Below are 72,089 nucleotides of genomic sequence, written 5' to 3'. Positions count from 1 at the left end.
TTTTCTACAAAATAAATGCAGACCCTTTTACAACACTCTCCAAGTTGAGTTCAGTATTGAGAGTTAAATGTCCTAAAAATTAGAATTTTTATAAATTTGGATCCCTAAAAAAGTATCTGGTCTAAACAACCCTGAGAATCAAAATATTCCAACACAATATCCTAGAATTTTCCAATTTAAAACAAATCTGATTCCCAGTTCAGACAACTGTGAGACTGAAATTATCTTAAGGCAATGCACATCTTCGTCCTTCGAGTCCGGATCGCTGCAAAAAGTCAATGGCCTAAAACAAATGTGAAAATTAAAATATCAAAAGGGATCTGGGTTAAAGTAACTAGAAGGTCTAAGAATACGGCGTCTCGTCTCCTCCAGTTTATTCTAAATTCGTGAGGCAAGCGGTCTAATTAATTTACACAGTCACCTCGGGTACAGAGTCTCGGAGTCAGTAGAGTGCCTGAATTGACTCAGAATCACTCATTAGGATGACGGCGGCCGCCTCTGTCCGTTTCTGATCCGGTCTCTGAAAACTCTGGACCCAGAGAAATATTGGGATCTCGGTGGAACCTCCAGAACTGTGGTAGTTGGATTTGCTTCTCTGCGCTTAAAGAATCAACTCGATCAGTCAGTCTTGTAGAGAATGTAGAGAAACACTTTAATCCTGCAGTAAACGTAACGCCGGTGGAAGACTTCAGAACTGTGTCCTTGCCGTACAGTCAGTTACACTGAAATCTTGTTCAGAAGGTGCTGGCTAAGACTGCTTAGATTACTTAAAGGGAAAGAGAAAACCCTCCTACCTAAAATTGGGTACAGTGGTGAATTTAATACTACTTAGCAACCTGTCTTGACTTAAATAGACAATATGGACTCTGAGGATTAATTGGCTGGTTAGCTCCCAGTCTGAAATCTATTTCACTACTTAAAATTCTGCAGTCATTTACATTTACTCTCTTACCCTTTGTGTTTCTTTGGTCACTTGTATGTGCTTTTATAACTTCATATTCAGAAATTACCTGTATTTTTACAGTTAGAGTTTTAAGTTCATCATAAAATCAGTTCACACAGAGACCCCTGGAAGCTGAGTCTTTTGCATTTATGACCCCCACCAATGTAATAAACAGACCTACGCCCTTGATTTAGTTTCACATAGACCTGGGGAACGAAGGTGGTTAGCAATCATAACTTCATTGAAAAGGACTGCTTTAGGGGCTAGAGATCATTAAAATTAAAAACCATGACAGTTTCAATACTGCAGGATTTTTCTGAAATACTATGAGTGTCACTGATATAACTTTTTAATACAAGCAGAAAAGTTACATGGTTTATTTGATTCCACCCATTTATTCTGTCAATCACTCACCTGCCAACTATGCAGTTCACTAACCTGACAGTGTGACTGGGAAGGGTCAGTCAGTCCTGGCCTGACACCTTCTTGATGTTCCCGGAGAGAACGATGGACCCCAGGTGGCTCAGGTGAAACTCATCTCTGTGTAAGAGGACAAGACGCAGCGGAAAGCTCTCCCAGTTCAGATCCAGTGTGCAAAAGAGGGTTGTAGATACGCAGTCTGTGTACTTCCTGAAAATGACGGGTGAAACTGTAAAAGCTACAGAGTGATGCTGGACTGAATGGAACAGTAAATGTATCACAGCAAGGGTTTTTCAGTCATTGGTCAGTGAGAAGAGCATAAGGCGTGAGACCTCAGCACCTTGATCACAACATCTAAAAACTGCAGACACCTATTTGATATGGAACGGTGAACACTAGTAGAGAGCCAATTACCTAAAGAATTCTGGACATCTGCTGTAATGACCACTGCAGTTATTTGCAACAAGGACTTAAATAGCCACTAGGCTCAAAATGAAACTCCATACAACAAGGATGTTAAAGCCAATTTTCAGACGCTACAATTAAACTATGCGGTAGACAGTCTCGATACTGCAGGGTTTGAGATACTATTAGGGACATGGATTTATTACTTTTTAATACAAGCAGAGAAATAAATAATAAATGGTTATGAAATCAAGCAAATCATGTAAAATCACTTACCTTCCAACTATTCAGTTCACTGACATGAACGACGGACGCCTCGGGAGAAGCTTCTCTGTGCAAGAGGAACAGACGCAGCCGAAAGGGCTCAAGTTGCTAGATCCAGCATGCTTGATGTGAACAAACGACAGCTGGTTTTGACTACATGTACAAAGTTGACTTTCACATCAATTAAATCAATCAAAGAAGAAAGACCTGGAATCTCTCAGTGACAACCAAATCCTGACAGTCTCAGAAAAAATGAACTGAGCAGAGAAACACTAAATCTTAGTAGGCCAGCAGTGGTATTACCTCTGAAATCTCAGTACAATGAAATTGGGGCAATAAATCTGCAGGAACTGGAACTAGGTGTGTGGCATCTTCACATCATTGACCAGTTCTCACGGTTTAGTGCAGACCGCATTCTGACCACAAAGAAGTCCTCTGAAATAGTGAAACGCCGTTCATGATAGGATCAGTCTGCATGCTCCACCTCAGAAACTGTTCAGTGACAACAGAGGAGAATTCAACAATGATGAAGAGACAGAAATGGAGGAAAACTTCAACATAGAAGTAAAGACAACAGCTGCATACAGTCCATGGAGCAATGCACTTTTGGAACGGCACAACCAAACACGCACTGAGATTATGGTGAAAGTAAAGACGCAACAGCTGTGACTGGGATACTGCACTGGACTGAGGCCTTATGGAAAAGAGCAGCAGGCAAAAGGTCCATGGCTACAGTCCACATCAGTTGGTCTTAGCACAGAGGACAGGTTAGGATTCTGTCCAAACTGACAAGCAGGAGCTTTAGAGGAAGCAGGAGAGAAGCAGCATCAAAGAACTCCTACAAACACAGGAGGTTGAACATGTGCTGCAGCACAGTGCAAAACAGCAGCTTATAGGGACTGTTTTTCCAAAAAGGGGCATCAGCTTCAGTGTAGGACAATGGAAACTTGATTAAAAATGCATCTTGAAAGGACATAATACTGCTGTTCTGTGCCATGTAAGTTCTTTCTGTATAGACTCTTTTTTAATAACTAAAAGGAGTCTGTTCTATCAGAATACTAGGGTTTTAAGTATTGAGGGAGTTTGTTAAGTCTATGATAGACATGCGTTGTTTCATTTATATTTTCTCATATTGGTTGTGGTATATTTACATTTACGGCATTTAGCTGATGCTCTAATTCAGAGCGACTTACAAAAGAGCTTCACTGTTTACTCAAGAATAACCTCAGCTAGTTTGAATAGACTAAAAATGCAAAGATACCTCTAAGCTTAGACACTGCTAAACACAAGCCAATAATGAGACCATAGTACTCTACTCTTCACCCAAATACCCTCAGAAGAGGTGGGTCTTCAGTCTGCGTTTGGACAGTTTGCGTCAGACAGCAAGCCCCTCTACTGTTCGGACACCCCAGGGAAGTTGGTTCCACTACTTCGGTGCCAGGAAATGCCGCACTTACTAGTTGGTAGGTGGGAGGGGGACTGAAGATGATCCCGGCATCTGTCTTTTTCCAAAGTGTGAGGCAGGGCTCCTTTAGGACTTCGCTGCGTTGGGCGTAGAATAGTGCCAAGGGAAGCCACCTGGTGATGTCCAGAACACCGGCATGGTTGTGGAGGAGCCCTTTGTTTTCCCGGCTACACAGACACACCCAGGCCCTCTGCAGGAGTGAAGTGGAATTTAGATGACCACATTAGAGGAGTCGCCACAGGCAGCCTCGTCTTCCATCTGTGGAGTTTGGACTGCCTCTAAAACAGCAGCTGGATCTGAGGGTCAAGCTTGATAACTTCCTTGCAGAGCTTGCTCCTCCATGGTCGCACCGTTTCTTGTGAGTAAACAGAGAAAAAAAGAGAGTACAGTAACACAGGGAGCAGAGAGCACAAGGATCAAAACAACTGTCTCAGATAAAGAAGACAACGCTAATATTAATGACTATAAAGTAGGAATGATGGCTTGCTGCTCTGTGTTGAATCACGTGTCAAGCTTTCAAAGCAGGACCTCATCGAAACAGCAGCTCGGGGTCTCACTGAAAACGAAGCATCGTTGCCTCACTGAAATACAATCACAGGTCAAGGCACGTCAGTTCCCCGGTCGCGCTGAATAATGTACTCAAGTAAAATAGAAATGTACAAAATGTGTAAAAATTAGCCGACTTTCATTTCAAAAGACAATAAAACATGAAGTAGGTTTGGTCAGGTATTGTTTCCAAACCCACAAAAGAAAAATTGTTCACAAATTGTTCTCTTTGTATTCAAGGGTTTTTAATTGGAGATGACGTGAAACTATCTTGAATTAAACATCAACAAAAATGTCTATTTCTGGTTATTTTTGTGTTCAACAAATGTTCAGTCTATATACATGTGCAGTACTGCTTACGAGGAGAACAAAGCAGTTACACACTCAGATGAAAAACATGCAATTAAATGTAGATCAAATTACGTTCAATGAAAAGAAACACAGGCAGACATCACTGTATGGAGCTCCCGTTTCCGTTTGGACGAAGCTTATGAACACAAGTGAATCAGGCAATAGTGGTGTAGTATTTGTAAAACAGGTGGCGCAGCAGAGCTGTGAAGCTGTGGAGGGGAAGGTGGTTGCTAAGGGTTGCAGTTAGTTAAGGGGAGTAGATTATAATCATTACTACTGTCAGCAAGAATAACAGTTTATGACTGCAGGAGAGTTTGTTTACAGTACTGAAAATTAATCCAGGGCAGTTTTAGTTATTATAGATTAGAAAGGAGAAATACGATTTGGCTTTAATAACGATTTTTTCTGCATGACACCATTCGAGTTGAAGAAATTCTAATTTAGTGTGACCCTACTAGCCTTGGGACGATAAACGATATTAAATATCGATAATTTAAACAAGTGACGATGTTCAGTGCAATATCATCCCAGGTGTGTGTTTTTTTTTTTTTTTGGCTTTATTTAACCGTTGACTTTGTGCAAGTATTCTACGGTAAACTAAACATTTAGTCCTATGTAACAAATAAGGCAGCATCTAAGTATTGATGACTCATCATTAATATAAAATTAACTACAGCTACAAATTACCTTTGTAAAACACGACTTAAAAAGATTAGAATGTAGAGATGTGGTTAAAGAATGCTGGGTACATGCAAATGAACATGAACATGAATCCGCCTCATGTGGCCTTCTCCCGGGTAGACGGTGAAAATGGATGAGCCTATACAGAAGAAGGGTGTCACTGCGGCAGTTTGGCAATATTTTAGTTTATAACCAGACGAACACAGAGAACTGTTAGATGTTACATGCCGTCTTTGTAGAAAACGGATCACCACAGAGGGTGGAAATGCTACTAATCTGCAAATCTCAGGATACATCATGCAGCTCAGTATGCTAAACTGGGTCCAACGCATAGAGAAGGCAGTTTGTTGAATTAGACAATCACAAATGCTTTCGCAAAATACACAAACTTGAAGGCGCAAAATGGCGAGAGCACAATTCGAGTGGAACCCGTTATATCGTGAAGGGACTGCCTCCAGTGTAGTAAAAAAAAAAAAAAGAAAAAAAAAAAAAAAAAAATCATTCAGAGAAACACTACAAACCTTGAACTCTCCATACGAGCTACTAAGCCTTAAGTACTTCAGTAAGACTGCGGTGCGGAGACGTAGAATAACGTTCAAGCTGAAGTTGAGCGTTTGATCAAGAGAGCGGAGTTTTACTCAGACAGCTGACATGTGGTGAAGCACTAATATGACTCTGTACAGGTCACTGACTGTACACTTCATTTCACCTGAGAGCCACACTGCAGCCAATACAGCTGAGGGTCTTCACTCTGAACTCCAGGACTGGAAACTGAATGAGGAAGAATTTACCTACATTACAACAGACAACGCTGCAAATATAACATCAGCCGTGAGTAGGTGACATGGTTGTACGTCACCATGTTAACTGATCATCTACATCAAAGGCTGGTTCCTGTTTATATGCTGCCAATTCAGCAGTAGCTGGTTCTTCAGTAATAGAGATTCCTGATTGCTTTCGTTTTGGACAAATAGTTGCCTGATGTTTTATTTTTTAGGAGATTGTGTCAAAACCTCTGCTGAGTAGAGGGACAGGCCTGATTCCGGAACATGGATGAATGGACTCCTCCAGACTGGATGGCAGGGCATCTCAGTACATGTAAATGAGAGAGAGAGAGAGAAAGGGGTTAGGATGACTGTTGGAACTCTGCTGAGTAGCGTGACAGGCCTGATACCAAGACGCAGGAACTGAACCAAAAAAGGGCAACTCCAGACAGGCCGCTCAGGACATGAGGAGAGAGAGACAAAAAGAGTAGCCTTGTCTGCAGTGTCTTCTAATTGGAAAAATATCAGATATAAGACAGTTTGTTGTATTTAGACCCCACAGCCTCTATTAACTCAAACTTACTATATTTATAAAACTATTCCCCAATACGATTTTCTCCAGTAGTGCAAAAAGAAAAAACTCCTCAACCCTGCTGAACACTTTCTCAGCATCTAAGGAGTCTTTTCTTTTGGTAAGATTTATAATATTACGAAGGTGGTGAACGTTATTAGATCCATATCTGGATTTAATGAATCCCGTCTGATCAGGTTTAATGATGTATGGAAGAAATGTTGCCAGTCGGTGAGACAGTGCTTTAGTTAGAAATGTGTAATCTACATTAAGTAGACTAATGGGTCGATAGGAAGCACATTCTAGGGAGAGAAATGTTATCCAAGTAATTTGATCTATCTAAATGCAAACTGCTACAGTCTGAAGTGTAAAGCCATTTTTAAAAAGAAAGGATCATTAATTATGCGAGGGTGGTAGGAAATCTCACCAGAAGGAGTTTTAATAGCTTTTATAGATCGTTCAGTCTGTTGTAATTAAGCTGGTGAGCTAATAAACGACTGGGTTTATTTCCAAACTCATAGTATTGCTGTTTAGAAAAATGTAACAACTTAGAAATATGAGGAGTGTATTCAGGGTTAAGTTTTAATTTAGCATTTACTAGCAGGGACCAGTTTGTATCAGACTGTGTGTTTGTGTTCTAGTAGCAGCTTCTCAGCTTCCAAATTTTTCTTTGGTTTCGGCTTGGTTTTAGTTTTTTTTTCTGGAGAGACGCATAAGAGCTTAAATGATTTCGCAAAGTAAAGGTAAAGGTGCACATATTTGTCACTGTACAGTGTACACTGTAATGAAATGTGTCCTCCGCATTTAACCCATCTGTGGTAGTGAACACACACACACACACGTGTACTAGGGGCAGTGGGTACACACAGAGCGGTGGGCAGCCAACTCCAGCGCCTGGGGAGCAGAAAGGGGAAAGGGCCTTGCTCAAGGGCCCAACAGTGGCAGCTTGCCAAGCCCGGGAATAGAAACCACAACCCTGGTCTCCAAACCCTGTAACCGCTGAGCCACCACTGCCCCGTGGTGTCTTTGTCTTTGAGGACATCCCATTTAACTGCACTGGTAACTGGAGAGTTGCAGTTGTCTTGCCAAGAATCTGTTATTCTCTTTAACATGGAAGCAAAAGCTTCTTTATTTAGTAAATGTGTTAAATCTCCACTGAGGAGTTTTTAATGCTGTTAAATTTAGTGTGACCTCCAAATACACTGGACTGTGGTCAGATAAAAGCAATTTGACAGCATATGTATACAGTTAGCAAGAATAAGAAAGTAATCCAGTCTTGAATAGGAGCCATGGGGAGGAGAGTAAAATGTAGAATCCATAGTCATGGGATGTAGTTCTCTCCAGATATGTAGAAGGCCTGACTGCATACTCATGTCGAAGAACTTTACAATTAACCATATGGAGTGAAGATTTGTCCAGACCAGCTTCTAAGACGCAATTAAAATCACCACCCAGGAACCCAAGATCCTTGCAAAATTCATTAAACATTTAAAATGTAATTAATTTTGGGTCACCTTCATAAGGTGCATATGTATTTAGCCCTATAATGCCAAACACCAAATTTGATTATTGTTTTTCATGCATTATACATAACATCAAGCAACATACATTTTTTCCCCCAAGTAAACTAATTAAATGTTTAAATTACAATTAACATTTAGAGCAAAAAATTAGATATGCAATTTCCTGTATCATGATTAATGATTAGTTGGGTGTTGCGATGGTACGACTGCTAGTAACTTCCTTTTGCTTACTGATTTTCACTAAAAACTGACCAAAGAAAATACACACAATAATCTGTGTGTATGTGTTTGTAGATGGCAAAAAATACAATGTTGAAGATGCTCTGAAGAGGATTATGGATAGGAATTCATGGACATGGAGCAGCTAGGGGAAGATGATGAGGAGGAGGAGGACGAGAAATGTACTCCTACTGCAAAGATTAGGGAAAACCCAGATAGTGATGAAGGCCCAGAAGAGGACAACACCAAAGCAGTCGGCAAGGGGCAAAGTGAAAAGGAAGGAGCATCTGTGGAAAAGAAAACAGTTTGAACCTCCATCTGCTTAGTTTGTGGAATGCGTTGAAGAAGACTGAAGTGAGGCTTGACTGGACACCATATAAGTTTCAAAGACTGTGTGACTGAGGAAATGCTACAGGAAACTGCAGAAGAAAAACTTGCACAGAGTGCAGAAAAACGGAAAGTTGGTGAACACAAACGCCCAAGAAATCAAGCAAATTCTGGGTATGTGCATGCACATGGGGTTAGTACAGATGCCCAATGTACATACACACAAGTTTGTGATGTCACAGGGTTGATTCCTGAATTTGCTGACGCTGATTCACTTTCAGGACAACCTCAATGTGTCTGGGGATGCAAAAAAAGAAAGTGTGGAAACTCAGGCCATGGTTAGAGAAACTACGCCAACGCTTTCTTTGCATACCTCCTGGAAAATGTCACGCAGTTGATGAAATCATGGTGCCTTTCAAAGGAAAATCACAGCTACGGTGCTACATGCAAGGAAAACATCACAAGTGTTGGGCAAAGTGGCTATCTAAGACTTCGATGTGTGTCAAGGGGGAGAAAATCCTGATGTTGGTGCTACAGGAGATGTCCTAAAAATGACCTCAACTCATCCAGCAGAAAAAAGAATAAATAAATAATAATAATCAATTTTGCTGACAATTTCTTTTCAGCAGTTCCATTGGTGGAGCACTTGAAACCAGGAACATCATTGTAAAATGGAATGACAAAGCTGTAAACCTGCTCTCTTCTTTTGTTGGCGTTGAGCCACTGGGCAATGTGAAGCATTGGGATCGGAAAACCAAAATCTACATAATGGTTCCAAGACCAGCCATTGTTGACATATACAACAGGTTCACGGGAGGCGTTGACCTTCTTGATATGCTATCTGCACTGTACAAGTTCAGCATCAGATCCCGAAGATGGTACATCTACATTTGGTGGCACACCGTTAGTGGCAGTAATCAATGTATGGATCCGCTACAGAAGAGACCTGGAGAAACTGCAGCCCAGACAGAAACCCCTGCCCCTGACAGAGGGTCTCTAAATTCTATAGGAGAAATATCCTGATCTAAATAAGATGCTTCTTCAATGGAAAATTGTGGCAAATCTAAGAAATGGAAAAAGGGGGCACTATAAGGTTTCCTTTGGGACATCTGATTTATATAATTCTGAATAGAAGCTGTAAAAAGCATCATTGATTTGTGCATGTTCTGCAAGTAGTTGTCCATCATGAGACCTTATTGCTGCAATATTTGAGAATTTCTCATTTTAGGGTTTGACAAAATGACTATTAAGCTCATTCTTAAATAAAACTATTTGTATTGCAATATCACCAGAAAGAGACTGTTGATTGCTCTTGAATTTAAACTAAAAGCACAAGAAAGGTCCCGATACTTGTGTCTTTTCTGTCGCCAAGAAGCAAATGCAATAGAATTATTCCTAAAGAAACCATTCACTGCTACCAAACAACCTCAAATTGTTCACTGATTAAACAATTCAGTTAATTCACTCCTAAATTAAAGCTGAAATATTTGTGCCTCGCAGATAAAGTTTACTGCTTGGTGCTCGGATTAAGATGCTGCCAGCAGTCGAGTAAAGACAATGCAGTAATAGATAGCTTAAGCTCAGAGCTAGCGGCCAGCTGACTGAGAAATATCACCCCCTGATCTGTTTAATTTAAAATGATTAATGACTATTTTTATCTGCTCCCACCACAAACCAAGGATGGATCTAACAAATCTAGTGGACTTTCAGTGAAACATCATAATCTCCCAATTCCTCTGTACTAAGATAAGAACTTCTTTAGTTGTAGTATTTGCAGTTGCGTAAGAAGCAACTCTATAAAATTTATTGCATTTGGGAATATCAATCTCTTAAATGGGATTATGAATCAGACCAAACTAGCACGTTTAAGAGGCCCATTTAGACAATTAAAATGTTCCAGCTCAAGACTCAAAACCATAAAGATTAAAAATAAATTCAAGTATAACAGGACCCTTAACTGGTACTGGTAGCTAAACTTTGAGCTGCTTCTTGATAAAACTGTTAGGGTCGTCTAGGGTCGTCCCCGCGCCCTAAAGAATAAATTATTATAAAATCCAGTAAATCATGTAAATTAATTACCTGCCCTCTATCCAGTTGCCTACTCTGGGGTCCTGTCTTTTTCCGAGTGGTGTCCAGAAGTGTGTAGCAGTGCACCTTCAGGGCCTCACTGCATCGGGCAGAGAAAAGTGAAGAATGATGGTACCAAAGCCACATGGCAATGTCCAGGACTCCTGGAGAGAGGGGGAAAAAAAAAGATTGAGCCATTTCTCTGGTCCAGATACTTTTGAGGGATTTACAGTACAACCTCCAAGAATGAATACACCGCCCTGAGGAGCTGTCCTCGGTGAGGGAGTAGGTGTGGTTGAAGAACTGATAACCTCGCACCAGTTAGTTGAGGTGAAAACTGGCTGTGGTGGTGGAGGAGCCCTCTGCTTTTCCAGGCCACGTCGACGGCCCCAGGTCCTCTCCGGTGCAGGAGTGGAGACAACCACCCTCTGTGTTCACTACGCAGGTACTGCTGGATTTAAGATGGCCAGCGTTGGAGGAGTTACGAGCAGCCTCCAGTCTCGTCTTCCGTTGGTGGAGTTTAGACTGCCTCTACAACAGCAGCAGTAAAGCTCGACCTCTTTGCAGAGCACCTGGAGATCTTGCTCCTCCACGGTTCCTACAGAGTAAACACAGACAGAAACGCAAACAATGGTCAGTGAAAGTACTGTAAAGTAACACAGGAAGCAGAGAGCACAAGCATCACAACAGCTGTCTCAGATGAAGATAAAAGGCAAAAAGACAAAAAGCTTTTTCCTTTAGTGAGTACTTGTATCAGACAATATTAAGTCTAGACCTGACAACAAAGAGCTGTTTATGATAGAGGAGATGAAAGGAAGGAGGTTTGGAGCGATTGTTTGGAACAGAGGGGATGGAACAGGGTCTAGTGGACAGGTGGTAGGATTACTGGAGGTGAGAAGATGTAGGAGGTCATCTGTGGAAAGAGGAGAGAAGCAGGTCAGAGAAGAGGGAGGAGGAGGGCAGTGCCTAGAGAGGGGGGTAGAGGCAGGGGGAAAGATTGGCGGATCTTGTCAACCTTTTCTTCAAAGAAGGAGACAAAATCTTCTGTAGACAGGGTAGTGGGAGGTGGGGGAGTAGGAGGGTTGAGGAGAGAGGAGAAGATGGTGAAGAGTTTGTGTGGGTCAGATGCAGATGATTCCAATTTCCCCCTGTAGTAGGATGCTTTAGCGGCAGCAACTTCTGTTCTAAACCTGGAGAGAAGAGACTGATAGGAGTGGAGGTCGGAGTCGTGTTGTGACTTCCGCCACTTCCTTTCAGCCAGTCTTAGCTCTCTACGGTTGTTGCGGAGAACATCTGACAGCCACGGGGAAGGTGGAGAAGAATTTGCTGACCTAGGGGAGAAAGGGCAGAGAAGGTCGACAGAGGTGGAGATAGATGAGAGGAGTGTGTCTGTAGCAGTTTCAAGTGGGAGAGAGGAGAAAGATTCAAGATGAGGAAGAGTGGTCAGGACAGTTGAGGCAAGAGCTGAAGGGGAAACAGAGCGAAGAGTGCGGTGAAGAGTGGAAGAGCTTGCAGAAGTGGTGGTTGAAGGAGCAGAGAGGGAGAGTGAGAAGGAGAGAAAGTGGTGATCAGAGAAGTACAAAGGAGTCACAGCCACATCCAGAGCAGGGACAGGTCTGCTGAAGATCAGGTCCAGAGTGTTCCCTGCTCTGTGTTGGTGCAGACTGGTTGAACGCGAGATCAAAGGAGGATAGGATGGGGAGAAGGCATGAAGACTGGAGTTTCTCTGATGGAAGGTTGAAGTCGCTGAGTAGAATAAGTGGGGCGTCAACAGGGAGTCCACTCAAGAGAACATCCAGTTCATCAACGAAACTGCCCAAAGGACCAGGAGGACGATAGAGAACAATGAAGTCTAGTGGGAGAAGAGACAGTAACAGCATGGTATTCAAAAGAGGAAATGTCAAGATTAGACAAAGAGAGCGGGGTGAAGCGCCACAGAGAGAAGTAAACCGGTGCCGCCGCCCCTGCCAGTCTTTCGTGGAGAGTGGGAAAAGGCAAAGGCAGACGACAAGGCAGCTGGAGTTGCAGAGTTGTCCGGGGTGATCCACGTCTCAGTCAGTGCCAGGAAGTTTAGAGACCGAGCAGAAGTAAAAGCTGAAATGAAATCTGCCTTCTGCACTGCAGACTGGCAATTCCACAGTCCTCCAGTTACCATCACATTGGTATTAGAACAAGGTGGGTAAATGAGGTTACCGGAATTGCAGCGTCTGCATCGGTATCTGCACCTCCGGCTGCTGTCAGAGGTGTGGACAGGAATTGCAAAGCACATCTTCAAGTACAACAGAATAGAGTTAGGTAAAAATGTTTTGCAGCTGATATTCTAGTGAGGAGTCATAACGTCTAACAAACCACACCTAATTTATCAAGACTGGAGGCACTTGGCTCCTCCTCTGCAATTCACACTTCTAGCTGGCCTGAAACTACACCTGAATCAGCACCTCAATCAACTAGTAAGCACCAAGCTTCTATGTTAACCTTAAGACAAGAGTGTTAGCAGAATCTACTTAGAAGTATATTTAAAAACCAGCCTACCTTACAAGCTAAAGATGACCCCAAGTAAAAAAGCAAGCAACACTTCACCACTTGACTGAGATTCGGAGGGATTTGGATAACATCCACTTACCTGTTTTTTCATTAAAAATAGGAAATGTTAATAAAACAAAGAAAATAAAAATATGTACAATTCAATATGAATACCTTTTGTTTGTGTGTGTGTGTGAATGTCTTTGTGGTTCACAGGTTGTAGTTTGAGGTGTGAATGTGCAAAAGGTCCAGTCTGTGGAAAGGTAAGTATTTCCTCCTACCGCGCTACAGATGAAAACATTAAATAAAAAAGAATGCTTCTCAGGTCAGTGATGTCCTCAGGGTGTGTGAACTGCTTTACACACGGTCCCAGTTCAGAGAGGCTCGCCATCCAGCGTAGAAAGGTCCCATTTGAACACTAGCAAAAAAACCTGTCTATGGTTTTTATGGTAGCTTCATTTTAACAGTAAAAGATGGAATATCAAAAAGAAAATCTAGAAAAGGAAATATTTAAATAAAAAATAATTTGCCATGACTAATGACCAAAAACCATGACTAATGTTGGCTCCCACAGACCACTGACACATCCTAATCTCAGAACTGCTTTACACACGGTCCCAGTTCAGAGAGGCTCGCCATCCAGCATAGAAAGGTCCCATTTGAACACTGGCAAAAAAAAAGGTCATAAATCTCAGTTAATTTCAAGTTTTAACTGACTGTGAACATCAACTTAACCACAGAAATATACATTTAACAGCACTTATACACAGTATTTACAGTTTCTTTAACAATTAAATGAGCTTATTTACAGTATATGAAGCTTCTATGAAGAAGCAGAGTGGACTGCATGGTTTGGCTTTTAAGGGGTTAACCTCTCGGCAGCGCGAGGCTAAAACTACGCGCCTTTTTTCCAGCCTCACGCGGCCCAGCCTGTGGCTACACACGCTGAAGAAATCTCAAATAAGAACAAAAATAAACGTTTTAATGTCCAACGGATATCATTTTTAAGCATACTCAGTTATCACCACCATAAATCATTTAATACAGTTACACAGAGCTGTCTAAGCACGGGCATGCCCAGCACTGAACCCCACAGAAAATACACGGCTAGCTTAGCATAGCCGGCTAAAGCTAACTCACCGATGTGAAAATCCAGTAAATCCCAGCTAATAACGCTCCTCTTTCACCAGAGTGTTTTTCGGGTCCGACGACCCAGCGCTTTAAGTAACTGAAGGCTTAGCTAGATATTACGATGGCTTTTATCACATAAATCCAACCTTTCTAACTTTCTGACACTTTCTCCTCCAGGGAACACCACTGCTCATGGCGGCTGCTTGACCAGCAGGAAGATCTCGGTCAAGGTCAGCCGAATTTCCTGCGCATGTAAATCTAACTAATCACCTTATTGGCTGGTAGGTGTAACATAATGCTTAAATATGTAAAATAATCTAAAAAAATAAATAAATAATAATAATTATTTCTGGACTTAATAAAGTTTTTTTTTTTTTTTTAAGTGTCTGTTTATTTACATTATTTTCTCAACTTAGCTTGGATCTAGTTTAGGTATTTATTATAAATAGGTTATCTGCTATTTATTTATTTTTTAATTAAGAATTAATTATTATTAAATCTGCTTAATACTATTTACTTTTACTAAAAAAATGTACTTTAATCAGGCTTTTATAACCTGGGTTACAAAAGGCATCCGGATTAAAGTAACTCGAAGGTCTAAGAATATGGCAGCTCGTAATTCATAAGGCAAGCTGTCTAATTAATTTACTTACAGTCACCTCGGGTACAGAGAGTCAGTAGAGCGCCTGAATTGACTCAGAATCACTCATTGGGATGACGGCGGCCGCCTCTGTCTGTTTCTGATCCTGTCTCTGAACACTCTGGACCCAGAGGAATATTGGGATCTTGGTGGAACCTCCAAAACTGTAGTAGTGGGATTTGCTTCTCTGCACTTAAAGAATCAACTCGATCAGTCAGTCTTAGGAATGTAGAGAAACACTTTAATCCTTAAGTAAACAACCGGTGATGAGGCTGGTGTGAAGTTGATAGACTCCATTGTTTCACAGTATCAAAAGCCACCATCTGTCTGTTCCTGAAAACAACGTATACATAGAATATTGAAATATCTGAAAAGATCCCCCCACAATATTGCAGCGTCGACGTACCAGACAAGAACACCAGATTCACCATTTGACTTTTTTTGTGACATAGATGGAATTTGGCTTCCCCCTGTAACTCACTCTCACACACACGCACACGCACACACACACACACACAATGAGCAGCCAGGGCCTTGCTCAAGAGTGGCAGTTTGCAGAGCCCAGGTATCGAACCCACAACGCTGTCATCAGTAGCCCGGAGCTCTAATCGCTGAGCTGCCACTGCCCCCTACAGCTGCTTATCGTTACCAGATTTTCGCCATTATTACTGGGCTTTGAACATCAGGGCTGTTCCTTTTTGTTCCACATGTTGCTCTTCTCAGAACTACCCATACCAGAATCTTTGTCTGACTGTTCACTAAACCAGACTGTGAAACAGCAGTTTGTAGTTTGGAGAAGCCTTTTCACTAAATTAATTATCTATATACAGCTTGATGATGAAAATAAACATTCAGTCTACAACAGCAATATTCGTGGTGACTCCTCAAGGGCTTTATCTGTTCAAAAGGTGCTGGCTAAGGCTGCTTAGATTACTTAAAGAGAAAGAGGAAAACCCCTCCTACCTAAAACTGGGTGCAGTGGTGAATTTAATACTACTTGGCAACCTGTCTTGACTTAGATAGACAATATGGACTCTGAGGATTAATTGGCTCGTTAGCTCCCAGTCTGAAATCTGTTTCACTATTTAAAATTCTGCAGTCATTTACATTTACTCTTTTACCCTTTGCGTTTCTTTGGTCACTTGTATGTGCTTTTATAACTTCATATTCAGAAATGACCTGTATTTTTACAGTTAGAGTTTTAAGTTCATCATAAATGTAAAAAGACTTCGCTTCCAGGGGTCTCTGTGTGAACTGATTTTATGACCCCCACCAATGTAATAAACAGACCTACACCCTTGATTTAGTTACACAGAGATCTAGTGAACTAAGGTGGTTCATTTCAGATGGGCCTGGACATGTACTGGCTTAAGCAGGGGGACACACAAGATTGGAGTCTGACTGTTTGACCCTGTTAAATGTATAAAAAACACCTGTCCACAGCCCCAAACAGGTGCCATTAATACAGGTAACGAGTGGAGGAAAGTAGAGCTTCTTAAGAAAGGTACAGGTCTGATAGGTTACATGTTAATACTGTTGGAGTCACAGGCAGCCTCAAGCCTCATGTTCCATCGGTGGAGTTTCAACTGCCTCTACAACAGCAGCTGGATCTGCCGGTCAGGAGATATTACTCCTCCGCGGTCACCATGTTCCTCCAGAGTAAACACAGAGACAGAAACGCAAACTTAAAAAGACTATAAAGTAGGGATGGCCGCTTGGCCAAATTGATACCATTCGAGTCACTATCGACGTTCACAGCTATGAGTAACCAGGTTCATACTGCATGTGTGGTCGTGTGGTCATTATAACATGGTGCTAACTTTACCTTGCTAATTTGTTTGACTCTGATTGAAGCAACATTTTCAAGGCAAGAACGGAGTACAGTCTGCAGATCATCTGTTACATGCTCTAGATCTTTAGGGGGAAATGAGATGGAGATGGAGAAATCTAGAAGTTTATTAATGAAAACACTAGCTGTCCAGCATTTAGCTTCAGAACCTGAGGCTTGGGTTGTGCATAGAACTGAATCATAAATCGTGGTGACTCCGCCACGACAACTTCTGCATGAGTAACTGCAATAGCTAAACCTGGGAGTCGTCGATGCATTCAGAACAAAACAGCGACAGCCTCTGAACTCTCACCAAGGACGTGACAAACACAGCCAAAAATACGGTACCAAGTTCCCCATTAAAGAGTACAATCCTTGTTCACAGTAACTATGATGTTTCACATTATGCAGTAGAGAGCATGAAGATCAAGGGTAAGATTGATAAACTGAACTGTGAAGTCTGCAGACAAGAGAAATCTGCTCAGAGTAGAAACAGAACCTGATGCTCGAGCAAAAGCAGTACTTGAACTAGTACATACTGAACTAGCTGCTCCTATAGATCCAGTGTATGACACATTTACTCTGACCCCTCTCCCAGAAGCTGAGCATGCAGTGAGAGGAAGGTGGGTCTAAGATTTAAAACTGTAGATGGACCAGAAACGTGATCTAGATGAAAATGGCTTTACACTGAAATCAGGAGGATAACACTGATAATCTGGGTTGATGATCATTTACCAGTTTTCCTACCCTTAGGATGGAGGCAGCAGTAACACAATCCTCGAATATCATTAAGAGTCGCAGTATTGAATAATGATGTTGTAGCAAAAGAATTTATTTCAATTCTACTAAGATTTTTAAAGCAAATTTTCTGAAGCTCCAAATACAAACAAATGTGGAGGACAGACAGTCTCCATACTGCAGGGTTTTTCTGAGATACTATGAGGGACACTGATGGATTACTTTTTAAAACAAGCAGAGAAATGACAGAATAAATATAAAATCCAGTAAATCATGTAAATAACTTACCTGCCCACTATGTGACGCATCTGTCCCGCAGCCAGCAGTGGAGCTCAAAAAGCTGGGTAAACGGCTCGCTCACTCATCGATAGGTGGGCAGGGGGCAGAAGACTATGTCCAGAAGCGTGCAGCAGTGTTCCAGTAGAGAATGATGGTACTGAAGGATTCACGCTGCCAATTCAATTCTAAGTTTATTTATATAGAGCCTTTAACAACAAATGTCACAAAGCGCTTCACAGAGATCCGGGTCCATACCTCTTATGAGCAAGCACCACAATGGTCCAAGGAACCCATCTGCCTTAGGTCGACCCGCACAGCACAAACAAATAACATTACCCAAAGAACTAGACAGAGATAATGAAGAGCTCTAGATAATGTAGAAGCAGGTTATGAGGTTCATGTTAAAGTCCATACTGAGTAAAGGGACAGGCCTGATTCTGGAACATGGATAAATGGACACCTCCAGACAGGATGGCAGGGCATCTCAGCGAGTGCGAGAGTGAGAGAGAGACAGACGGACAGACATAACAAACAATAAAACCCACCAAACGTCACACACAAACAGCCAACTGATCATCTACCACAGCACACACAGCATCACCAACACGCCACACAGTCTGGAACTTCAGCAGTTTATAATATGCAAATTCCACACTGATGCGAGATCTGACCAGTGTCTTCAACAGCAGCACCGGGTCAGTCACACCTTCACCTCGAAGGCTATTCCGCCTTGTAAGCCAGATGGATAATTTTGCCTGTCCAAACAGAAAGTTCAGTAGGCAGGACCTCTGACGCTGAGACAGTAGCGTGGACCCAGTATGAATATGTCTAATCTGAAAGGGTCCCCAACCTTCGCACACACCCCTCAGCAAGTCCAGCAGGGGTTCCAGGCACATGCACCCAGCAAGCACGTGCTCTACCGTCTCAGGCCTCCTACAATATGGACATCAACAAGGAGGTTCAAGTGAGCAGCATGCTTGTTCGTGGCCAAGGCCCCATGGATTATCCTCCACTGCAGGTCCCGAATTCTTTTGGGCACAGGCAGTTTATACAAAATTCGCCACCTGAAATTTGCCATGCTGTGCTTACCCAAGAGACCCTGCCACCAGTGCTCTCTTACCTCCCTCAAGGCACCAAAATTCCTCATCTTCACAGCCACTCCATACAGTGCCTTACTGCTGACAGTCGAGAACTCCCCTCGGCTCAGAGAAGAGAAGGTCAGGAGGTTACCCCTACCCTCCTGCCAGTCACCAACAGCCGCAGACACTTGTAGCCATGGAAAGGGAGGACTCTTCTCTTTTGACAGTTGGTCCAACATCCCTCTGGACGCTGGTGACTTCCAGCAGCCTCAATGACTTCACACCAGTCTGCCGAGAAGAGCTGCAGTGTGTTCCATCCGCCTTCACCTGGAATCAGCAGGTGGCCCAACTTAGTGTCCCCCGCTGACATGAAGCAGTTCCTGAAGCTCGGTGATAGATCCATGTCCATCCTTATTTCAGGATTGTGAAAGATAGGTTACTCCCACCCCCAGGGGCCCACTCCTAGTCCTCCATCCCAAGAAAATTTGAACATCTCCAAGACATCGTCCAGCAAGGTTCAATCCTTCCAGATTCATGAGGAACAACTGGTGGTCCAGCCCCCTTTCCCCCAATCCTCCTCAGCAGAGCACACGCAGACTCACTCCACTCCACATCATGGTACAGCAGCCTCTGTGCAGCCTTCAACCTGAAAGCCAAAACCCCACTTTCAAGGTCCACCAAACCTTGCCCACCCTCATGAGTAGGTAGATTGAGCACTGCAACCTTCATCCAGTGGTATCCAGTCCAAAAAAAAAAAAGTCCATCCTCTTCCTCTGGACCTCAGTCAGCAGACCAGATGGAGCATTTAAAACAATCAATCAGTGCCACAGTGTTGATGTCACTAGGTTCAGCACCCTACCAAGTATGACACTTGAGGGAGCAGCCATTTTCACTCCTCCAGCTTTCTAACCCAACCCCATCCTGAAACAGTGACCAACAGGCCGACTCAATCCCCTTCCCACCTGAACCAGACAATAAACATTAGAATACAGCAGCTCAATGTAACTGACCAATTTCGGATTTGGGGAGCAGTTTGTCACGAAGTCTCGAAAAGGTAGTCATGGTCCACTCGATCAAACGCCTTCACCTGATCCAAGGAAATCAGGCAAAAGTTTACCTCAGTAAGGTTGGAAAGATTGATCAGATCCTGTATTAAAAACATAATCCATAATCCATAGTGTCCATAATCGAGCGCCCTGGTATACAGTACGATTGGCCCGTGTGCACAATGGATGACTTAAGATGATTAAGATGATCTTTAAGGCGGTTGGCCAGAAGCTTCGAGAAGATTTTGTAGTCACAGCACAGAAGAGCTACTGGACGCCAGTTTCTAATGTCACACAGATCTCCCTTTTTTGGGAGAACGGACAGAATTTATAAAACTCCACAGGCAGACCATCCACCCGCCCTCTGGAATGTCGAGGTGTGAAGTTCATGTACTGAGATTGGTTGATCCAGGCTACACTTCTGATCCAAGGACAACTTATGCAGGTTTAACAGCAAGGATTTCATGCATGCAGTATCACCTGGATCAGCTGTAAATAAAGCCGAATGAAACTCAACCGCCCTCTCCTGCATTTCCCCCACATGGGAAGTTAGTCTCCCATCAGACATGTCCAACCCATGCATCTGTTTGGGTTCATTACAGCCAAAAACAATCCAAAAACAAAAAGACGAAGGGGCATCCATTTCACTGAACAGTTTAAAACAAGCTCTCAAGAGTACCTTTTGCTCTCTCTTGCAGAAAAGTTCCCAGTTCTCTGCGCAGCGCCGCCAAGTCAGCTTCAAGGTCCAAAAGAACCCTCCTCCTTCCCATGGTGGATAGGGCTGTATATTGTTGGCAGAATAGTCAGATTTGAGCTTTCCCAACATCCCACCCCTGTCTGAGAGAATCATAGTCCCCTTTCCTTAACCTCCACATTTCCCAAAACTGCTGAAAAGCAGAGCAAAAGGCAGCATCTTGCAAGAGCTGTAAATTAAGCACAGTTGCTCTGTGCTGCCGTACACAGTGGACAACTGAACCAACACAAAATGATGGTCTGACAAAACCTACAGGAAAAATTGAGGCTCTAAGCAAACTATTAACGTGGTCTTTCAGTAGATATAAGCCATCTAAACGAGCAGCACTGACCCACCCCATCCACCACTTTAACCCAAGTAAATTGTTTTAGAGGGGTTTTTCAGCCTCCAAGAATCAACCAAATTAAAGTGGCGCTCTACATCTGTTAATATCCCAGCAGATGAAGCATGAGGCTCTCGTCCCGCTCTATCCATTACGCTATTAGTTGTGCAGTTCCAGTCACCACCTAAAACAATAAAAGCAGGGAGTCGATTATGTGGTTCTGCGAACCTGTATGACAAGAAAAAAAGTCAATACATGTATAGAAACTGAATGATCACTTACCTGTTGCACAGATGCATACGAACAGTCATCCTCATACAGTTGCAGATCGACAGAAAGTCAGCCAGCCAGCCATAGTTGTAAACGGTGATGCAGATGCATAGAACCTTGTTAGACCAGCTTCAGAGAGGGAGTCGATTATGTGGTTCTGCAAACCTGTATGACAAGAAAGAGAGTCAATACATGTATAGAGACTAAATGATCACTTACCTGTTACAAAGATGCATATGAACAGTCAGCCTCATATATTTGCAGATCATCAGAACTTCAACCAGCTTCAAAGTGAACCAGTCAAGGGGTCCTGCAAACCTGTATGACAAGAAAGAGAGTCAATACATGTATAAAGACTGAATGATCACTTACCTGTTACAAAGACGCATACGAACCGTCAGCCTTCTCCAGTTGCAGATCATCAGAACTTCAGCCAGCTTCAAAGTGAACCAGTCAAAGGGGTCCGGCGAACCTGTATGGCAAAAAAAGATAGAGAATACATGTATAGAAACTGAATGATCACTTACCTGTTGCACAGATGCATACGAACAATCACCCTCATACTTTTGTAGATCGACAGAAAGTCAGCCAGCCAGCCATAGTTGTAAACGGTGATGCAGATGCATAGAACCTTGTTAAACCAGCTTCAGAGAGGGAGTCGATTATGTGGTTCTGCGAACCTGTATGACAAGAAAAAAAGTCAATACATGTATAGAAACTGAATGATCACTTACCTGTTGCACAGATGCATACGAACAGTCATCCTCATACAGTTGCAGGTCCACCTTCAGAAAGGGATTCGGTCATGGTGTTCTGCAAACCTGTATGACAAAAAAGAAAGTCAATACATGTATAGAAACTGAATGATCACTTACCTGTTACACAGCTGCATACGAACAGTCAGCCTCATACAGTTGCAGATCATAAGAACATCAGCCAGCCAAAGTTCCAGATTGAAGCTGGATGCAGACAACAAAATACATTTGCAGAAGGCAAGTCCCTTGTTGTCTGCATCCAGCTTCAAAGTGAACCAGTCAAAAGGTCCTGCGAACCTGTATGAAAAGAAAAAAAATCAATACATGTATAGAAACTGAATGATCACTTACGTGTTACACAGGTGTATGCGATTAGTCAGTCTAATACAGTTGCAGATTGTAAGCACATCAGCCAGCCAAAAATTCCAGATGGAGATGCAGACAACCACATACATTTGCAGAAGGCAAGTCCCTTGTTGTCTGCATCCAGCTTCAAAGTGAGCCACTTGTGTGGTACTGCGAGCCTGTATGACAAAAAAAGATAGAGAATACATGTACAGAATCTGAATGATCACTTACCTGTTACACAGATGCATACGAACAGTCACCCACATACAGTTGCAGATCATCAGAACATCAGCCAGCCAAAAATTTCAGATGGAGATGCAAACAAACAAATACATTTGCAGTTGGCAAGTCCTTTGTTGTCTGCATCCAGCTTCAATGTGAAACAGTCAAAAGGTCCTGCGAACCTGTATGACAAGAAAAAAAGTCAATACATGTATAGAAACTAAATGATCACTTACCTGTTATACAGCTGCATACAAACAGACACCCTCATACAGTTGCAGATTGACAGAAAGTCAGCCAGCCAGCCATAGTTGTAAACGGTGATGCAGATGCATAGAACCTTGTTAGTCCAAGTTCAGAGATGGAGTCGATTATGTGGTTCTGCAAACCTGTATGACAAGAAAGAGAGTCAATACATGTATAGAGACTGAATGATCACTTACCTGTTGCACAGACGCATAAGAACCATCAGCCTCCTCCAGTTGCAGATCATCAGAACTTCAGCCAGCTTCAAAGTGAACCAGTCAAAGGGGTCCGGCGAACCTGTATGACAAAAAAAGATAGAGAATACATGTATAGAAACTGAATGATTACTTACCTATTACACAGATGCATACGAACAGTCATCCTCATACAGTTGCAGATGGACAGAATGTCAGCCAGCCAGCCATAGTTGTAAACTGAGATGCAGATGTAAGGAACCTTGTTAGTCCACCTTTAGAAAGGGATTCGGTCATGGTGTCCTGCGAAAATGTATGAGAAGAAAGAGAGTCAAAACATGTATAGAAACTGAATGATCACTTACCTGTTACAAAGCTGCATACAAACAGTCAGCCTCATATATTTGCAGATCATCAGAACTTCAGCCAGCCAAAGTTCCAGATGGAGATGCAGACAACGACATACATTTGCAGTCATCAAATCTCTTGTTGTCTTAATCCAGCTTCAAAGTGAACCACTCAAGGGGTCCTGCGAACCTGTATTACAAGTAAGAGAGTCAATACATGTATAAAGACTGAATGATCACTTACCTGTTACACAGACGCATACGAACCGTCAGCCTTCTCCAGTTGCAGATCATCAGAACTTCAGCCAGCTTCAAAGTGAACCAGTCCAAGGGGTCTGGCGAACCTGTATGGCAAAAAAAGATAGAGAATACATGTATAGAAACTGAATGATCACTTACCTGTTACACAGATGCATACGAACAGTCATCCTCATACAGTTGCAGATCAACAGAACTTCAGCCAGCCAAAGTTCCAGATGGAGATGCAGACAACCACATACATTTGCAGTCGTCAAATTCCTTGTTGATTGCATCTAGCTTCAAAGTGAACCAGTCAAGGGGTCCTGCGAACCTGTATGACAAGAAAAAAAGTCAATACATGTATAGAAACTGAATGATCACTTACCTGTTACACAGATGCATACGAACAGTCATCCTCATACAGTTGCAGATCATCAGAACTTCAGCCAGCCAAAGTTCCAGATGGAGATGCAGACAACCACATACATTTGCAGTCGTCAAATTCCTTGTTGTCTGCATCCAGCTTCAAAGTGAACCAGTCAAGGGGTCCTGCGAACCTGTATGACAAGAAAAAAAGTCAATACATGTATAGAAACTAAATGATCACTTACCTGTTACACAGATGCATACAAAAATTCAGCCTCCTACAGTTGCAGATCATCAGAACTTCAACCAGCTACAAAGTGAACCAGTCAAAGGGGTCCGTCGAACCTGTATGACAAGAAAAAGTCAGTACAAGTATAGAAACTGAACGATCACTTACCTGTTACACAGCTGCATACGAACAGTCACCCTCATACTGTTGCAGATCGACAGAAAGTCAGCCAGCCAGCCATAGTTGTAAACGGTGATGCAGATGCATAGAACCTTGTTACACCAGCTTCAGAGAGGGAGTCGATTATGTGGTTCTGCAAACCTGTATGACAAGAAAGAGAGTCAATACATTTATAGAGACTAAATGGTCACTTACCTGTTACAAAGATGCATATGAACAGTCAGCCTCATACAGTTGCAGGTCCACCTTCAGAAAGGGATTCGGTCATGGTGTCCTGCAAACCTGTATGACAAAAAAGAAAGTCAATACATGTATAGAAACTGAATGATCACTTACCTGTTACACAGCTGCATACGAACAGTCAGCCTCATACAGTTGCAGATCATAAGAAAATCAGCCAGCCAAAGTTCCAGATTGAAGCTGGATGCAGACAACAAAATACATTTGCAGAAGGCAAGTCCCTTGTTGTCTGCATCCAGCTTCAAAGTGAACCAGTCAAAAGGTCCTGCGAACCTGTATGAAAAGAAAAAAAGTCAATACATGTATAGAAACTGAATGATCACTTACCTGTTACACAGATGCATACGAACAGTCAGCCTCCTAGAGTTACAGATCATCAGAACTTCAGCCAGCTTCAAAGTGAACCAGTCAAAGGGGTCCGTCGAACCTGTATGACAAGAAAAAAAGTCAATACAAGTATAGAAACTGAACGATCACTTACCTGTTACACAGCTGCATACGAACAGTCACCCTCATACTGTTGCAGATCGACAGAAAGTCAGCCAGCCAGCCATAGTTGTAAACGGTGATGCAGATGCATAGAACCTTGTTAGACCAGCTTCAGAGAGGGAGTCGATTATGTGGTTCTGCAAACCTGTATGACAAGAAAGAGAGTCAATACATGTATAGAGACTAAATGATCACTTACCTGTTACAAAGATGCATATGAACAGTCAGCCTCATATATTTGCAGATCATCAGAACTTCAACCAGCTTCAAAGTGAACCAGTCAAGGGGTCCGGCGAACCTGTATGAGAAGAAAATCTAATACATGTATAGAAACTAAATAATCACTTACATTTTACATAGATGCATACGAACAGTCAGCCTCCTACAGTTGCAGATCATCAGAATTTCAACCAGCTTCAAAGTGAACCAGTCAAGGGGTCCTGCGAACCTGTATGACAAGAAAAAAAGTCAATACATGTATAGAAACTGAATGATCACTTACCTGTTGCACAGAAGCATATGAACAGTCACATCCTCATACAGTTGCAGGTCCACCTTCAGAAAGGGATTTGGTCATGGTGTCCTGCAAACCTGTATGACAAAAAAGAAAGTCAATACATGTATAGAAACTGAATGATCTCTTACGTGTTACACAGGTGTATGCGATTAGTCAGTCTAATACAGTTGCAGATTGTAAGCACATCAGCCAGCCAAAAATTCCAGATGGAGATGCAGACAACCACATACATTTGCAGAAGGCAAGTCCCTTGTTGTCTGCATCCAGCTTCAAAGTGAGCCACTTGTGTGGTCCTGCGAGCCTGTATGACAAAAAAAGATAGAGAATACATGTACAGAATCTGAATGATCACTTACCTGTTACACAGATGCATACGAACAGTCACCCACATACAGTTGCAGATCATCAGAACATCAGCCAGCCAAAAATTCCAGATGGAGATGCAGACAACCACATACATTTGCAGTTGGCAAGTCCTTTGTTGTCTGCATCCAGCTTCAATGTGAAACAGTCAAAAGGTTCTGCGAACCTGTATGACAAGAAAAAAAGTCAATACATGTATAGAAACTGAATGATCACTTACCTGTTATACAGCTGCATACAAACAGACACCCTCATACAGTTGCAGATTGACAAAAAGTCAGCCAGCCAGCCATAGTTGTAAACGGTGATGCAGATGCACAGAACCTTGTTAGTCCAAGTTCAGAGATGGAGTCGATTATGTGGTTCTGCAAACCTGTATGACAAGAAAGAGAGTCAATACATGTATAGAAACTGAATGATCACTTACCTATTACACAGATGCATACGAACAGTCATCCTCATACAGTTGCAGATCATCAGAACTTCAGCCAGCCAAAGTTCCAGATGGAGATGCAGACAACCACATACATTTGCAGTCGTCAAATTCCTTGTTGTCTGCATCCAGCTTCAAAGTGAACCAGTCAAGGGGTCCTGCGAACCTGTATGACAAGAAAAAAAGTCAATACATGTATAGAAACTAAATGATCACTTACCTGTTACACAGATGCATACGAAAATTCAGCCTCCTACAGTTGCAGATCAGAACTTCAACCAGCTACAAAGTGAACCAGTCAAGGGGTCCTGCAAACCTGTATGAAGAGAAAAAAAGTCAATACATGTACAGAAACTGAACGATCACTTACCTGTTACACAGCTGCATACGAACAATCACCCTCATACTGTTGCAGATCGACAGAAAGTCAGCCAGCCAGCCATAGTTGTAAACGGTGATGCAGATGCATAGAACCTTGTTAGACCAGCTTCAGAGAGGGAGTCGATTATGTGGTTCTGCAAACCTGTATGACAAGAAAGAGAGTCAATACATGTATAGAGACTAAATGATCACTTACCTGTTACAAAGATGTATATGAACAGTCATCCTCATACAGTTGCAGGTCCACCTTCAGAAAGGGATTCGGTCATGGTGTCCTGCAAACCTGTATGACAAAAAAGAAAGTCAATACATGTATAGAGACTAAATGGTCACTTACCTGTTACAAAGATGCATATGAACAGTCAGCCTCATATATTTGCAGATCATCAGAACTTCAACCAGCTTCAAAGTGAACCAGTCAAGGGGTCCTGCGAACCTGTATGACAAGAAAGAGAGTCAATACATGTATAAAGACTGAATGATCACTTACCTGTTACACAGCTGCATACGAACAGTCAGCCTCATACAGTTGCAATTCATAAGAAAATGAGCCAGCCAAAGTTCCAGATTGAAGCTGGATGCAGACAACAAAATACATTTGCAGAAGGCAAGTCCCTTGTTGTCTGCATCCAGCTTCAAAGTGAACCAGTCAAAAGGTCCTGCGAACCTGTATGAAAAGAAAAAAAAGTCAATTCATGTATAGAAACTGAATGATCACTTACCTGTTACACAGATGCATACGAACAGTCAGCCTCATATATTTGCAGATCATCAGAACTTCAACCAGCTTCAAAGTGAACCAGTCAAAGGGGTCCGTCGAACCTGTATGACAAGAAAAAAAGTCAATACAAGTATAGAAACTGAACGATCACTTACCTATTACACAGCTGCATACGAACAGTCACCCTCATACTGTTGCAGATCGACAGAAAGTCAGCCAGCCAGCCATAGTTGTAAACGGTGATGCAGATGCATAGAACCTTGTTAGACCAGCTTCAGAGAGGGAGTCGATTATGTGGTTCTGCAAACCTGTATGACAAGAAAGAGAGTCAATACATGTATAGAGACTAAATGATCACTTACCTTTTACAAAGATGCATATGAACAGTCAGCCTCCTACAGTTGCAGATCATCAGAATTTCAACCAGCTTCAAAGTGAACCAGTCAAGGGGTCCTGCGAACCTGTATGACAAGAAAAAAAGTCAATACATGTATAGAAACTGAATGATCACTTACCTGTTGCACAGATGCATATGAACAGTCATCCTCATACAGTTGCAGGTCCACCTTCAGAAAGGGATTCGGTCATGGTGTCCTGCAAACCTGTATGACAAAAAAGAAAGTCAATACATGTATAGAAACTGAATGATCACTTACCTGTTACACAGCTGCATACGAACAGTCAGCCTCATACAGTTGCAGATCATAAGAACATCAGCCAGCCAAAGTTCCAGATTGAAGCTGGATGCAGACAACAAAATACATTTGCAGAAGGCAAGTCCCTTGTTGTCTGCATCCAGCTTCAAAGTGAACCAGTCAAAAGGTCCTGCGAACCTGTATGAAAAGAAAAAAAATCAATACATGTATAGAAACTGAATGATCACTTACGTGTTACACAGGTGTATGCGATTAGTCAGTCAAATACAGTTGCAGATTGTCAGCACATCAGCCAGCCAAAAATTCCAGATGGAGATGCAGACAACCACATACATTTGCAGTTGGCAAGTCCTTTGTTGTCTGCATCCAGCTTCAATGTGAAACAGTCAAAAGGTTCTGCGAACCTGTATGACAAGAAAAAAAGTCAATACATGTATAGAAACTGAATGATCACTTACCTGTTATACAGCTGCATACAAACAGACACCCTCATACAGTTGCAGATTGACAAAAAGTCAGCCAGCCAGCCATAGTTGTAAACGGTGATGCAGATGCACAGAACCTTGTTAGTCCAAGTTCAGAGATGGAGTCGATTATGTGGTTCTGCAAACCTGTATGACAAGAAAGAGAGTCAATACATGTATAGAAACTGAATGATCACTTACCTATTACACAGATGCATACGAACAGTCATCCTCATACAGTTGCAGATCATCAGAACTTCAGCCAGCCAAAGTTCCAGATGGAGATGCAGACAACCACATACATTTGCAGTCGTCAAATTCCTTGTTGTCTGCATCCAGCTTCAAAGTGAACCAGTCAAGGGGTCCTGCGAACCTGTATGACAAGAAAAAAAGTCAATACATGTATAGAAACTAAATGATCACTTACCTGTTACACAGATGCATACGAAAATTCAGCCTCCTACAGTTGCAGATCAGAACTTCAACCAGCTACAAAGTGAACCAGTCAAGGGGTCCTGCAAACCTGTATGAAGAGAAAAAAAGTCAATACATGTACAGAAACTGAACGATCACTTACCTGTTACACAGCTGCATACGAACAATCACCCTCATACTGTTGCAGATCGACAGAAAGTCAGCCAGCCAGCCATAGTTGTAAACGGTGATGCAGATGCATAGAACCTTGTTAGACCAGCTTCAGAGAGGGAGTCGATTATGTGGTTCTGCAAACCTGTATGACAAGAAAGAGAGTCAATACATGTATAGAGACTAAATGATCACTTACCTGTTACAAAGATGTATATGAACAGTCATCCTCATACAGTTGCAGGTCCACCTTCAGAAAGGGATTCGGTCATGGTGTCCTGCAAACCTGTATGACAAAAAAGAAAGTCAATACATGTATAGAGACTAAATGGTCACTTACCTGTTACAAAGATGCATATGAACAGTCAGCCTCATATATTTGCAGATCATCAGAACTTCAACCAGCTTCAAAGTGAACCAGTCAAGGGGTCCTGCGAACCTGTATGACAAGAAAGAGAGTCAATACATGTATAAAGACTGAATGATCACTTACCTGTTACACAGCTGCATACGAACAGTCAGCCTCATACAGTTGCAATTCATAAGAAAATGAGCCAGCCAAAGTTCCAGATTGAAGCTGGATGCAGACAACAAAATACATTTGCAGAAGGCAAGTCCCTTGTTGTCTGCATCCAGCTTCAAAGTGAACCAGTCAAAAGGTCCTGCGAACCTGTATGAAAAGAAAAAAAAGTCAATTCATGTATAGAAACTGAATGATCACTTACCTGTTACACAGATGCATACGAACAGTCAGCCTCATATATTTGCAGATCATCAGAACTTCAACCAGCTTCAAAGTGAACCAGTCAAAGGGGTCCGTCGAACCTGTATGACAAGAAAAAAAGTCAATACAAGTATAGAAACTGAACGATCACTTACCTATTACACAGCTGCATACGAACAGTCACCCTCATACTGTTGCAGATCGACAGAAAGTCAGCCAGCCAGCCATAGTTGTAAACGGTGATGCAGATGCATAGAACCTTGTTAGACCAGCTTCAGAGAGGGAGTCGATTATGTGGTTCTGCAAACCTGTATGACAAGAAAGAGAGTCAATACATGTATAGAGACTAAATGATCACTTACCTTTTACAAAGATGCATATGAACAGTCAGCCTCCTACAGTTGCAGATCATCAGAATTTCAACCAGCTTCAAAGTGAACCAGTCAAGGGGTCCTGCGAACCTGTATGACAAGAAAAAAAGTCAATACATGTATAGAAACTGAATGATCACTTACCTGTTGCACAGATGCATATGAACAGTCATCCTCATACAGTTGCAGGTCCACCTTCAGAAAGGGATTCGGTCATGGTGTCCTGCAAACCTGTATGACAAAAAAGAAAGTCAATACATGTATAGAAACTGAATGATCACTTACCTGTTACACAGCTGCATACGAACAGTCAGCCTCATACAGTTGCAGATCATAAGAACATCAGCCAGCCAAAGTTCCAGATTGAAGCTGGATGCAGACAACAAAATACATTTGCAGAAGGCAAGTCCCTTGTTGTCTGCATCCAGCTTCAAAGTGAACCAGTCAAAAGGTCCTGCGAACCTGTATGAAAAGAAAAAAAATCAATACATGTATAGAAACTGAATGATCACTTACGTGTTACACAGGTGTATGCGATTAGTCAGTCAAATACAGTTGCAGATTGTCAGCACATCAGCCAGCCAAAAATTCCAGATGGAGATGCAGACAACCACATACATTTGCAGTTGGCAAGTCCTTTGTTGTCTGCATCCAGCTTCAATGTGAAACAGTCAAAAGGTCCTGCGAACCTGTATGACAAGAAAAAAAGTCAATACATGTATAGAAACTGAATGATCACTTACCTGTTACACAGCTGCATATGAACAGTCAGCCTCATATATTTGCAGATCATCAGAACTTCAACCAGCCTCAAAGTGAACCAGTCAAGGGGTCCGTCGAACCTGTATGACAAGAAAGAGAGTCAATACATGTATAAAGACTGAATGATCACTTACCTGTTACACAGACGCATACGAACCGTCAGCCTTCTCTAGTTGCAGATCATCAGAACTTCAGCCAGCCAAAGTTCCAGATTGAAGCTGGATGCAGACAACAAAATACATTTGCAGAAGGCAAGTCCCTTGTTGTCTGCATCCAGCTTCAAAGTGAACCAGTCAAGGGGTCCGGCGAACCTGTATGACAAAAAAAGATAGAGAATACATGTATAGAAACTGAATGATCACTTACCTATTACACAGATGCATACGAACAGTCATCCTCATACAGTTGCAGATCATCAGAACTTCAGCCAGCTTCAAAGTGAACCAGTCAAAGGGGTCCGGCGAACCTGTATGACAAAAAAAGATAGAGAATACATGTATAGAAACTGAATGATCACTTACCTATTACACAGATGCATACGAACAGTCATCCTCATACAGTTGCAGATCATCAGAACTTCAGCCAGCCAAAGTTCCAGATGGAGATGCAGACAACCACATACATTTGCAGTCGTCAAATTCCTTGTTGTCTGCATCCAGCTTCAAAGTGAACCAGTCAAGGGGTCCTGCGAACCTGTATGACAAGAAAAAAAGTCAATACATGTATAGAAACTAAATGATCACTTACCTGTTACACAGATGCATACGAAAATTCAGCCTCCTACAGTTGCAGATCATCAGAACTTAAACCAGCTACAAAGTGAACCAGTCAAGGGGTCCTGCAAACCTGTATGAAGAGAAAAAAAGTCAATACATGTACAGAAACTGAACGATCACTTACCTGTTACACAGCTGCATACGAACAATCACCCTCATACTGTTGCAGATCGACAGAAAGTCAGCCAGCCAGCCATAGTTGTAAACGGTGATGCAGATGCATAGAACCTTGTTAGACCAGCTTCAGAGAGGGAGTCGATTATGTGGTTCTGCAAACCTGTATGACAAGAAAGAGAGTCAATACATGTATAGAGACTAAATGATCACTTACATTTTACATAGAAGCATACAAACAGTCAGCCTCATACAGTTGCAGGTCCACCTTCAGAAAGGGATTCGGTCATGGTGTTCTGCAAACCTGTATGACAAAAAAAAAGTCAATACATGTATAGAAACTGAATGATCACTTACCTGTTACACAGCTGCATACGAACAGTCAGCCTCATACAGTTGCAGATCATAAGAACATCAGCCAGCCAAAGTTCCACATTGAAGCTGGATGCAGACAACAAAATACATTTGCAAAAGGCAAGTCCCTTGTTGTCTGCATCCAGCTTCAAAGTGAACCAGTCAAAAGGTCCTGCGAACCTGTATGAAAAGAAAAAAAGTCAATACATGTATAGAAACTGAATGATCACTTACCTATTACACAGATGCATACGAACAGTCATCCTCATACAGTTGCAGATCATCAGAACTTCAGCCAGCCAAAGTTCCAGATGGAGATGCAGACAACCACATACATTTGCAGTCGTCAAATTCCTTGTTGTCTGCATCCAGCTTCAAAGTGAACCAGTCAAGGGGTCCTGCGAACCTGTATGACAAGAAAAAAAGTCAATACATGTATAGAAACTAAATGATCACTTACCTGTTACACAGATGCATACGAAAATTCAGCCTCCTACAGTTGCAGATCATCAGAACTTAAACCAGCTACAAAGTGAACCAGTCAAGGGGTCCTGCAAACCTGTATGAAGAGAAAAAAAGTCAATACATGTACAGAAACTGAACGATCACTTACCTGTTACACAGCTGCATACGAACAATCACCCTCATACTGTTGCAGATCGACAGAAAGTCAGACAGCCAGCCATAGTTGTAAACTGAGATGCAGATGCAAAGATCCTTGTTAATCCACCTTCAGAAAGGGATTCGATTAGGGTGTCCTGCGAACCTGTATGACAAAAAAGAGAGTCAATACATGTATAGAAACTGAATGACCACTTACCTGTTACAGAGCTGTATGCGAACAGTCAGCCTAATACAGTCGCAGATGGACGGAAACCCAACTAGCCAGCCATAGTTGTAAACAGTGAACCAGATGTATAGAACCTTGTTAGTCCCCCTTCAGAGAGGGAGTCGATCATGGTGTCCTGCGAACCTGTATGTCAACAAAGAGACTCAATACATGTATACAAAATTGAATGATCACTTACTTGTTACAAAGCTGCATACGAACAGTCAGCCTCATACTGTTGCAGATCGACAGAAAGTCAGCCAGCCAGCCATAGTTGTAAACGGTGATGCAGATGCATAGAACCTTGTTAGACCAGCTTCAGAGAGGGAGTCGATTATGTGGTTCTGCAAACCTGTATGACAAGAAAGAGAGTCAATACATGTATAGAGACTAAATGATCACTTACCTGTTACAAAGATGCATATGAACAGTAAGCCTCATATATTTGCAGATCATCAGAACTTCAACCAGCTTCAAAGTGAACCAGTCAAGGGGTCCTGCGAACCTGTATGACAAGAAAGAGAGTCAATACATGTATAAAGACTGAATGATCACTTACCTGTTACAAAGACGCATACGAACCGTCAGCCTTCTCCAGTTGCAGATCATCAGAACTTCAGCCAGCTTCAAAGTGAACCAGTCAAAGGGGTCCGGCGAACCTGTATGGCAAAAAAAGATAGAGAATACATGTATAGAAACTAAATGATCACTTACCTGTTACACAGATGCATACGAAAATTCAGCCTCCTACAGTTGCAGATCATCAGAACTTCAACCAGCTACAAAGTGAACCAGTCAAGGGATCCTGCAAACCTGTATGAAGAGAAAAAAAGTCAATACATGTATAGAAACTGAACGATCACTTACCTGTTACACAGATGCATATGAACAGTCAGCCTCCTACAGTTGCAGATCATCAGAACTTCAACCAGCTTCGATGTGAACCAGTCAAGGGGTCCGGTGAACCTGTATGACAAGAAAAGTCAATACATGTATAGAAACTGAATGATCACTTACCTGTTACACAGATGCATACGAACAGTCATCCTCATACAGTTGCAGATCATCAGAACTTCAGCCAGCCAAAGTTCCAGATGGAGATGCAGACAACCACATACATTTGCAGTCGTCAAATTCCTTGTTGTCTGCATCCAGCTTCAAAGTGAACCAGTCAAGGGGTCCTGCGAACCTGTATGACAAGAAAAAAAGTCAATACATGTATAGAAACTAAATGATCACTTACCTGTTACACAGATGCATACGAAAATTCAGCCTCCTACAGTTGCAGATCATCAGAACTTCAACCAGCTACAAAGTGAACCAGTCAAGGGGTCCTGCAAACCTGTATGAAGAGAAAAAAAGTCAATACATGTATAGAAACTGAATGATCACTTACCTGTTACACAGATGCATACGAACAGTCATCCTCATACAGTTGCAGATCATCAGAACTACAGCCAGCTTCAAAGTGAACCAGTCAAAGGGGTCCGTCGAACCTGTATGACATAAAAAAAAGTCAATACATGTATAGAAACTGAATGATCACTTACCTCTTACACAGCGGTATGCGAACAGTCAGCCTCGTACAGTTGCAGATCATCAGAACTTCAGCCAGCCAAAGATCAAGATGGAGATGCAGACAACCACATACATTTGCAGTCATCAAATCCCTTGTTTTCTGCATCCAGCTTCAAAGTGAGCCAGTCGTGTGGTCCTGCGAGCCTGTATGACAAAAAAAGATAGAGAATACATGTATAGAAACTGAATGATCACTTACCTGTTACACAGCTGTATGAGAACAGTCAGCCTAATACAGTTGCAGATGAATGGAAACCCATCTAGCCAGCCACAGTTGTAAACAGTGAATCAGATGTATAGAACCTTGTTAGTCCACCTTCAGAGAAGGAGTCGATCATGGTGTCCTGCGAACCTGTATGACAAGAAAGAGAGTCAATACATGTATAGAGACTGAATGATCACTTACCTGTTATACAGACGCATACGAACCGTCAGCCTTCTCCAGTTGCAGATCATCAGAACTTCAGCCAGCTTCAACGTGAACCAGTCAAAGGGGTCCGGCGAGCCTGTATGGCAAAAAAAGATAGAGAATACATGTATAGAAACTGAATGATCACTTACCTTTTACACAGATGCATATGAACAGTCATCCACATACAGTTGCAGATGGACAGAAGGTGAGCCAGCCATCGTTGTAAACTGAGATGCAGATGTAAAGAACCTTGTTAGTCCACATTTAGAAAGGGATTCGGTCATGGTGTCCTGCGAACCTGTATGACAAAAAAAGATAGAGAATACATATATAAAAACTGAATGATCACTGTATGCGAACAGTCAACCTCCTACAGTTGCAGATCATCAGAACTTCAGCCAGCCAAAGTTCCAGATGGTACAATTGCAGTCGTCAAATCCCTTGTTGTCTGCATCCAGCTTCAAATTGAGCCAGTCATGTGGTCCTGCGAGCCTGTATGACAAAAAAAGATAGAGAATACATGTATAGAAACTGAATGATCACTTACCTGTTACACAGCTGTATGCGAACAGTCAGCCTCATACAGTTGCAGATGGACGGAAACCCAACTAGCCAGCCATAGTTGTAAACAGTGAATCAGATGTATAGAACCTTGTTAGTCCACCTTCAGAGAGGGAGTCGATCATGGTGTCCTGCGAACCTGTATGACAAGAAAGAGAGTCAATACATGTATAGAAACTGAAAGATCACTTACCTGTTATAAAGATGCATACAAACAGTCAGCCTCATATATTTGCAGATCATCAGAACTTCAGCCAGCCAAAGTTCCAGATGGAGATGCAGACAACCACATTCATTTGCAGTCGTCAAATCCCTTGTTGTCTGCATCCAGCTTCAAAGTGAACCAGTCAAGGGGTCCTGCGAACCTGTATGACAAGAAAGAGAGTCAATACATGTATAGAAACTGAATGATCACTTACCTGTTATACAGCTGCATACGAATAGCCACCCTCATACAGTTGCAGATCGACAGAAAGTCAGCCAGACAGCCATAGTTGTAAACGGTGATGCAGATACATAGAACCTTGTTAGTCCACCTTCAGAAAGGAATTCGGTCATGGGGTCCTGCAAACCTGTATGACAAGAAAGAGAGTCAATACATGTATAGAAACTGAATGACCACTTACCTGTTACAGAGCTGTATGCGAACAGTCAGCCTAATACAGTCGCAGATGGAAGGAAACCCAACTAGCCAGCCATAGTTGTAAACAGTGAACCAGATGTATAGAACCTTGTTAGTCCCCCTTCAGAGAGGGAGTCGATCATGGTGTCCTGCGAACCTGTATGTCAAGAAAGAGACTCAATACATGTATACAAAATTGAATGATCAGTTACTTGTTACAAAGCTGCATACGAACAGTCAGCCTCATACAGTTGCAGATCATCAGAACTTCAGCCAGCTTCAAAGTGAACCAGTCAAAGGGGTCCGTCGAACCTGTATGACAAGAAAAAAAGTCAATACAAGTATAGAAACTGAACGATCACTTACCTCTTACACAGCTGCATACGAACAGTCACCCTCATACTGTTGCAGATCGACAGAAAGTCAGCCAGCCAGCCATAGTTGTAAACGGTGATGCAGATGCATAGAACCTTGTTAGACCAGCTTCAGAGAGGGAGTCGATTATGTGGTTCTGCAAACCTGTATGACAAGAAAGAGAGTCAATACATGTATAGAGACTAAATGATCACTTACCTGTTACAAAGATGCATATGAACAGTCAGCCTCATATATTTGCAGATCATCAGAACTTCAACCAGCTTCAAAGTGAACCAGTCAAGGGGTCCTGCGAACAATTGCAGTCGTCAAATCCCTTGATGTCTGCATCCAGCTTTAAAGTGAGCCAGTCATGTGGTCCTGCGAGCCTGTATGACAAAAAAAGATAGAGAATACATGTATAGAAACTGAATGATCACTTACCTGTTACACAGCTGTATGCGAACAGTCAGCCTAATACAGATGCAGATGGACGGAAACCCAACTAGCCAGCCATAGTTGTAAACAGTGAATCAGATGTATAGAACCTTGTTAGTCCACCTTCAGAGAGGGAGTCGATCATGGTGTCCTGCAAACCTGTATGACAAGAAAGAGAGTCAATACATGTATAGAAACTGAATGATCACTTACCTGTTACACAGCTGCATACAAACAGTCAGCCTCATACAGTTGCAGATCATCAGAATATCAGCCAGCCAAAGTTCCAGATGGAGATGCAGACAACCATATACATTTGCTGAAGGCAAATTGATACATATGTTTCCTTTTGTTCCAAAGATTGTTATAACTCAATTTCTCATCTATGATTACAAACACAGACATAGTCTCGATACTGCAGGGTTTGAAATATGAGCAAATGATACTAATATTATGTTAATACAAGTAGAGAAATGGCAGAACAAATTATTTGAATCGAGTAAATCAATACTTACCTGACTTACCTGTGTGACTGGGTAGGGACAATAATTCCTAGAGTAGCACCTTCTCAATGTTACCGGAAAGCAAGACAGATCCCAGGCAGCGCAGGTGAAGCCTTTCTAGGTGGTAGAGGACCGGACGTCAAACCTGCAGTCAGCAGTGGAGCGCAAAAAGTCTGCTGAATGGCTTGTTCCTTCGATTCTGGCGTCTGTCTTCTTCCTAACAGTGTCTCTCCACGGCCATCATGTTTCCTGAGAATAAACACAGAGGTTAGTAAAGCAAAGCAATGTAAAGGAACACACATAGTCGATAGCACAAGGATTGACACTGGCTAAAAAACAAGCCAAAGCTAATAAAATAATAATAAAAAATGACTAGGATTAACAAGCAACATGAGAGTTAGCAAACAGCAGAGGAGAAGACCCATCAGCCTAGATCGACAGACAGAGCGTTGTGGTTTGACAGGAAAGCAACCCACAGAAACTTACTAAACTCAGTTAACATGTCTGCGCCGAATCTCACCCCCCATACCCAATCTCACCACTTTCACTGGTGGTACTATTTCCACATATTTCTAAGACTAGGAGAAGCTGCATTTCAAAGAACAAAGATCATACAAGAGAACACATATAACAGTATGACACATGTGAATTTCATGACAAACAGCTTTCAGGGTCTCCTCAGAAAACGCTAGCAAATTAAATTTCACTTAAGTTTTTTCACTTAAGAGCTCAGTCAAGTTAGTTTGATATTGGATCAGCAGATATTCACTTCTTTTCTTCTCTCACTCACAAGGTCTTAAAATCTCAGATTTTTTTTAAACGATGGAGAACAGAAACTACAATCATTATATTTCCTCAACATTTCCAGTCTTATAATCAAAATAGCCAGAATTCCTGCAGCAGGTGCTGTAGATGGTAAAAGCCTGTCTATAAAGTGCGGAAACCTAAAACTCTCACAGAGAGAAGTGATGGTTATTTACATTAAAAATATGTTAAACAAATATATTATACCAATAGGCCTTAGCGTGACACAACTTACACTTAAACTCACACTCGCACTTAAACTGGTGTAAAGCCCTTGCGAAAAAGGGAGGGGCTTAGTTAGGGGTGAAATACAGGTGAACAGCTTGGAGAGCGTCCAAAGTTCTCAGTTCTGTGGGAGTCAGCACAATCAGCTCTGCAGGTGTCAGCACTTTTTTTAACTGCATCATGATGAGTATGGAAAATGTGGAGTCCATAAAAACAATTCAAAACATAGGAGTTATAGTGTGTATATAATATATAATATATAATATATATATATATATATATTTATTTTTTTTATTATTTTTTTTTTATTTATTTTTTTTTTTTTCTTCAATATACTGCCACATAGGAGACGGAGCAGGAATTACCAAAAAAAAAAAAAAAAACATGCCATTTGTCTCAACACTAGAGTCATATGGGTGCCAGCTGTGGCTTCAAGTAGGCCTAAGTTGTAGGATTTGTTTTATGCCACAACAGGCCCGATGAGACCTAAAGAACCAGCACAACAGGCCCAATAAGACCATAAGCATATGACAACAGGCCCAAATGAGAATTTAGAAACATGAAAACAGGCCCAATGAAACCTAAAGAACCAGTACATCAGGCCCAATGAGACCATAAGCATATGACAACATGCCCAAATGAGAACTTAGGAACATGAAAACAGGCCCAATGAAACCTAAAGAACCAGCACAACAGGCCCAATGAGTCCATAAGCACATGACAACAGGCCCAATGAGACCATAAGCACATGACAACAGGCCCAAATGAGAACTTAGGAACATGAAAATAGGCCCAATGAGACCTAAAAAAACAGCACAACAGGCCCGATGACACTAGTGATGCATATTTTTTTTTTCTTCAATATACTGCCAAATAGGAGACGGAGCAGGAATTACCAAGAAAAGAAAAAAAAACATGCCATTTGTCTCAACACTAGAGTCATATGGGTGCCAGCTGTGGCTTCAAGTAGGCCTAAGTTGTAGGATTTGTTTTATGCCACAACAGGCCCGATGAGACCTAAAGAACCAGCACAACAGGCCCAATAAGACCATAAGCATATGACAACAGGCCCAAATGAGAATTTAGAAACATGAAAACAGGCCCAATGAAACCTAAAGAACCAGCACAACAGGCCCAATAAGACCATAAGCACATGACAACAGGCCCAAATGAGAATTTAGAAACATGAAAACAGGCCCAATAAGACCTAAAGAAACAGCACAACAGGTCCGATGAGACTAGTGATGCACCCATACGATAATACAATTGGATATCGGTCCTGATATTAGCAATGTATATATATATAGGAAGTACAAATAGAGAAACAAACAAAGATCAAGAAAAAAGAGAAGCTTTCTGCAAAAGCACAACAGCACACAACCTCATGCATAAAACATACACAAACCTTGACAAAATATACAAAGAATTGAAGGATTGCAAACTTACCATGAGTATTAAAACCTAAAGTTCCTTCATTCAGTCTTCATTACAGTGAGGTCTGAAGTGAGCCTCAACTAAATCTCATTGATACTGCTCGGTTCCCTTCTTTTGGCTTGTAACCTGGCCTATTTTCAATATACTGCCACATAGTGGACGGAGTAGGAATTACCAAGAAAAAAACATGCCATTTGTCTCAACACTGGAGTCATATGGGTGCCAGCTATGGCTTCAAGTAGGCCTAAGTTGTAGGATTTGTTTTATGCCACAACAGGCCCAACGAGACCTAAAGAACCAGCACAACAGGCCCAATAAGACCATAAGCACATGACAACAGGCCCAAATGAGAATTTAGCAACATGAAAACAGGCCCAATGAAACCTAAAGAACCAGCACAACAGGCCCAATGAGTCCATAAGCACATGACAACAGGCCCAATGAGACCATAAGCACATGACAACAGGCCCAAATGAGAACTTAGGAACATGAAAATAGGCCCAATGAGACCTAAAAAAACAGCACAACAGGCCTGATGACACTAGTGATGCATATTTTTTTTTTTCTTCAATATACTGCCACATAGGAGACGGAGCAGGAATTACCAAGAAAAGAAAAAAAACATGCCATTTGTCTCAACACTAGAGTCATATGGGTGCCAGCTGTGGCTTCAAGTAGGCCTAAGTTGTAGGATTTGTTTTATGCCACAACAGGCCCGATGAGACCTAAAGAACCAGCACAACAGGCCCAATAAGACCATAAGCACATGACAACAGGCCCAAATGAGAATTTAGCAACATGAAAACAGGCCCAATGAAACCTAAAGAACCAGTACATCAGGCCCAATGAGACCATAAGCATATGACAACATGCCCAAATGAGAACTTAGGAACATGAAAAAGGCCCAATGAAACCTAAAGAACCAGCACAACAGGCCCCATGAGACTAGTGAGAAACACAAACCTTGACAAAATATACAAAGAATTGAAGGATTGCAAACTTACCATGAGTATTAAAACCTAAAGTTCCTTCATTCAGTCTTCATTACAGTGAGGTCTGAAGTGAGCCTCAACTAAATCTCTTTGATACTGCTCGGTTCCCTTCTTTTGGCTTGTAACCTGGCCTATTTTCAATATACTGCCACATAGTGGACGGAGTAGGAATTACCAAGAAAAAAACATGCCATTTGTCTCAACACTGCAGTCATATGGGTGCCAGCTATGGCTTCAAGTAGGCCTAAGTTGTAGGATTTGTTTTATGCCACAACAGGCCCAATGAGACCTAAAGAACCAGCACAACAGGCCCAATAAGACCATAAGCACATGACAACAGGCCCAAATGAGAATTTAGCAACATGAAAAAAGGCCCAATGAAACCTAAAGAACCAGCACAACAGGCCCAATGAGTCCATAAGCACATGACAACAGGCCCAATTAGACCATAAGCACATGACAACAGGCCCAAATGAGAACTTAGGAACATGAAAATAGGCCCAATGAGACCTAAAAAAACAGCACAACAGGCCCGATGACACTAGTGATGCATATTTTTTTTTTCTTCAATATACTGCCACATAGGAGACGGAGCAGGAATTACCAAGAAAAGAAAAAAAACATGCCATTTGTCTCAACACTAGAGTCATATGGGTGCCAGCTGTGGCTTCAAGTAGGCCTAAGTTGTAGGATTTGTTTTATGCCACAACAGGCCCGATGAGACCTAAAGAACCAGCACAACAGGCCCAATAAGACCATAAGCACATGACAACAGGCCCAAATGAGAATTTAGCAACATGAAAACAGGCCCAATGAAACCTAAAGAACCAGTACATTAGGCCCAATGAGACCATAAGCATATGACAGCATGCCCAAATGAGAACTTAGGAACATGAAAAAAGGCCCAATGAAACCTAAAGAACCAGCACAACAGGCCCAATGAGTCCATAAGCACATGACAACAGGCCCAATGAGACCATAAGCACATGACAACAGGCCCAAATGAGAACTTAGGAACATGAAAATAGGCCCAATGAGACCTACAAAAACAGCACAACAGGCCCGATGACACTAGTGATGCACCTATCAGATAAAAGGATTGGATATTGGTCCCGATATTAGCAATGCTTGCTTCCCTTTGGTCTCACTGGACTTCACATTTCAAAATAAAACTCCTGAGCCAACACTGCTAAATACATGAATAACAAATCAATACACATAACTAATCATCAAAATTTGTGATTATTTTGTTAATAGTCATATCTCTTATAAAGACATGTTAGAATAGCCTAGTATCTTTTGAAAATAACTAAATCTGGCATGTGTGACTGTCTCCTATTAATCCTTCATCATTATAAGGAAAATTCTATATATATACAGTGGGGAAAAAAGTATTTAGTCATTTACCAATTGTGCAAGTTCTCCCACTTAATAAAATGAGAGAGGCCTGTAATTTACATCATAGGTAGTCATTACCTGTAGGCACTCATTAACTGTATTAATGGCACCTGTTTGAACTCGTTAACAGTATAAAAGACACCTGCCCACAACCTCAAACAGTCACACTCCAAACTCCACTATGGTGAAGACCAAAGAGCTGTCGAAGGACACCAGAAACAAAATTGTAGACCTGCACCGGGCTGGGAAGACTAATTCTGCAATAGGCAAGCAGCTTGGTGTGAAGAAATCTACTGTGGGAGCAATAATCAGAAAATGAAAGACCTACAAGACCATTGCTAATCTCCCTCGATCAGGGGCTCCACGCAAGATCTCAGCCTGTGGGGTCAAAATGATCACAAGAACGGTGAGCAAAAATCCCAGAACCACACGGGGGGGCCTAGTGAATGACCTGCAGAAAGCTGGGACCAACGTTACAAAGGCTACCGTCAGTAACACCCTACGCCGTCAGGGACTCAGATCTTGCAGTGCCAGACGTGTTCCCCTGCTTAAGCCAGTACATATCCGGGCGCATCTGAAGTTTGCTAGAGAGCATTTGGATGTTCCAGAAGAGTATTGGGAGAATGTCTTATGGTCAGATGAAATCAAAGTAGAACTGTTTGGTACAAACACAACTCGTTGTGTTTGGAGGAGAGTGAATGCTGAGTTGCATCCAAAGAACACCTTACCAACTGTGAAGCATGGGGGTGGCAACATCATGCTTTGGGTGCTGTTTCTCTGCAAAGGAACTAGGACGACTGGTCCGTGTACATGAAAGAATGAATGGGGCCATGTATTGTGAGATTTTGAGTGCAAACCTCCTTCCATCAGCAAGGGCATTGAGGATGAAACGTGGCTCGGTTTTTCAGCATGACCATGATCCCAAGCACCCTGCCAGGGCAACAAAGGAGTGGCTTCGTAAGAAGCATTTTAAGGTCCTGGAGTGGCCTAGCCAGTCTCCAGATCTCAACCCCATAGAAAACCTTTGGAGGGAGTTGAAAGTCCGGGTTGCCCGCTGACAGCCCCAAAACATCACTGCTCTAGAGGAGATCTGCATGGAGGAATGGGCCAACATACCAGCAACGGTGTGTGCCAACCTTGTGAAGACTTACAGAAAACGTTTGACCTCTGTCATTGCCAACAAAGGATATATAACAAAGTATTGAGATGAACTTTTGTTATTGACCAAATACTTATTTTCCACCATTATTTGCAAATACATTCTTTAAAAATCAGACAATGTGATTTTCTGAATTTTTTTTTCTCATTTTGTCTCTCATAGTTGAGGTCTACCTAAGATATCAATTACAGGCCTCTCTCATCTTTTTAAGTGGGAGAACTTACACTGTGGGGGGCAAAAAAGTATTTAGTCAGTCACCAATTGTGCATGTATGTGTGTGTGTATATATATATATATATATATATATATATATATATATACACACAGACGCGTCTGCATCTTTGTAAACAACAGGTAGTGTCCAGACACAGACTATTGAAAAACACTGCTCTGACATAGAACTGCTAAACTGCTTATGGTGAAGTGCAGAACCTTTTATCTGCCAAGAAAGTTCAATGCTGTGTTTATCCTTGCTGTTTCCATTCAGTCACATGCGAACTCAGTGACGGTGCTGGGGCTGCTGCATAATGCAATCAGCAAACAAGATGCCGCACATTCGGACGCTGTGTTCATTGTCGCCGGCAGTTTTAACCACAGCAACCTGAGGACTGTCATCCCCGTATACCATTATCACGTGACCTAGTGTGGAATGAAGAAACTGATCTGGTAAGCACCAGGACTGCTTTGACAAAGCAAACTGGGATGTCTTCAGAACTGCTACTGTACTGTTGACTTAGAAGAATATGCCTCTGGAGTAACCAGCTACATCAGCACCTACATAGAAACCACTGTTCCCACAAAGCACTGCATCTTCAGTTTCGAGATGGTGCCCACCGTGGCAGACTTACTAGTTTAAAAAAGTTCATTGTTCAAACACTTATTTTTATATATCTGTTTAGTCATTTACTGCGTCGTAAGCCTCCTACCCACTTCCACAGCCAGAACTAGAAAAAAATGATTTCCTCAGCAAATTGTACAAACTGGACAAAAATACTAAAAGAAATACTCCCAATTATAATCAGACCTCTTTTAACAATGGTAATTGCATCCCTTAGCTTGGGGCATGTACACAAAACCCTTATATTAGCAGTCATAAAACCTTTAATCAAGAAACTAAATCTTGATCCTAGTGTATTTCTAATTACAGACCCATCATATGGATATACTTTTATATCCAAGATATTAGAAAAAGCTGTGACCCAACAATTCTTATACATGAGTAAAAATGACATGTATGTGAAATTTCAATCTGGATTCAGATCCCATCATAGCACTGAGACAACCCTAGTCTCTAATCAAAGCTACATATCTTTATTAGCCCTGCTAAGCCTCAGTGCAGCATTTGATACTATTCTCTGAGAAAGATTAGAGAACATGGTTGGAATTACAGGAACAGCTCTAACGTGGTTCAAATCATATCTAACCAGGCGCTATCAGTTCATGAAGGTAAAAGATTTATCTTCAAATTACTTAAAAGTAAGATATGGAGTTCTGCAAGGCTCTATTTTAGGACCACTATTACTTACATTATACAAGTTACCACTGCAATCAGTTATAAGCAGACATGGTGTTAATTTCTATTGTTATGCAGATGACACACAGCTCTATATATCAGCCAAAGCTGACGATAAATCTAGATTATTGAAAATTGAGGACTGTGTAAAGGATATTAAACTCTGAATGTCACATAACTTCCTTCTTCTTAACAGTAACAAAACCGAGGTTCTCCTTTTAGGTCCAGGGACCTCAATAAACTTCACCTAGTTCAAAACACTGCAGCCAGGGTCTTTATTAAAACTAGAAAATTTAACCATATTAGTCCAGCTCTATCAGCACTGCATTGGCTCCCAGTTAAATTTCGTATTGACTACAAATAAATCTTCTATTAACACACAAAACTCTACATGGCCTCGCTCCTGAGTACCTTATTACATATTCTGAACCATCAAGATTACTTAGATCTCAGGGTGCTGGCTTCTTAGTAGTTCCCTTCCACTCTGGAATAACCTTCCAGATAATGCTCAGGACTCAAACACAGTCTACATTTTTAAATCTAGGCTGAAAACTAATCTTTTGGTAAGTAACGTTTCCCCTTAGATTAAGGTTGTAGGTCCAGGGGTTCACAGACACAGGGAATTGTAGTATACTGAGATGCTCAGTATACCTGGCTCTACCCAGTCACACCAGCCAGGTAAGTGTACTAAATAATGAGCAGGTAAGTGATCTATACCATTTTAATAAGTCAGCCTGCCATTTTTCTGCTTGTATTTCAGCATGTACAATTTCCATGTCTTTTCCTCATAACAGTGCAAATAAACAATTCAATATTGAGACTGTGTCTGTCCCATGTGTAACTTATATTTAAAAAAGCCAGAAAAACTGTTTTAACAACCTCATTAGAATTAAAACAAGCCTGTCCATCCCTCAGAGCAACAGCAACTACCACATTAAATTAGGACTGTTAAATAACAGACTGCTAGCACCTAAATCAGTTATTGTAAATGACATTATTACTGACAATTGGCTTATTGCACCATGTCTCTGTGAGACATGGGTTAAACCTGATGAATATATACATTTAAATGAGTGAGAATAGCATTTAAATAATGCTTTAGGCTTCAATCAAAATGTTATAGGCCACACCCACTCATGTATCCATACTAGACTTGGTATTAACGATGGGTATTGAGGCAGAAAATATAGTTCGCTTTTCTCAACATGACTCAATATCTGATCATTATCTAATCATGTTTGAAATAGTTCTTAACCAGAATATCTATCACCCGCCTGCTGTATTAGCAAACATACAACAACAACTGCAACAGCGAATGTGTTTATTAATAACCCCCTTGTCTTAACCATCTCCTCCCTATTACATTCTAAAGATCTGGAGCATGTGACTGAAAATGTACACTCTGTCTTCTGCTCTAATCTTGACAGTGTTGCGCCAATTAGGATAAAACAAATTAGGCAAAAAAGATCTGTGGTATAATGATCACACACGCATGTTAAAACAAACCGCTCGTAGCTATGAACGTAAATATCGACACACAAAACTAGAGTGCTTCCGACTCATAGCATCATCATCATCATCATCATCAGCCTAGTCTTGCAGACTACAAAAAAGTCCAAATTAAAAACAAATCTCAGTATTTTTCCGCTCTCATTGAGAAAAACGAAGACAACCCAAGATTCATTTTTTTAATACTGTGACTAAACTTACCAACAAAACAAACTAGCTCAATGAACCCTGCTGAAAATAGTAGCAACGACTTCATGAAATCTTTGATGATAAAATAAAGAATATTAGACTAAAAATCCAATGTCATTCCCAAACCACAGTGGTAGACAATGATGAATGCTGCACCAGCTCCACAACATACCTACAGTACTTTGGCTCATTTATAGAAGAAGACTTGCTCAATATAATGAATTAATCTAAATCAACATCATGTATATTAGATCCGGTACCAACACTGTTGTTTAAACAGGCATTGCCAACGGTTGGTAAACCATTCATTGACATAGTTAATGCATCTCTTGGTATGGGCTTTGTACCTAAATCTCTGGCAATTGGCAATTATAAAGCCCATTATTAAAAAGCCTAATCTGGACCCCCATGACCTTGCCAGTTAGACCAATTTCTAATCTACCATTCGTCACGAAAAGTTTAGAAAAAGTAGTGTTTAAGCAGCTGTGCACCTATCTGCATAACAACTGCATTCATGAAAAACACAGTTTTTTAGTCTGGATTTAGACAAAACCATAGCACTGAAACAGCGTTACAAAGAGCAACTAATGATTTACTTTCCACCCTTGATAGGGGCAGAACTGCCATCATGTGCTGCTAGATCTTAGTGCTGTCTTTGACACCATAGATTATAAAATTCTTAATAGGTTAGAAAATCTCAAAGGATCTTCCCTCACCTGGTTTAGATCATATCTGAATGATCAACATCAGTATATTTATGTAAATAACGAATGCTCCTATCACACTAGATTAAATATAGTGTTCCACAAGGATCAGTACTGGGCCCATTACCCGTTATATTTTACTGCTGTGTAAAATAATCTGTAAACACGGTATTAACTTTCACTGTTATGCCGATGATATTCAAATTTACATATCAGCTAAACCTAACGAGGACCTGTGTCTCAGCAAAATAACAGACTGTAATAAAGGAATTCAAAACGGGATGACTCAATTTTCTTTTACTCAATTCTGATAAAACAGAGGTCCTTCTACTTGGTCCTAATATAGATAAAAAATATAAATGATAATACTGTGGTAAACATAGATGCTCACTTAGTTATACCTGGTAAAACAGTGAGAAACTTAGAGGTTGTTTTTATTGTCTCTATTCTCTCATTTGATGCACATATATGCAGCATAGTTAAAACGGCTTTCTTTTCTAAACTCTGCAGCATACTATCCCAGGGGGGTGCTTCATAAGCTCCAGCTTGTTCAGAATGCTGCTGCCAGGGTACTAACCAGAGCTAGGAAATTTGATCATATTAGTCCAATTCTTTCATTCTTTCACTGGTTACCTGTTAAATTTCGTATAGATTCTAAAATACTACTTCTAACATATTACTCTCTCAGTGGCCCCACATTATCTGGAGGAACTTCATACACCTTTTAACCCTCCACGTACACTCCGCTCGCAAGATGCTGGCCTATTATCAGTCCCACATATTAGAAAACCAATGCAGGAGGAAGTGCGTTCTTTTATAAAGCCCCCAACTTTGGAACAACCTCCCTGTTAATATCCGGGAATCAGACACACTCTCAGTCTTTAAATCTAGATTTAAAACTTTTCTCTTTACACTCCAGTTCTGTGTTCAGAGCAGGACAGAACAGTGGTGAAATGTAATCAGAGCAGGACAGATTACAGGCTTTTTATTACTATTATTGTGGTTGTCTCTTCTTTCTGCTACAGGTCTCTCACTAAATGTAAACCTTGTTTTAATCTTCATCTTTTTATCTTTCTCCCCTCATGTCTTGAGCTGCCCATGTTTGGTTTAGTTCTTGCGTCTTGGTATCAGGCCTGTCCCACTACTCAGCAAACTTCCAACACAACCATCCTAACCTCTCTCTCTCTCTCTCTCTCTCTCTCTTTTACATGTACTGAGATGCCCTGTTCCTCCTGCTGTGCCCTGATGTTCGCTCAGCCTGGCTCTCCACTGCCCTGCTGTGTTACGGTTCTACTCTGAAGTTCTGCAATAAACCACTCCTACCACACTCCATTTCTATACATACACACCCTTAATCAGTATGGACTTTAACATTAACACTGAGTATATGTCCAGCACCTACTCACACACATACTTCATAACCTGCTCCTACATTAGCTATAGCTCTTCATTATCTCTCTGTCCAGCACCTACTCACACTCATACTTCAGAACCTGCTCCTAAATTAGCTATAGCTCTTCATTATCTCTCTGTCCAGCACCTACTCACACTCATACTTCATAACCTGCTCCTACATTAGCTATAGCTCTTCATTATCTCTCTGTCCAGCACCTACTCAGACTCATACTTCATAACCTGCTCCTACATTAGCTATAGCACTTCATTATCTCTCTGTCCAGCATCTACTCACACTCATACATCTTAACCGGCTCCTACATTAGCTATAGCTCTTCATTATCTCTCTGTCCAGCACCTAGTCACACTCATACTTCTTAACCTGCTCATACATTAGCTATAGCTCTTCATTATCTCTCTATCCAGCACCTACTCACACACATACTTCATAACCTGCTCCTACATTAGCTATAGCTCTTCATTATCTCTCTGTCCAGCACCTACTCACACTCATACTTCATAACCTGTTCCTACATTAGCTATAGCTCTTCATCATCTCTCTGTCCAGCACCTACTTACACTCATACTTCATAACCTGCTCCTACATTAGCTATAGCTCTTCATTATCTCTCTGTCCAGCACCTCCTCACACTCATACATCTTAACCTGTTCCTACATTAGCTATAGCTCTTCATTATCTCTCTGTCCGGCACCTACTCACACTCATACTTCATAACCTGTTCCTACATTAGCTATAGCTCTTCATCATCTCTCTGTCCAGCACCTACTCACACTCATACTTCATAACCCATCCCTACATTAGCTATAGCTTTTCATTATCTATCTGTCTAGTTCTTTGTGTAATGATATTTGTTTGTTTGTTTGTGCTGTGCTGGTTCCTTGGTCTGAGTCTTCCCAAGGTTTCTTCCTCTTAGTATGGGGGAGTTTTTCTTGAGCTTGAGTGACTATATTACATCACTGGTTGTGCATTTAGTTTATAGGAAGAGTTTCAATGTCAAACGCAGAACAATGCAATTGTAGATAAGTGGTGTTCTGCTTTTAATTTGACTAATATACTTTATACCTCTACTTTGCTGCATTTTTTACTCTGAAACCATTTATTTGTCAGCTACTTACTCATAACTTTGCAATTATATTTGCACTATTGTATAGCCATGTTTAGGGCTTAAAACAAACCGTTTACATTGTTTGTAGTTTTATTTTTGTATCCTCATGTTTACAGTTTGAAATGGACAGTTTTGTACTTTGTTAACCAATTGTTTCTTCTTCACAAAGTAAGACGAGGACACTGTCTTTTGCAAAAACAACTTCCTGTACAAAGACCAAGTTTAGTGTTTATACTTGTTAGGTCCTACGAATCCCAAATAGCTAGGAGAAATAAAAAATGTCCGGGTCTCAGGAGGTTAAGAAAGAGGACGATCATGGGACATTTATAGAAGCTACAATCAATTTTAGAATGACTTTAGAACCACAATTTCAGCATGTCAGAAGGACAAGGACAAGGGATATTTTCTACTGTATCCAGGCAGGAATTATCTGTAATGGAAACAACAAGATATCAGGATGCAAGATTCAAGATTAAAAATGATTGGCTTAGCCACAAAGTCACTGTTCAACGCACTTACAATGAGCAGAATGGGAATGTTGCAGATTCTGAAAAAAAAGGTTCAAACAAACAAAAGATTTCCAAACAGTATGTCCAGATTTGATCAAACAAATTGAAGAATAGATCTCATTAGGTGTTAAACCGGATGTTATTCTTTTGGAAGCCCATAGATGCTCTAGAGCTCGAGGACACACCGACTTGAACAACCGTCAATACTTCAAATGATGTTGAGAGCATTTCGTACATGCATGTTGCACAGAAACCATTTCCAGCCTTTTTGTGGTTCTAAACCATTGTAAATAGACCTGTAAAGATAAAAAAAAAAATTCTAGTTATTTATTAAATGAAATAAGAATAAGTGTGTAGGCCCTGCTACTTGCCGGGCCACACAACACATTCCTTTTATTACTTGGGATAAACTAAAAAAATAGTTAAATTGAGCTACCACACCATCTAATGGCTATAAAAGGTTAACCAATCCCACCAGTTCCCACGCAGGTTTGGTATGTAATTACCAGAGGTGAATTAAGATGATGATAACTTTGCACACAATATTCTTTTATTAGAACACTCAATACAGTGGGGAAAAAAAGTATTTAGTCAGTCACCAATTGTGCAAGTTCTCCAACTTAAAATGACGAGAGAGGCCTGTAATTGACATCATAGGTAGACCTCAACTATGAGAGACAAAATGAGAAAATAAATTCTGAAAATCACATTGTCTGATTTTTAAAGAATTTATTTGCAAATAATTGTGGAAAATAAGTATTTGGTCACCTACAAACAAGCAAGATTTCTGGCTGTCACAGACCTGTAACTTCTTCTTTAAGGGGCTTCTCTGTCCTCCACTCATTACCTGTATTAATGGCACCTGTTAAAAAGTATAAAAGACACCTGCCCACAACCTCAAACAGTCACACTCCAAACTCCACTATGGTGAAGACCAAAGAGCTATCGAAGGACACCAGAAACAAAAATGTAGACCTGCACCAGGCTGGGAAGACTGAATCTGCAATAGGCAAGCAGCTTGGTGTGAAGAAATCTACTGTGGGAGCAATAATCAGAAAATGGAAGACCTACAAGACCACTGCTAATCTCCCTCGATCAGGGGCTCCACGCAGGATCTCAGCCCGTGGGGTCAAAATGATCACAAGAACGGTGAGCAAAAATCCCAGAACCACATGGGGGGACCTAGTGAATGACCTGCAGAAAGCTGGGACCAACGTTACAAAGGCTACCGTCAGTAACACACTACACCGCCAGGGACTCAGATCTTGCAGTGCCAGACGTGTTCCCCTGCTTAAGCCAGTACATATCCGGGCGCGTCTGAAGTTTGCTAGAGAGCATTTGGATGTTCCAGAAGAGTATTGGGAGAATGTCTTATGATGAAACCAAAGTAGAACTGTTTGGTACAAACACAACTCGGAGGAGAGTGAATGCTGAGTTGCATCCAAAGAACACCATACCAACTGTGAAGCATGGGGGTGGCAACATCATGCTTTGGGGCTGTTTCTCTGCAAAGGGACTAGGACGACTGGTCCGTGTACATGAAAGAATGAATGGGGCTATGGGGACAGCCCCAAAACATCACTGCTCTAGAGGAGATCTGCATGGAGGAATGGGCCAACATACCAGCAACAGTGTGTGCCAACCCTGTGAAGACTTACAGAAAACGTTTGACCTCTGTCATTGCCAACAAAGGATATATAACAAAGTATTTAGATGATTATTGTGCATAAAAATGAGTAAAAATGATAAAGTGTCATATTACAACCCCAAGTACCAATTATCCATTTAACTGGATATATAGGAAGTCAGTAGCACAACCATGAAACAAACACAATGAGATACAAGAACTTAAAGGGCGCAACAAAAATAAAATAAAATAAATTAATTAAATAAATAAGTGAACACTACAAAACCACCAAATTATAAATACATGTGAATCACACATTCCACAATGACCCAAAGCTTGTTACTCACTTCGATTTACAATCTAAAGATATAACACTGGTCTAAGATATTGGCACTCAATAAAGCAATGAGATTAAGACTCTTATTTATAAAAGCATGTAAAAGGGAAGGAAAGAACAGTGATTAATTTAAACTAGCAGGGAACTAGCATTTTAAATGAAGCACTCAAAGCCTCACTAAAACTGCAGTCCAAGCTGCTGCACACTAGAACCAACAGACACATGCTCTCACACAAGCTAAACAGCAGGCATATACTGTGACTATGTTATAGCATCAACTACTAAAACCAACAAACAGCAAATACCTGCATCCGGCCTTCAATGGTGCATACCGGATTCCCTGGCCTGTACAGCAGTTCACTCCTCTACATACTCCAAACCATTGGAATGAAGTATTCCAAGCTGTGCTAAACTTTAACGAGAGCACTCCTCATGCTACCTGCACATGTCCCTGGCAATGAACCAAACGATAATTGGAGCAGATGTCGCGAGACTTTTAAAGCAGCGCCTACACGCGCAAAGCGTCTTAACAGCACTACAGTAGCTCCTCACGCTGCCTGCACGCGTCCCAAACAATGAACCAAACGATAATTGACCAAATATTACGAGACTTCGTACGTACTTCCTACAAACCCACAACGTGCCGGGCTTCTTACCAGGTAAGCCTTCGAAAGGTGTACCAGCTCTTCTCCTACTGTAATACCCTTAGTATGGGTCACAAGTGCAGAAATTTACTAAGATACCCCACCTGTAAAGAACATCATCCAGCCACTGCCCATCATCTAATGTGGTCAATGACTTCTCCGTCAGTGAAGGTGCTTCCGAAGTCCTTTATATTGATCTTGGAATGGCAACAAGGCATGTTACAACAACTGAACATTATAATTATTTAAAAATAACAAAAAAGCTTCTATTTTACATCAACACACCTTTTCCCTCCTCCATGGCAGAATGGTTCCTGTGCACATAAAAAATGACAGAAATATGCAAAGAATATGTTAATAAAATGTTAAGAAATTAACATCCATACAATATATCCCAACCACAAAGATTTAATGTTATCTACACAAAATTGTGTTCTGACACTACTTGTATGTTAGAATAAAGAATGAAATTTCTGGGTCAAAACAACTGACTGCGTCAGGTTTCATGTACTTGTAATCTTGTACCTTGTAATCCTGCTGCAGTGATTGTCAGGGGACAGCCAGCTTGTAGGTGATCATTCAAATAGTCAGCCTCACACCGTTGCAGATGGACAGACAGAGCTGCAGATGGATAAGAAGCTAATACTATGCCAGGGAAGGACCTCGTTGGCAGCATTCGATAAACTTTTCAAGGTTTTCAGTCTAAGCTATGACAAATCACTCAGCAGCATGTACACATTTCTCCAGACAACAGTGTATAGTAGTGATGTAGGCACCACAAGAGAGAGTCCAAAAGTTAAAGAACTGACAGCATAGTTTTTAAATATGGTTGAATAATGTTACATTTGCAGATCACTGCATGATACACCTGGCACCTTGATTCGGCATATTAAGTTTTTCCATCTGCAGGAAAAAAAATTGCCTGATGTGCTCAGGATAGTTGTTCTCTGCAGTTCAGAAGTTTGCAGGCTTTGAAAAGCACCTGAAAATTGTTCATGTAAGATGCCATGATGACCCCAGAAAATTCCAGGAGAAAGGCAGTAGAAGACATTTTTGAAAATCTACACAATCCTTTTAGTGACTTGAACACACATGCTAAATGGGGGGTTGACGAGCCTACTGAAATTCATTTAGGTGGGTTCCCATAACTTCATGCCAAATGGCAGCTTAAGAAAGTCTCTCCTGACAAAAAGTGACAAAAAAAAATGCCCCTGGACTTAGGAGGTGTTATCAAAAATAGTCAATAATTCTCACATGGAAGAAGAGGCAGGAATGGCCACTAGGTTTAAAAGGTAAAAAGACGACCCAACATTTAGAAAAAAAAAACGTGATTAAGAACCAGAATCGTGTTGTAGCGATTTCTCAGCAAACACTGGACCAAGATGGAGGGCAGATAAAAAAAAACAGTGGAATCAGCAAATTTGAAGTTGATTTTAAAAGAAATTAAAGGGCTTTCTGCAGGACAGTAACACTTTACTCCAAGCCATTAAAGGAGAGATTAACTCTGTTCTCTGCTCTGTCAGATCCCAAAAATATTCTACTGGGCCTATTTAAAGTGGAAATAACCTTATACATTGTATGTTTTATATTGAAAGCTCCCAGTAAGTCACATTGTTGAGTTGAAAATGCAGCTAGAGACTGATATAACCCATTTATTTTACGTCCATTTTCTCTGTCTCTACGGCAGCCTCCCCCAGCAAACTTCCAACGCCTTTACTTGTCCCTGCGTCAGACAGCCCGATTCCACTATGCACTGCTTCTAAGTTCTCAGGTCAGCTTGTAACTCCATCAGTCAGGCGCCATCAGTTTTTACAAAAATGATTATTATTATTATTATTATTATATTAATTTCATGTGTATAATCCGAAATCTTGTCTTAGTGTCTTTGAATTTTAATGAATTTGGATGCCTGCACAATTCTTTGGTTTAAACAACCCTGAGAATTTAAATACTCCAAGACAATATCTTAGAATCTTCGGATTGAAATAAAATCCAGATCCAAATAAATTTCCAGTTCATACAACTATGAGACTCAAATTATCTTAAAGCAATGCTTTGGAAATCTTTGGAATTTGAGTCGAAATCCCCCCCCTAAAAAAATCTTAATTTGAGAATTAAGTGTTCTAAAACGTTTGGATTACATTAACCCGGATCAGCGTCCCATCTTCTCAAGTCAAGTCAAGTCAAGACAGATTTATTTGTATAGCGCTTTTTACTACTGTTGTCGTCACAAAGCAGCTTTACATAAATAGTGATTAATAAAAGAAAGAGACAAAGAAGAAAGAAGAAAATAACATAAGACATGATGGATCAAAGACCCCCAGTGAGCAAGCCAACGGCGACAGTGGCAAGGAAAAACTCCCTCAGAGCTGGAGGAAGAAACCTTGGGAGGAACCAAGACTCACAAGGGGGACCCATTCTCCTCTGGTCAGAACTATTTAAACATTAATGATAAAAATTACCAAACCAGGTAAAACAGATAGTTCAAAATGGTTTTAACATGGTCACTAAACAGGTAGCAGTGGTAGGCGGGTGAGCCGCTGGTCTGCCATGGGTGGTGGTGGGTGGGGGGCCTGCTGGTTGGACCGGTAGGTGGCAGCTGGTTTGACGCAGGTAGAGGGGACCTCAGCGGGCATTTACTCTGAGAAGGTAAAAAGAGAGAGTTAGTTCTGAGAGGAATTTTATGGAGAGCAGAGAATGTTGGGCAGTATCAGAGTGTGTCTGACAACTCCGGCAGGTCTGACTATAACAGCCTAATTAAAAGGAGAGAGCAAGAAGGTAACACAGACATGGGAGAACCCTGAAAACGCCTGCATCTATCTACTCCACCGTCAACAAACCTGAGTGATCACGTGTAAGCAGCAAGACGACAGCTCCAGCATCTCAGTGTACTACAATTCCCTGGGTCCGCGAACCCCTGGACCTGCAACCTTTGTCTTAGAAACATTCCTTACCAAAAGCTAAACTAAACAGATGAGTTTTCAGCTTGGATTTAAAGATTGAGACTGTGTCTGAGTCCCGAACATTATCTGGAAGGTTATTCCAGATAATTGGGGGGCTTTATAAGAAAAGGCACTTCCCCCTGTTGAGGTTTTCTGAATTTTGGGAACGAGTAAGTGTCCAGCACCCTGAGATCTAAGTAGTCTTGATGGTTCGTAATATGTAATAAGATCCCGCAGGTACTCAGGAGCAAGGCCATGTAGGGCTTTATATGTTAATTGAAAAATTTTGTAATCAATACGGGATTTAACTGGACTGATATGGTCAAATTTTCTAGTTTTTGTAAGGACCCTGGCTGCAGCATTTTGAACCAGCTGAAGTTTATTGAGGTTCCTGCTGGAACAACCTGACAGTAGTGCATTACAGTAATCTAGCCTTGAGGTAATAAAAGCATATACTAGCTTTTCTGCATCCTGTAGAGATAAGGAGTTTCTTAGTTTGGCAATGTTCCTGAGCTGCATAAAGGCTGTCCTACTAATATTGGCTATATGCTGCTCAAATGATTAAATCTGAGTCGAATATGACACCAAGATTTTTAGCTGCTAAACCAGGAATAATGGAAGCATCAGCCAAGTCTAACATTAAGTCTGTTCGTTTATTTCTAGTGTCTTTTGGACCTAAAAGGAGAACCTCGGTTTTGGAGGAGAAAGAAGTTATGTGACATCCAGAGTTTTATATCCTTTACACAGTCCTCCATTTTCTGTAATCTAAATTTATCGTCAGGTTTGGCTGATGTATAGAGCTGTGTCAGAGTGTGTCATCTGCATAACAATGGAATTTAACATCATGTCTGCTTATCACCAAGGTCCGGGTCAGGAGTCCTCCTGTGTGTCCCGTGTGCTCTAAATTCTTAAGGCAACTGCTCTTATTAATTAGCTTACCGTCACCTCGGGAACAGAGTCTCGGAGTCAGTAGAGCGCCTGAATTGACTCAGAATCACTCATTGGGATGTCAGCGGCCGCCTCTGTCGGTTTCTGAACCTGTCTCCAAAAACTCTGGACCCAGAGGAATATTGGGATCTCTGTGAAACCTCCAAAACTGTGGTAGTCGGATTTGCTTAAAGAATCAACTCGATCAGTCAGCCTTAGGAATGTAGAGAAACACACGGACACCGTACAGCAAGGTTTTTATCAGATGGTTTGAATCCTTCTATCGGCGTTACGTCTACTGTAGAATTAATAACTTTTTATACCCCACAAATACGCGATGGACAAGTACTACGTCACATTCACACACATTGGTTTTCAATTGTCCTTTTGATGTCCATTTACTGAAGCATTTTGATTTTTATTGCCTTTGATGCACTTAGTAATTGTTTTTGACTTCTTTTCAGGAGTGTTCTTTTCAAACAGCCGATCCAGCCTTCCCCTACAACAGCAATATTAAGGGAGACTCCTCAAAGGCTTTATCTATGTGATGTATCTAAATGTGGTGGCTTTTGCCACATTAGTAGCAAGACTGCTTATATTGCTTAAATGTGAAGAGGAAAAACTTCAAAAAGGGGTTGAACGATTTGATGCAGTTAATGGAATTAGAAAGAATCTGATACTCTTTGGCTGGCTGCAGTGGTTTGGAATCTATGTTATTATTTACATTTACTTTCTCTCTTCTTGCCTTCCCTTGGACACTTGTATGTGCTTTTATTATTTCACATTTACATACTACCTGCATTTTTATTGAAGACTGAAATTCAAATTTGGTCCAATGTCGCCAAATCGCACCTGCACATCACATTACATTCCAACAAGGACATAGCAAACGTATGTAGCCTAGAATGAAGATGTCCATGGCAGAGACTTAAGGAAATTAGAGTGAAATGTCCCAACTATATATATAACATATAACATTATAGTCATTATGGCTTTTAGAAAAATGTTTTTGTCAGGTGGGGTAGTAGGGTAGTGTTTGTTTTCCTTACATGACTTTTACTTTTGTACTTCAAATAGTTCTGAAACCACTTACCATTACTTTTACACTTTTACTTGAGTAAAAGCTTAAATTGATACTTCAACTTTTAAAGAAGTCTTTTTAAACCCTGCCTGAGTAATGAATGAATACCCTTGACACCTTTGCTTGCTACTAACGTTAGCTGTTTCTACGTCGTAGCTAATAAAATGCCTTGTTCATCTGTACAAACAATTTTACGCAAGTACAAACAAGATGGGAATGTCTAGCCATCATACCGCTCAGGAAGGAGACAGGTTCTATGTCCCAGAGATGAACTTGCTTTGGTCCGAAACGTGCAGATCAACCCAAGAACAAAAGCAAAAGACCTTGTGAAGATGCTGGCTGAAGCTGGTAAGAGTGCATCATTATCCACAGTGAAACAGGTACTGTATCGACATGGGCTGAAGGTCACTCTGCCAGGAGGAAGCCATTACTCCAAAAGACACATAAAAAAGTCATTAAGTCAAAAAGACCTTAATGTTTGGAGACATGTCCTGTGGTCTGACAAAACTAAAATGTAACTGTTTGGCCATAATGACCATTGTTATGTTTGGAGGCAAAAGGGGGAAGCTTGCAAGCCTGAGAACACCATCCCAACTGTGAAACACAGGGGTGGCAGCATCATGTTGTGGGGTTGTTTTGCTGCTGGAGGGACTGGTGCACTTTACAAAATAGATGGCATTATGAGGAAAAAACATTATGTGGAAATACTGATGCAACATCTCAAGACATCAGCCAGGAAGCTTGGGCGCAAATGGGTCTTCCAAATGGACAATGACCCGAAGCAAACTGCCAAATTGGTTACAAAGTGGCTTAAGAAGAACAAAGTCAATGTTTTGGAGTGGTCAAGCCCTGACCTCAATCCTATTGAAAATTTATAGGCAAAGCTGAAATGACTTGTGCAAGCAAGGCGGCTGACAAACATGGCTCAATTACACCAGTTCTGTCAAGAGGAATGTGCCAAAATTCCTGCTAACTATTGTGAGAAGCTGTGGAAGCATATTCAAAACGTTTGACCCAACTCATACAGTTTAAGGACAATGGTACCAAATACTAATAAAATGTATTTAAACTGTTGACTTTGAAGAAAGTCATAAAAATTGCCTTAAAAAATTCCCTCTCATTATTCTGGCATTTAGCGAATATATTTTAAAGAAATAATTTTGGTAATCCTAATTGACCTAAAACGGAAAAAAGTTTATTCTAAATTCATGTCCCACAGTGAGAAAAAAATGGCAAGTTTTTTTTATATACTGTATGTAAACTTCTAGTTTCAACTGTACATCATACTGTGCCGAAGAACTAGCCCAAAAAACAAACAAACACATTTTTAGTGTAATAACTTTGATTCTCCACAGCGCCAGTGTTCCAGACTAATGAGCAACAATTCCCACTGGAGTAAGAGCTGCACGTCTCTCAAGTCACTTTATAGTCTGTTACATATTTTTCTGTATTATATTTATCCAAATGTGTTGCTGTAATTTAAGTTGTACATTATTTTTACAATAAGATTGTTGTACTGATTGGAGTTTATACACTAATCTCAGCATTTCTAGTATTGTTTATTATATACCATGTACAGCAATTAGCTCTACTATTTTTTCTTTACTTATTAATATTCTAAATCATGTTCATCCACCATTTTAAACAATGTGATAACCATTTTGATACTTTTTGTGTGTATGTAACTCTTAAACCCTTTTTTCTCTGTATCATTTTCATCTTGTCTTTCATCAACTCATAAGTCAACCTGATTAATGTGTTTTTAAAGAAACAGTTGTTACAACATCACTGTTCATTAATAATTTGACTTTATTTTCAGAAACAAAGTAAATGACAAAGTAAATGAGGGTAAACACAATCTAATAAACTAATGTGTAACAATAACTACATGAAATGAAAGTACCTGGGTGAGGATTCTAATATAAGAAAACTGAAGAGCTGGAAGCCCTGATGACGTCTCCATCGATGGACTTTGGAGCGCCTTTACAACAGCAGCTGGATCTGCGGGTCAAGCTTGACGTCCTCCCTGCAAAGCGTCTGGAGAGCTCGTCCCTCTGCGGTCGCCATGTTCCGAACCCAGAGTAAACACAGAGACTGAAACGCAAATGACGGTCAGTGAGACAGAGTACTGTACAGTAACACAGGGATCAGAGAGCACAAGGATCACAACAACTGTCTCAGATGAAGAAGACAGAGCTGATATTAAAGACTATAAAGTAGGGACGGTCGCTCGACATTCTGTGTCGATACAGTATTTCACAATCACGTTTCAATACGCGTCAGTTCCCCGGTCCCACTGTAGACCCGAGCGCAATAAGCGGAATATAAACTGAAATATGGCCTTAAATAAAATAAATATAGTAAGTGTGAGAATTTGGACACGTTTCATTTTAAAAGCAACAAACCTCCTCCGTATTCCAGGGTTTTAAACTGGAAACGATGGAAAATTACCTTGACTAACATTTAAGTCTGTGTTTAACAGATGTACAGTCTACATGCATATTCAGCAGTGGTATATATTAGAGAGATGATTGGCTTTAATTATGATTTTTTGCATTCTACAAGACTAATTCTGCTTGTCGTTGACGTTCACAGCTACAAGTGATCGGTTTCAGAGTACAGGTCTGGTCATTATACCATGGTGCTAGCTTTTTCTACCAAATTTGTTTGATTCTGAGCAACACTGTCAAGGCTAGAACAGAGCACAATCTACAGATCATCTGTTACATGCTCTAGATCTTTAGGGTGAAATGGGAAGGAGAAATCTGGAAGGTTATTAATGATGACACTAGCTGTCGAGCATTTAGCTTCAGAACCTGACGTTTGGGTTGTGCATAGACCTATAAATTGGGGAGATGCCACCACAACCACTTCCACGTAGGGCTGTCGCGATAACCAACAATACTGTGCTATTAACAAGCAAACAGCAGGGAATGGCAAGCAATCTCCACACCACAGTGTTCATGTTTTCTCTGTTTTGCAAGATTTAGACAACAGCAGGTGCTTTGGTCACTATGGCACTATGCAAAATTTGTGAGACGAAGTGATGGATTATTTGTGTGTAAGAACACATTATATACTCATAAACATGATTGTATGTGTATTCTGCTATAATGACCAAGTCTGAGCCAGTCAGCATTTCTGTACTCAAGATTAGTGTAAATGCCCGTGGGGGGCTTGGCAGAGCCCACTTGGGGTGAATCTGAGGTAAACTCAGTGGAAAGCACCCAAAATTCTGCAGTAGTGCGATCGTCAGCACAAATGACCTTGCAGGTGTTTGTGCTCTTTTTAAAAAACAAAGTCTTACAAACGACGGATATAAGCGAATACAATAGTGACAAGATTAAGGAGTAAGGGGCTTCCCATAGTATTATAAGCGGATCCAACCATAAAATATTACAATAAAAAAAATATATGCGTGGGGGTAGCCACAGCTAGATAAGGACTGTATATAAGGCCCAAGAGGAGCCCCACTGTTTAGACTGCTTTTGGAGAGTGCTGGCTGTCTCAGGCTAACGCATTACATGTAGTGCCTTAGTCTTTACCTGTTTTGTATACTTTATACAGAAATAAAGGTTGCACTCTGCCTTTCTATTGACTACGGAGCTGGATTCTTTTATGCACCATTTTTAAATGCTTATTAGCTGATTGGGGGATTTATAGTGAAATAGAGCCGACATTTTGGTGGCCCGTTGGTTGGCTTCGCTCTGCGCGCCTTGCGCCCTGTTTGACTGACGCCGCACCTGTGCCTGGCCTGTTCCTGTCCTCCTGTCCTTCAGCGCGCCAGTTTCAACTTTAAGGTAAGCCGATCTTTGTATTCAAAAATCTGCTTAAGGGGGGATAGGGCCTGGCTGTCCACAGGCCTCAGTGGTGTTCAGCTTCCAGTATATCTGGCTCCGAGTCAATGAGAAATGCTGATAACTGTTATTAGAAAACCAAATAAAAAGTAAATAACTACTAGAAAACCAAATAAAAAGCAAATAACTTTTAGAAAACCACAGAAAAAGGAGTAACAGTCAGAAAACCAAATAAAAAAGTGATGATAAAATGGCATAGAAGAAAAGCCGGCAGAGAGAAAAAAGGGTTAAGGGAATAACCCTCAGAGATAAAGCCATTAAAGAGAAAGGCCTAGAGAAAAAAGGAAACAGTGCACAAGTAATAGTGGTACCAAAGTATATGTTACACGCGTTTGTCTGTCCTAAATGTTGTTTAATACATGCTTTAGCTGTGTTTTGTTCTGCTAAGCGCTTGCTATGTTTGAAGCTTTGTGTTTAAGATGTCTAATGAAGTTTAAAAGATAATGGGAGGCACAGGCAATGGTATTATTATCTCTCATACTGTGGTCTCTATTGATATCATACCTTTGAGGACATTTGTCCGTGTTGTTATTAAGATCCTAACATGTATTAGGAGAGGGAATAAAGTGACAGAGCATACCTTGAAGTTTACTGGATATCGGTAAATAGAGATATACGGAACTAGAGCTGACCTTGCGGGCCCACAGGCCTAGGCCTGCAAGAGTAGTGTGTATCCTATATCAATTGATAGTTGAAAAGCCTTAGAAAATGTATTGGTGGATATATGACAAAGTGTGTTGATGGTTAATAAAACACCAGGTTGTGTTAAAGAATATTGGCTATTGTATGTTGAAGTAGCAAAAGATATAGCTGTAGGAGCTATACGTAGCCGTGACCTACACCGGTTACAGAAGTGTAAAGGGTATTATTGCATGTGTTTACTTGGATAGGGGCTCTGTGAAGGAATATTAGTAGCTAGACTTTGTTGAAACACACAAGGTGGTGTGTGTAAAATTGCATTTGTCTTGTAGAGAAGAGCAGCAATCATGGATAGTGAGTTGCTTTTAGCTGAAACGCAGGGAATCAGAACTCATTTCTGGTTAGAGAGAACATACAAAAATGTGCAAGGCATCGAGCGTTGGCAATCAGAGCAGCTTATCAATCATAAGTTGTGGTTGTTAACAGATTGGTATAACCTGGACCTTGCTGAAGAGGTCTTTCCACACCTCAGACTAACTGAGAGAATTAGGTGTTTTTGGACCTCAAGACTATTGACTCCTGTCTTAAACCTAATCTTGACTAATTCTAGTGCAACAGGAGTCACATTGGGGTTAGAGAACCTGCCATGGGGATCATTTGAACCACTATCTGTGGCAGCAGACATTCAGGATAGACAATGTAGGGAGCTACAAGTCTACCTGTCCATCACTACACGCTCTGTTTTGTGGGAGCGTGGCTCCGCGTCTATGATTTTGGCAGATGGCTTCAATCCAATAGGGATGGAGTTTCACACAGAGGCGCTGAAGCGCCCTGCTGAAACAGTACATAAGATTCATGCTGAAGTTAGTTGGAATGGGGCAGCCACTTTGGACCCCAGAACAGCAGAAAGGAAAGTCAATAAAGGGACATATGCCCTAGTCATCCAACCCAGCGCAAAAGACCAATAAAGTGTATAAGGTGTGAAGGCCAGGCAACTACATAAATTATCCTAGAAACATTTTCTTAAAATAAGCCACGTACTTTATTAACATGATAAAAGAATAGGCAGAGATTGAAACAGTAGAATTAACCAAAGTTATTCTACATTTAAATAAAGTAAATGAAAAGAAAAAGACACATGCTAAGCCTAATGTTTTATTAGGTCTCTGTCTCCAGTGATCCACAGGAGAGAGAGAGAGAGCAGATAGCAAACCCTTTCCTGGCTGAAACCAAGGAGGGGACGAGAGAGAGAAAACTCCACCCAGAGGCGGTGACCATTGGACTGACTCACCTCACACCCACCCACAGGTTAACTCGCACCCACCTAATACACGCACACACTCACACAGCCTGTTAGTAACCCTTTAGTAGCACCCAAATTATTTTTAGATTACACTAGTATACTATCACTTAAGTAACACACATGATGGGATCACGAGCTTCAAAGACAGAAAAAAGGGAACCATCACCCATAGACTTAGTGGTAGCCTCAGGAATAGCTCCAGAGGTAGAATTAAAGAGGACCATGCGGAAGTGGAACAAACTGACCAAGAACCTCACACATCAGTGGCCCAAGAGAGGAACCTTTGATGAAGACTTGTGTCAAACAATTGCAGACCTAGAAGGGAAAAAGGTGGTGACGTCCAAGAAAAAACATATCGAGCAGCAAAGACGTATGATCATTCTCAAAGCCTTCATGGAGCAAGCCACACTTCTGAAAGAAAAAGAGAAGCTGTACAAGCAACATGGGGACCAATCAGAACGACCCCGACTGTACCCCAAACTCAAACGCGAACGACCACCTCCATATGTTCCAGGCTCCAAGGACAAAGAACCAACTGCAACCCAGTGCCCACTGCAAGTAACCACGTGGACTGAAGCTGACATGGAGATGGAAATGCAAGGTATGGTCAAGTTCAAAGTCAAAGATCAACCAGATTCCACTAGCACACCTGCAGTCCCTGAGAGTCACTACCAGACTCCAACCCCATGTCCATCCAGAGAAGAGGTGAGGCAGCCCGAGAGGGGGACTGAGAGACCAACTGCAGTTTCCCCGAGTCCACCCAAGCTGACACTACACAGCCTGTGCACAAGAGATGACTCACCAAAGAGAGACACCCCAGCAATAACTCTGAATGCACCTGATGACGAATGGCTGTATAACAATGGAGGTTCTTATCAAAAGCCTTCAACGCAGAGCACACCTCATGAACAAGAAGACGCAACAAGTGGCTGGACGACCAAATTAATGCAAGACAACACCGACATCATGATCCCTCGACGAGTGCATGGTGAACTGATGATTGAGTCAGAGCAGCATGCAAGACACAGACGTGAGGATGAACAAGCACATTTCAACACATTGATGAGGGAGACAGAAGAACTGGCAAAACAGACTGAAGCAGAACTGAAGCTCCTGAAAAAACAAAAAGACCAGATCCAGAGACCACGTAAAACCAGCTCACCACCCCGAGACATGAGAAGAGAAAGACAAGAGATGAACTACCAAGAAGAACAACAAAGTGGTACGGCTGAAAGTTCATCAGAAGATGAAGAAATAAGAAAGCTAATAGATGACACCTATGCACCAAGACGATCAAGACGTATCAAGGACAAGAAGGGCAAGAAAGACAAAGCTTCCCTGTACCCCATTCTTTACAAGGGATCTGAACAAACCTATGTCCCATGGTCCTTCCTAGATCTTAAGGGCCTGATTGACCAACTACCCAGCATGCACGATGGAGGTCAAAAGTGGATCACAGCCTTTGAAGAACGCACTACAGGTCATAAACTGGCTGTAGGAGACCTGAAGGCAATTCTCTCCCAAACCATAGGGAAAGCAAAGATGGAAGAAATCTTCACATTGGCCGGAGAACCAGACCTGGTAAAAAGAAATTATTATGATGAAACCTCAGCTGACAGGTACAGAAACCTTGTTTGGAATGCCATCAGAAAAGAATACCCATCCAACATGGACCCAGGACAACTGGAAGCCATGGAACTGAAACCTGAAACATGCATAAACGAACACATCAGCAACTTTCAGAGAAAATGGCTGGAAGAAACAGGAACTGCCTGGAATCACAATCAAACCAATCACATATTTTTCCAGATGATGCTGAAAAAGAGCCTTCCCCAAGAAGTACAAGAAGCCCTAGAAGGCGTCGTAGGATTAAGCAGCATGCCGTGGCAAACCTTTAAAGATCATGTGGTTCACCATGTGGAAAGACACAGAAAGAAGAAGGAACAAGACAAAGAAAGCCTGGAGAAGTTGACTGCCCTACTACAAAAAGCACAATTGACTGAATTAAAGAAAAAAGAAAAACCAAAGAAAGAAGACAAAGCTGACCCAGCTTATCAAGCTGCAGTGCTAACCCAACCAGCCATGATTCAACCCACTCCAATTCCAGTGACTAACACCATGCAGACTGTGGCCACTCAACAGCCTCAAATAGTGGCAACATCCCAGCCTCAAGTAGTTTCACCAGCTGTAACAATGCCAAACCAGCAACTGATGACAACACCTAGTCAGCAAATAAACGTACCTCCAAATATTAACACACCTTTCATGGCCCCCATCAACTTCTATGTTGGTGGAGCAAATCGGGGTCACAGAGGAAGAGGAAGAGGTCGAGGAGGCAGAGGAGCAAGAGGAGGCAGGCCACCCTATTATGCACCAATGACAGGTGGTGGACCTGAAGCTGCTGAACATCCAGTACAACAACCTTTTCAAACCGCTGCTCCATACTCAACTGCCCCACCAAGATAATCCCAAGTTGAATGCTGGACATGTGGACAACCAGGACACATAAGCCGTGTCTGCCCTAACGGGGCAGTGCCAACTCAAGATTGGTATTGACGAGGCCTAGAGAATCCAAAGGGGGAGTATCTGCAATTGACCGCTTCAGCATCTGCAACTGGAGAGCCAAGAATAAAACTCTCAATAAATGGTCAACAAAAGACGTCATTTCTAGTGGACACTGGAGCTACATACTCGGTGATCGGCCCTGAAGGAGCTCAACTCCCCCTGTCCAACAAAAAGATCAGAACTCAAGGATTCTCTGGGAAAACACAAGTCTTAACCTTCACTGAACCACTAGAATTGACCCTAGACACCAAAACCGTTGTTATGCCAATGTTATTTTCACATTCAACTCCAGTAAATTTGTTGGGTAGAGATATCTTATGCAAATTGAATGCCGACATCAAATGCACTCCGGACGGGGTGATGATTGAACTACCACCAACTGCGTTGCAAATGCTGATGACTGAAATTGAGCAAAGCCCTGAACAACCCACTGTGTACTGGCTCAAATTAATGGAACCAAACTTGATGAATAGCTTCAACAGCTGGAAAACCTGGATCAAAGCAGTATGGCCAAACATGACTGATGTGATGGATGACCTCCACTGCACTCTATATTATGACCCAACAAACACCAACACAGAATATGATGCAGCATGGACACAAAGTATGCAAGACTCCAACGTTCTCCTCACTACAGGAGACATCTTTATCGGTCCTCAAGGGGTGGCAGCTACAGCAGAACTAGACTCCCAAACTGCCCAGTGGTACAGAGTGGACAATGCAGTTCCACATGTTTCCTTGATGACTGCACAAGACAGCCAACCCCAAGACCTAGGACCCATGATGAAGGCATGCAGAGAAATCAATTGGGTGAAAACTGACAATAGGTTCATACATAGGTCAGCCGATGGTTCCTATTATAGGATAGCTGTAAAATCAGTAGATAGAACAATTGCAGAAAAGGTCCTTGTTGACAGAACACTCACAGTAGGTCAATACACACTCACTCAAGAGCAGGAAGACATTTTAGCTAAAGTACCACAGAAATTGTGGACAACACATGACACTGACATAGGCCTAGTAACCTCAGGAGGTGAAGTCGAAATTCAAGTCAAACCAAATGCTCGTCTACCGTATCAGCACCAATATCCACTCAGTAATGCAGCCTACACTGGAATCAAGCCAACCATAGAAGGCTTGATTAAAGCAGGGGTATTAGTTGAGACCAAAAGTCCATGTAATACACCTATTTTTCCGGTTCGCAAACCAAACTCTGACAAATGGCGATTAGTACACGACCTTCGTGCTATAAACACAATAGTAGACGCTGAAACACCAGTAGTACCTGACCCTCACACCTTACTCAGCAATATACCACCAGACACAGAGTGGTATACAGTTATTGATTTATGCTCAGCCTTTTTCAGTATTCCACTGAATGAAAAGTCCAGGTATTTGTTTGCATTTACTTATGGCGGAAGACAGTTAACATACACCCGCCTACCACAGGGATTCAATGAGTCCCCTTCTGTATTTAACAGAGTATTGGCCATGGATTTGGCTGATATAAACGTAACCAGCACTGTCTTACAGTACTGTGATGACATTTTAATTACGTCAGGAAGTAAAGAACAGTGTGAAGCAGATTCACTAACAATCCTAACAGCGTTGGCGGAAAAAGGGCATAAGGTAAGCAAATCCAAATTACAGTTCTGTCAGAAAGAGGTAGAATACCTAGGCAGAAAACTAAGTGGAGGCCAGAAAGCCATCACCACGGCTCACGTCACAGCAGTAAAAAATGCACCTAGACCCACCACAGTCTCTGAAATGCTAACCTTTTTAGGTATGGCAGGCTACAGTAGACAATGGATTTGTGACTTTGCACTAAAAACATCTCCTCTTAGGAGATTAATTCGAGCAGCAGGCCAGCAAAATTTGAAAGGACAATTAGAGTGGGATGAGGAAGCATTGCAAGCCTTTGAGGCTATAAAAGTGGACTTATGTACTGCTCCAGCACTAGCAAACCCAGATTATTCTAAACCATTTCAACTGTTTGTAGCAACCAAGAGTGGGTATGCAAATGCCGTATTGACACAGGCATCTGATGGAGGGTATCAGCCAGTTGCATACTTTAGTACCCAGCTTGACAAAATTGAACAAGGTATGCCCCCTTGTTACCAAGGCTTGGCTGCAGCAGCCTTTGCCTATGAAAAAGCTACTTCTATCACCCAAGGGCACAAGGTTGATTTGTATACCAACCATGCATTACATTCGTTGTTAACATCCAATTCATTTGTTTTGACTAATGCCAGACGAACTGGATATCACATTATACTTTCTGCACCCGAATTGACCATCCACAAATGTAATAGGGTCAACCCAGCAGAAAGGCTGACCACACCAGACGAGGGAACCCCACATGACTGTGAGGTCCTGACCTCCAACTTCTTAAAACCAAGGGAGAACATGTACAGTGATCCTCTCCCAGACACAGAGCAAACCCTATTTGTTGATGGTTCCTGTTTTAAGGGCCCAGACGGTAATTTAGCAGGGTTTGCAGTTGTACAGTACAACCAGAATACTGACAGTTTTGAGACTCTATATCAAGCCTCTATCCCACAGCCATGTTCAGCTCAAGTAGCTGAGATCAAAGCACTTACCACAGCCTGCCAACTAGCGGGTGGCAAAAAGTGTACTATATTTACAGACTCAGCTTATGCTTATGGAGTCTGTCATTTGTATGGGTCAATATGGGCCCAAAGGGGTTTTGTAAGAGCTGATGGGACTCAAATAGCACATGGGGAAGCCATTTCTGATCTGTTAGCTGCCATTCAATTGCCTGCAAAACTGGCTATTGTCAAGTGTGCAGGCCACAAGACAGACCATTCCATAGTCACTAGAGGCAACAATTTTGCAGATCAACAGGCTAAAGAGGCAGCCTCATCTGTCCTACAGTGCCCAGTAGGCCCAATTGGCAGGGAATACAGTATCCCTGATGATCAGCAGGCCTATATTGCTGATCTCACTAGCCTAAAAGAAGCCCAAGATAGTGCTAGTGTATTGGAAAAAAGTGCCTGGAAAAAGAGGGGTGCCATGTGCATCCATGGTCTATGGTACGGTCCTAACGGACTGTTTCTGGCCCCTTGTAAGTTGTTAACAACACTCATTTCAGACGCCCATGGGCCAGCCCACAAACAAAGAAAAGACATCCTGAAAGAAATCAAAAGAGATTGGTGGTCACCTTACTTGGTCCCAACTGTTGATCACTTTTTATCCAGTTGTGCAGTCTGTATTGCTTACAACTACAGGAAATCATTTACAGCACCTTTAGGGCACATTCCCACTCCCGATGGTCCATTCAGACACATAATGATGGATTATGTGGACATGGGAACCGAAATTAGAAAATGCAGGTACATCATCATGATCATTGATGTTTTCAGTCGGTGGGCAGAAGCCACCGCCACACGTCATGCTTCAGCAGCAGCATTCGCCAAATTTCTACTTAGGGATGTGATCCCAAGATTTGGAATCCCAGACAAAATCAGCTCAGATAATGGGCCTCATTTTGTTAACTCCACTATCCATTACCTCACACAAGCTTTACGAGTAAAGCAGAGACTAGGATGTGTTTATCATCCTCAGAGTCAAGGCCTTGTAGAAAGATACAATGGCATGTTGAAAGACAAAATAGCCAAAATCATCATGGACAGTGGTGACAAAATCAATTGGCTAGATGCATTGCCACTAGCTTTGATGGCTATGCGGAGTACCACAAACCGCATCACACATTTGACCCCTCATGAAATGATGACGGGTAGGCCAATGCCTGTACCATACCTGAGAGCCCCTCAAACTTTTGATGTGGCATGTGACCAATTGCAGGCAGATTTGGCACAGTACACTAGGGCCCTAACACGAATTCACAGAGAAATCCACCAAGACGTGAAAGGGGCCACAATCAATAGGAAAGGACTTTCCTTAGATGATGACATCAAGGAGGTACTCCCTGGTGATCTGGTGTACATTAAAACTTTCAAAAGAAAGTGGAGTACACCTAGGCGTGAGGGTCCATTCAAGGTAATAATAACTACCCCAACAGCCTTGAAAGTAGAAGGACGTCCTCACTGGTATCACATGAATCATTGTTCCAGAGCACCTGAATTGACCAAATCGGACCAGCCAGCTGAACCTGCCTCACCACAAGCCGAAGCACAACCAGGTGACACTCCTACGAAGACACCCTCACCAACTGACGGAAGTGAGAAAGCAGGACCAAGTGGTGTGTCCAGACCGGTCACTAGAAGCATGACCAGACAGCAGTCACAATCTGAAGACTCAGACAGCAGTTAAGTAATTGTGCACTCACATCTACTCACAATTCTCTAAGAAGTCCCCCTCTCATCAGTCCTGATTAAAGCGGGGTCGGGCCATTAATAGGGGCCCTCGTCGCTTACCAGGTGAAGAAATTGGGCAGCATCCAAAATTTTTTTGAGATTAGGAGGGTTGAGAGTTGAGTAGAAAACAGAACAAACATGTCTATATGGATTGTCTTGCTGTACTTACTAGCGGGAGATTTTGCTGACATATCAATCACGTCACTCCACGATGACCATAACAACTCCAACCAGGAACCTGACTGGTTCCCTGGCCAAGAAATCTGGTTAAACAGAACCGAAGTTGTCACCAAACATGGTGGACAATACAATATGTTATATCAATACCTTCTATTTTCTGCCAAATCATTTACTAACCAACCTTGTATAGCTTGTCATAATGTAGGACTAAAACCTCAAATAGCACCATTAAGTAGCATTAGTATGTGTAGAGATCGAAGACACTTAGAGAAAAAGTGTATCCTACGTTGTCTGTTACATTACATGGATCCTCGTCAAATGGATGACAATTTACACAAGTGTGATCCATTTCTGTTAACAAGACCAGCTACAACACTGCCAAGTAATATTGTAGTACCTGATCAATCTTACCCACTTTGTTTCTGTTCTACCTTGGGTAGCACTGGCATGACCAAACTTTGTAAAACAAGGTATGATGCAGTAGGTAGAAAGATCATTGTCAAAGCAAACCGCACTTTAGTAGCTGACACTAGTTTTATGTTAGATTTCACTAAAGGTACTTTACCTGTCGCAGATATCTTCTGGGTCTGTGACAACACAGGACTAATACAAGCCATTCCACCCAATTGGTATGGTTGTTGCGCCCCGGTAGTACTAACAGGAAGTGTTACCCTGTTTAACTCTGACTTTTTAATTGATCATGATATTGCCCCAACAGTTAGCCCAACCACCAACATTCCTCAGAATACACCTGTAGATTCTGTCAAATTTTTGGAGTTAGTATTTGCCGGTAACCCACTTGTATCACCAGAACAATTTTCATGGGCACAAGTCAAAAATGATTCCTTGTTGCATTATCTGTGGTATAATCAACAGCATTTCTTAAACTACACCATTGACTCATTGCAGGAAAACGGACAGCTGAGTGACATTGAGAAGCTTGAACTCTCAAAACGATTTACTAGTGATGTATCCAAGGCCAATAATGCAGGTACCTGTGTACTGTTTGGCAACCATTGTTGTACCTACATCCACCCGAGGGGGATAGTAGATAACCTCACAAGTATACTGAATATATTGACTAAGCGTCGTGATCAATACCTAGCCAGTATTGATCCACAGGATAGCTCTTGGTGGGCCTGGATGAAATCGCAGCATTGGC

This window comes from Salminus brasiliensis, chromosome 16 (genome assembly GCF_030463535.1).
Source record: "Salminus brasiliensis chromosome 16, fSalBra1.hap2, whole genome shotgun sequence".
NCBI lineage: Eukaryota > Metazoa > Chordata > Actinopteri > Characiformes > Bryconidae > Salminus > Salminus brasiliensis.
Note: the sequence above shows the minus strand (reverse complement) of the source record.